We start from the raw sequence: 72,089 nt of genomic DNA on the forward strand, positions 1-72,089 counted from the left end.
AATTCATTTGCAATTGTTTCAAATTTCATTTGCGTTTTGCATTTTTTATCAAAAGTTAATTGAACTTGCCTCTTTGATATTTCAATTTGTATTTCAAATATTGAATTTACTTTGTTTTAAATCATTTTTAATATAAGAAAAAACAAATAAAACAAATTGCATTTTATTAATTAATTCAAATAATTATTTTTACATACACCATATACAAACCATAGTACCTACACTACTACATACATATACGATATACGTATTGTGTCAATACACCACCAATACAAAAACATAAAGAAGACGAAGAAGAGGACACAATTCTTTGCGAAATTGATGTATACTTCTCACCTTCTAACAATGGCAGAATATTTCAAGGTAGTGGGAGAACTACAAATGTTTGGAGATACTATTGTCAAGTGTTTATACACCCTTGAATGTGAGTGGAATCCCATGTTCACACCACTGTAGGGTAATTTCCAATTGAAGTACAAACACGATTCAAACAAACCTATATTCACAACTCTTTTCACCCACATGAAAAATTTGGATCGACCTGGTTGTCATAGATCGGCTTTAGAGGTCTACAAACTGTTACTTTTTCATCTGATCTTATGACACAAGCATTAATGCTTCACCCTTCGGCTATAAAGAAGAGTGACAAAAGTACCATTGAAAGATCGTACGTGGACAGGGATTCTCAAGCATGCCTTTTTCAAATCAGAGCAAACAGGAACTCCATCTCAAGATCACTTGATTAATATATATGTCGAGATAAACTATCTTATTTGGAGGCTTCCTAATCCTCACGAACAATTATTGGTACTACACTATCATATACTATACAATATATCTGTGGTAAATCATCGTAAAATTGTTACCATGCTTTCTACTGTAAGACCCCAATTTTGTCCCTAAGATCCCTCATGGCATCATATCATATCATCATTACCTCAAGGATCATTGTACACCTTTGCCTCCTTCCTTGTGGGTGGGTTATCTTGTGAGTGTGATTCTTGATCACCAAGCATGTCTTGCATTTGTATATCATTGCTTTTCATTTGTTTACTAACCCAAAAGTACAAAAGTATTGTCATCTAACCATGTTACTTGCAGATGAAGCAAATTAGGTCAAGACAGTCAAAATCATTCATTGAACAATGGATGGTGGCCATTCTTGAGAATTTGGGCACCATTGATCATTCATAAGAAGTTCATATGAGTTGTGATATCATTTGGAATCAAGATCTCAAGTGGTAGAGGCTTGAAATTCATCAGAACATGGCTCAATCAACCAAAACCCTAGCAAAGTCAACTGTGGTCAACTGTGCATTAAATCAGTGATTTGATGGTGGGAGATGGTTTGAGAGGTCTCATTCATGTCCATACAAGCCTCATATAACATGTCAAACATCATCATTGAGGAATTGGAGGTCAGACAAAAAGTTTCCAAAAATAGTAAGTGACCTGTAATTTCAAACTGCCAAAAATGGAAAGGTCTTCTCCTCAACTTTACATCATCAAGCAAGCTTCAAATCAAATTTTGTCCAACATGAAAGTTGAATATCTTGCTCTCACCTTTCCAAAAAGTCCAAGAACATCCATTTCTCATTTGTGGTTGGCAAGTTATGACCAAATCATTTTCAAGAAAAGTTGAACTTCAAGGAGGCATAACTTTCAAACCATTAGGCCAATTCATGTGATTCTTTTTTTGAGCAAATCTCTTTTGACATGCTCTATCATAATCCATCATCACATTTCATTAAAAATCATCACATAAAAAGTCCATTTTTCACTTGAATTAATTTTAAATTTTGGAGGGAAAACATTCATTTGAAAAATATACATTTTTTTCACTTCAAACCAATTCTATTTGCATCCAAACAATATTTGAAGTGCATTTCAAGTGAAAATTCGCACTGTAGCATGCCATGCACATGTAAGGGTGAAAAATGTCAATTTGTCAAAATACCTCCAATTCTCTTAATTTGTATTAGCATTGTTAAACATGTTTAGGGTTTGGTTAATTAGGGGGTATATATAGTGTAATCATAACAGAATTCCATAATCACAATTCATTTTTTCAGATCTAAAATTTTTCATCTCAAAATTCTCTCAACTTTTCCAAATTTTCTCTCAAATTTCTTCAAGCAATTGGCATTGTTCTTGCTCTGTTCATCATCAAGCATCATCACTAAGCAACATTTGAACAAGATCCACTTGAATTCGTGCCATTTCAAGCTGTGCCAAACAAGTGTTCATCAATGGTGAAATCTGCAATTTGTCGATTCAAGCTCAACTAAGCTTCAAGAACTCCTCAAGTACCTTACACAAGCTTGCTGAAAGAGTATTGGATCACTATAAAGCCAGGAGCACGTGGAATTACAAACTGTTCTTCAAGAGGTATGAAAATCGATCCTCTCTTTTCTTGATTTGAGTGTATGATTCGTGTAGATCCTTCTGCTGTGAGAATACTGAGCCAAAAACCACGTGATTCCATGCTATATTGAGAAAGTTCCGTGGATTTAAAGTTTCATGTTCATAGGATGATTTGCTCGATTCTTGATTATGATGTTGTTATTTGATGAAATGCATGTTGATTTGTGTTATGTGATGTTGGATCTTCATGAATATATGCTCAATTTGTGTTTCTGGAACCATTTCGTTTTGCTGGAAAATTACGCATGAAGATCATGAAGTTCTTCATGCTGTTCTTGCTGGCTGGGGATTTCCTGCGGATTTATCCGCAACCTTCATAGCACTAGCCACGGACTTACCTGCGGATTCGCGTGTGTTTCCTGCGGATTCGCGCGCCCAGCATGCATGCATGGGCTTAGGGTTCAGCCAAACGACCGCCTTTTGTTTGGCGCCTTGAAATTTTGAAAACCACGCGTGTTCGATACTTATCCACGACAATTCTTCATTTGGCTTTTGGCAATTTATTCCAATTACACTTCACATGTTTACATGCTTGTTCATCCATTTTTTATTTTTTTTCATCACATTGAAAAATTCATAAATCAAAAAATACAAATCCAAATTACATGATTCTTTTTGTGAATTGTTCATCATCATGTCTACTTTTTTGTGGTTATTTTTCCCAGATTTGTGCACGGTTGGATTTTTAAAATGCCTAGGGTTTGTTTTCACATGCCATTCCTTGCACCTTGCCTACTATTTTGTTCATGAAATTCTGATGCTTGATCCAAAATTCTTGAAATTTTACATGTGTGATCTAGACACTTTGATGAACATTTTGGTATATGGTTTGTGATTTTTGCCTTTCTGGATTGTGAGATATGATGTGATCTTTGAAGGTGTGACAATGTATGTCGCACCATTTCTTGTCCATTTTGTGGAATTTCTTTACCATGCCATTTGATTGCCAATTGTTCTGAATTTTTGCATGTTGATACTTATGGATGTTAAGTTTGCTTGGGATTTTTCCTGGAATTTTTGAATGCATTTTCTATTTGTTTGAGATTTTTCCCTTTGTTTGACCAATTGTGAACATTTTTTGAGTCATGATCTCATATGTTTTGTGAAATCCTTGGTGTTTATTGGATGGACCTAAAATTTGGCATGTGTATTATAGACATCTGGAAGTTTGCCATGGCTTTGGTTTCATTCATTTATCTTATGTCATTTCCGTTTTATGCTTACTTGAAGTTGATGCATGATTTGGTGCCTTGTATGAGCTTGTTTGAACATGCTTTGACTTGTTGATTTTAATTGACATACTTCCACTTATCCAAATGCAATGAATTTTGGTATGTTGATCCTTCAATGTGTTCTGTTTAGAAATTATTTTTCTTGGAATTTATTGAGCCATTGTGGTATTGATATGCTTGTGTTCATTCTGTTTGCTCCAATGTGTTCCAACTTGCATAGTTTGACATGATTTGCTTATGAAATGGAATTGGTGCATAGTTTTGACATGAGACCAATTAGACTTTGTTCTTGATTGATTAATCTTGATTTTGGTTAATTTTCATGTTCTGTTTTAAATTTTTTTCCTCATTTTTGACCCTAGGCTTTGGCCTAAGGGTTTGCTTCTCATGTTTGAAGCTTTGTTTCAGGTTGCACATACAAGTTACACAATTGATGATGCCTTATCTTGAGAGCATTTGATATTTGCTTTTGATCACTAATGTGTGTTTTGTAGGTTGAAGTTGATTCAATTGGGATTGACTTGTGGCTTTTGCCTTTGCCTATTTTGGTTGTCTGTTGCATTAACTGTTGGTTGTTTGTCTGTATAGCATACTGATTTGTTTGATGTTTCCACAGGTACATTCAGTTGCTATAGTTCATTGTGAACTTGCTATTGCTTTGCTTGATAGCTTAAGCATTGAGGTATAGCATCTCTTCTTCATGTAGTCTGGAATACCTGGCCTGTTACTCGGCTAGGCACCTGTCTGAAGTCCTCCTTAAGAGGCAATGTTTGTGATTGTTTATTTTTGTCCCCAAGCAGGAAAAGCCCTCACATGAGGCAATTGGTAGATAGAAGAGATATGTAGCCTATCTCCTACTATTCTGTGTGTCTTCCCCTTGCTCACATTACATGTTGTAGCATTGTGGATCCTAACCCAAGATCTATCGAGTCATTAACTTGTGGAGAGAGTTCCAACTTTCTGAACTCCCACACCTTCTGATATTCAATGCTCTCCCTGACCAGGGATAAGAGCGATGAGGCACACCCCTCATATCCTTTCATCTGCTTCACCTTGGCTCTCAATGTCAAGGTTAAGAGCACCATTTACCCCATTCCAGTTGACTGTAAGGTCTAACCCTTGCTTGAGCCTAATTGCTTGGTTATAGTGTGTGCTAAATGACTTTGTTTGATTGATTGCTTGGTTCATTTGTACATGTTTGCTTGTTTGCCATTGTGCATTTATCATCATTAATTGTTCATTATTGCATGATCATCATCTTTGTGATCCATCTTTGGTTTACCCATTGAGGACAACTGTAAGTCCATTCATTGGCCATTGTTCCTATGATTTGGAAGGGATAGAGTGTAAGACCATTTCATTTGGCTACTCATGTCCATTGCTTAAGTGTTTGTTTGTCTGTTGTATGTGAGGATGCAAGTGTAAGACCATGTTGTTGGCTTTTGTATTCCTATGATCATATGTTGGAGGTTAGAGTAAGTCCAGACAGATTGGCATCTGCATCCATGTTTTGTTTTACTTTGAGGAGATTAGAGTAAGCCCAGATAGATTGGCATCTGATATCCAGGTTTTGTTTTGCTTTAGGAGGTTGGAATAAGTCCATTTATTGGCATCTGACATCCCTGTTTGTTTTAGGAGACTGGTGTAAATCCATCTATTGGTATCCGGTATCCATCTTTGTTGTGAGATTGGTATAAGTCCAGCAATTGGCCTCCGGTATCATTTGTTTTGCTTATTTGTTATTGCTCATTTGCCTATTCCTAAGGACACACTTGAATCATCTCCTATATGATCTCAAGAGGTGAACCTTTCTAAGAAGTTTTACATTCCATTTTCCATCCACCCTCTTTGTCCTAAACCTTTTCACATTTTCTTTCAAAAAACTTTGAACTATTGTGCAAACATCTTCATGTCTTTTCAAATTAGAAACCTGGACCCTAAGTCCTTGACTTTTCACACTCCATTTCATAACACTTCTTTGAATCAATCCTAATCATACCTTGACCATATTTTGTAAATACTCATAATCAATTAACTTCACCCATTCAATTGTTTTGTGGCTTTGTCCATTGTTAATATGTTTTCATACATTAGCCATAGGTTTCAATTACCATAGTGGTTGATGTAAATCTTACCTTATCCTTAGTGAGTTAATTGTAAGCCTTCCATACTTATTATAGGGTTAACCCCTCATTAGTATGTTGAAGCCGTCCTCGCATGGTGGATTGTTGGTTCAGGTTGAGTTTTCTCCCATTGGTAATGAAAAACCTTAGTGCTTGTGTTTTTTTAAAATGAACTCACAAATTTTTGGAAATCTTTTAGCCGAACTACGGCGTTTTGATCCTTACCTTTGATGGAAGGTACGTAGGCAACGGGTTCATCCGTTCAAACACAAAAATAATAAAATTGTACATTCTTTTCTCATCATCCCATTCATGTTTGCACAATATGTCATAAACAAATAAACATTTTTATACAACAAGTGTGAAAAGGGCTCCCTAGGAGTACCTAGGACGTTTTGGGTGCCTAACACCTTCCCATTGCGTAATTTACCCCTTACCCAGACTCTCTGATCTTTTATTAGTTTTCTACGTGTAAAACTTCTTAGGTTTTTGTTCGCTTTTTAGCCATTCCTTAGGATAAATAAAAGTGCGGTGGCGTCTCGATTTCTTTGTATACTTTGCTTTTGATTTAGTCAATAAATCATATAGCGACGAATACACCGCTACATCTACACCCGATTATATATCTGACATTGTCAATCTTATCCAAACGGTCCCATCCGTCACAAGGGAGCATTTGAGATACATTTAATGTTGATAAAATTTCTCGTTTATGATGATGGTCGTCACTGTCGTAAAAAGACAACATGTATCATTACATGTATAGACGATAAGGGGATTTCATTTGTGAATACTTCTGTAAATTTCCTCATAGCGGTTGGTCGTGTTAAAACTATTGTGACCTTATTCTACATAGGTGTCGCACCTCGAAAATTGGGATACGACTTTAAGCGAAGCGCGATCGCACGCTCGCAATGATGGACTGAACAGAGTCGCCACCGAACTTTATTTATTCCCAAAATGGGAAAGGGAAAATATCGATAAAACCCCTAAAAGAAAGGACAAGGTATGGTTATCGCAACCAATATTAGGGTTCGGGAGTCGATTACGCAAGGGGAAGGTATTAGCACCCCTCACGTCCGTTGTACTCAACGGGAACCATTAGGTTAGTTATGTGCGTTAGTGTTAGTTGAAATATTAGGCTTTTCGAATTATTAGGTGGGAAAGAAAGAAAGGATGAGAAGAGAATGTTTTTGGATTTTTGACGAAGGACTAAACCTAAGTTTTTTATTAGTGGGCCTGACAAGATTTAAAAATCCTGCTCCTACGTATCTCAAAAGAGAAATCAAGGCTTACGTAGTTCTGGGTAGAAAAATGTTTGTTTGTTGGTCGATTTTAGTGAAAGTTATAATGTATTAATCGATGAAAACATTGTTTTACCCAAAACAGATGAGGAATGGACGCATACCATACATCGAACGAATTTATAAATCTACATTCGGAAAAAACGTCACTTATCTCGACTCAACAATCGTGGCCGAAACATTGTTTTGCATCACTTTAAGACAATATATCTTTCGTTTATGAAAAAGGTTTTTGATTAATCGCACGGTGGCGAGAAAGAGTTTGATTGGTTGGATTTATTTTGAGTAATGGCGAGAACTTGGATGAGCGAGATATCCATCTCGAATCCTAGTCTCAGGAGTGCACGGTATACACCGTGTTCCATTTCCATCTTTATTGAAAAAAGTGTTTAATAAAGATTAAGTATTTTTAGGTTTGAGTGAGAAAGGGTTTGAAGAAACCGCATTGACAATTTTTGACATTGGCGAGAGTTAAGATAGGCGAGGCATCCGCCTCGAATCTTATTCTCAGGAGTGCACGGTATACACCATGTTCCATTTCCATCTTTATTGAAAGAGGTTAAGATCGGAATTAAGTATTTTGGAGTTTGAAAGACGAATACTTGTGACTTGCAAGCTCTTACAGCTTGGGTCTAATACTCGGGACTACGTCTGGACATTTCACCCAGGAAGTCTGTTTCTTTCCCATTATTGCTAAGAAAATGATTCGGATATTTACGAATGTTTTGGAGGGAAGACGAATATTTATGGCTTGCAAGCTCTTACAGCTTGAGCCTAATATTCGGGATTATGATTGGATATTCCATCCAAGATAATCTTTTTCTTCACATTTTACTTAGACAAAGATTTGAATATTGGAGTGTGGAAGAGAAGACGAATATTTACGGCTTGCAAGCTCTTACAGCTTGAGCCTAATATTCGGGATTATAACTGGATATTCCATCCAGGATAATCTTTTTCTTCATGTTTTATTTAGAAAAAGATTTGAATATTGGAGTGTTAATGGAAGAAAGGCTTGAAATTGTATTTGAAGGTGATGGGGAAATAAAATTGAATGTTGAATGTGATTATTTACATGTGTAAAAGTTTGGATATGAGTACTAATAACCTAACTAAATTAATTGACACACAAAAATCGACTAATTGAATAAAAAAACAATATCGGAAATTCAACCATTAATTAAATCTAAAAGGTAAACATTTGAAAATATAAACAACTAAATAACGGCTAAATTAAATTAATAAAAATATAAAAGTAAAATAAATAGTAGAAGTTATATAAAAAAAAGTTAAATAAAATAGAAAGCATAACAAATAGAAACATGAAGATTTGCTATCCCCAAGTATCAAACCCATCCCACTAAAGCAAGTGAAACTGCTCTTTCTCCACTAAGCCACTTATGGTTATTCATTATTTTAATAACAACTGGAATACATAAACCAGAACAGATTGAAATAAAAAATTAAAAAATAAACTAAAATAACATAGTCTGTTGGACTACTAATTAAACGAAGGAGGAATCCCAAAAAATAAACCCTAGCCCCCTGGCTGTTGGGTTTTCAAAAGAGAAATTAATTGGTGGAGATAAACATGAATATATCACTAATACCCATAGGCCAAAGTTAATGACCAACTGCAAAGAAAACTAAATGGTCACTTAAATGGATTTTAATTGTCTTTCTTTTTTTAAAAAAATAAATAAGGGAAAAGGAATTGAGAGAAAAAACGTCAGACGCAAACAAATATTCGTCTTCCTCACGAAGACGAATCTCCAACCTCTCTCGCCCTCTCATCATCTCTGACCTCTCTCGCCCTCAACTCTCAATCACGAACCTCTCTTCAATCGCTCATCTCTCCGACCTTCGCTCATCATCTCTCAACCTCACTCTAAACACGAAAAATCCAAAGCTTTAAGGAGAAATAAATAAGGAGGCTCACCTTCGGCGGTGACGACGGCGACGGTGAAGCTTAAATCTTCCTTCTTCGCCTCTTCAATCCAGGTTTTTTCTGCCGTTTTTGGGATTAGGGTTTCGTGCCCTGTTCGCCCCCTTCTATCGTTTCCACTCTCACCCTTTATATTCAACAGGCTAGGGTTTCAAATTGGTCTATGGAGATCCAGAAGAGGCGTCTCTGTGAAATCCTTTTGGGATGATCAGATTTGGTTGCCCTATTTGATGTTAAATTTGGAAACGGTAATGCAAACCGTGTACTTTCTTCCTCTACTTTGTCTCAATTCCATTTTGGGATATTTCTTGAAATTTACTGCCTTTGCTAATTACTTTGTTTTTTACTGCAGTGAAAACGTGAACCTTCATGAGCGACTATGGCCTTGGTTTAACGCTCCTGATATGTATTGCGTCTATTCTGTTTTTTTCGATTCCAATTGGCTTTGTTCATACCGTGCAGGTTAACCATTGGCCTTTTATTGTTTGTTGCAGATTCAAGTCCATGACATGGTTGATGGCAGGTTTTGATGCAGGTTGGTTACGTTTTTCATAGCAGAAATCAGTGATATCAATGCAACGACACTGTGGTGGAAGAGACCTTGTGCAAATGCAAGTTTTGCAAGCTGAGTATCACGACACTGAGGAGGGATTGATTTTGTGCAAAGGCAGGAAATCACAACATGCTTTGTTACTTGCATCACCTTTGGAGAGCAGTTGAATGATGAAGGAATCTGAATCGAAACGAACATCAACAATAGATACAGTGAAGCCCAACAGAAAAAATATCAAAGCTAACTTCATCATTGCCTTCTTGTTCATCAACACCATTATTACTATTCTGTTTCTCTTGCTTTCTATTTTTCTGTTACGATTCGTGTTTTGGTTTGCTCATGGTATGCATTGCTTGGTGATTCACTTCATGCTTTAAGTTTGCATTGCGTTTATGACCTGTATTCTGCAGTATGACTCTTCATCCTTCAACTTGGTGTAATTTGTATGCAATATAGCATGTAGTATAGCATTGTTGTTTGTAGTATCATGATGGTATTGCAGGTCCATTTGGCATGGTGATGAATTGGAATGCTATGGACTATGCTCATGGAGGATTGCAATTGCTGCAATGTTTTGCTCTTCATAACCGAAGGTTATTTTTGAAGTATACATCAAAATGCATTCGACATATAGCGTCTTCATTGAACCATCTATTTCAAAAGTTTTGAGAATGCGACGAGCCAACAGGAGACCGGTGCAATAGGCTGCAACATAGTTGGTAAGACCTACTTCAGACCATAGTGAGGAAGTTCTTGCACATAAGCCTATCTTCTCTGAAACTTGACTTGAAAACTCTTGAAATAAGCCTTACTTGAATATTCATTTTGACATTTCGCTTCTTTGATCGATTTGGTAGGTTGGTGGCTCGAGTTGTAAAACATGGACATAGAGGAGAGCGTATTCAAATCTGAAGCAAACTCTTATCTTGAAGTAAAGAGCTCGATTTAGAACACTACATGTAGCTGACTATAAGAGGTTTTGGAACCTATAAAAATCTTCAATGCTTTGGATAGTTACAATGACCCTCAATGTATTAAAAAAATTCTGTTGTATTTGTGTTTTCTTAATGTGTGCTTGTGCTCACCATGATATCATTTACTGGAACACTGGTGATCAAGGAAAAGAGATCCCTCCCAATCATGCACATAAAATCTTCTTCGTAAAGGTCATACACCAGGGTCTAACATAACAGAATTAGACTAAGTAATTTGAAGGAGCTAACAACAGTAGCCTTAACGTCCTTGTTGATTTTCTTCTTTTTGGAGAAAAGTACGATGAGTTCTTCAACTTGAGAGAAAAGACTTTGTTCCAAGATAAGAATAGGGAACATGGAAGTGGAGTTTGCTATGGCGCAAGGACAAATGTGGGTTGTTTGAGAACTCCTGATTTATTTCAATTTGACTCAAAATCTGATGAACACGTTGTAATTCTAGGTAGCGATTCAGGATTTGCTCATGATGTAATATGCTTATGTTCTTTTGCATATGCTTGTAGTGTAAGAAAGGGTTTTAACTCAAAGATTAGAGATCAATATCAATCTTTTCAGTTCCGTTATGAAATGCCATATCTATGAAATGTGTATGAAATGAGGTTCCATGGTTGTTGAGGTTCAGAGTATTCTTGAAGTATTGCTGCTTCATTTAGAAAATCACGTTTGAATTGCGTGTGAAATCCTTTCTAAAGTAACATCTTTATGCAATTCATAAAGTTGCTCATTAGTCTCAAGAGCAAATGCAACAAAACCAGTGGAAGCAAAACAAAGTTACAATGAGGAATCCCCCAATGCCAAGCTTTTTGCATGCCGAACCGACAACGCCGGTAATACCAACACTGAACCTAAAGTTGAATTAAGTAAAAACCAATTGAACAAAAATCACAAATGATTTTACTCCATTAGGTTCCTCTTCATTAAATTGATCATCTCTCAAATGCAGTCATGGAGCCTCTTACTCCAACTTTACCCAAAGCAAATAAACCCAAAGATGTGTAAAACATATTGCCCTACCTCCTTTTACACAACTTGATTCATCACATGCTTCTGGGTGTAAACTCTTCAATGCAGCTTGACCGGTTATCACACCAAAGCAATAACTGATTTTATCACATGATAAAGGGTTCCATGTCCTGCTTGGCCAGGGGAAAATAATCACTCTATCTCAAGACAAATGGCGAGGCCCAAAGGTTTATGGAATAGCGGGCGGTGACAAGTCTAAACAAAACAAGTCGGTTGATAGATTCATGACCAGATGAAATGGTCATGAAGAGAAAAGAAAATGAATGAAATAATGATATGAATACCAGGGTCAAAATTGGGGTGTGACAGTTTCCCCTATTTAAACATCCTCAACTAGAGGAAAATGAAACAACACTTTTCATCGGATCGCAGTGGGGGATGGTTAAATACTATGAAGACCCAGATTTTGATCCTGAAAGATGCAAATGTTATGATATGATATGCATGGATGCATGATTCTTTTTTGTAATTTTTTATCTACTAGGGATACGGTGAACCTTTAACAAGAGATGCTACTAGGCAGACCAATCTGTGGGGAATGCTGATGGTCCACAGGGAGACAAACAAATGGTAAAAACAAACTTGCTGGGGAAAACAAATCCTGCTGGAGAATCAGACACACATGGGGGAGTACTCAAAGTGAAATTTGATGAACGATACTTAGAATACAAGAGATTTCGGTAGTAAGTTCACATATGACTTACTAAACCCGAATAAGGAAAAAAAATGCTATAGCAGGTTCATATATGACCTGGCAATACCGGAATAAAACACAACAACAGGTTCATATATGACCTGACAATGCTGGGGAATATCAAGAACTTGGTAATACTGGAATAAAGCTCAACAACAGGTTCATATATGACCTGACAATGCTGAAACAATCATAGAGAAAGATTCTTCAAAACAGGTTCATATATGACCTGATACTGGAATAAAGCTCAACAACAGGTTCATATATGACCTGAATAAAGCTCAATAACAGGTTCATATATGACCTGACAATGGAATAAAGTTCAACAACAGGGTCATATATGACCTGAATAGCACTGAACAACAGGTTCATATATGACCTGACAATGGAATAAAGTTCAACAACAGGTTCACATATGACCTGAATAGCACTGAACAACAGGTTCATATATGACCTGACAATGGAATAAAGTTCAACAACAGGTTCATATATGACCTAAATAGTATTGAACAACAGGTTCATATATGACCTGATAATGGAATAAAGTTCAACAACAGGTTCATATCTGACCTGAATAACACTGAACAACAGGTTCATATATGACCTGACAATGGATCAAAGTTCAATAACAGGTTCATATATGACCTGAATAACACTGAACAACAGGTTCATATATGACCTGACAATGGAATAAAGCTCAACAACAGGTTCATATATGACCTGAATAAAGCTCAACAACAGGTTCCTATATGACCTGACAATGGATCAAAGTTCAATAACAGGTTCATATATGACCTGAATAGCACTGAACAATAGGTTCATATATGACCTGACAATGGAATAAAGTTCAACAACAGATTCATATATGACCTGAATAGCACTGAACAACAGGTTCATATATGACCTGATGATGGAATACAACAATTGGACTCTTAACCGTAAGTAATGGATTATAACCAACTTTTAACGTTTTTGCCAACAACAATTGGACTTGAAAATGACTGCGAAAACCGGATGTTGGTTTAAGGGCACCAAAGACAAACTGGAATTAGAAGTCAAAGGATATAGGATCAACAACAAGACCTAGGTTAATGCAAAATGAGCACGAAGTACATTTCGGCTATGTAAAAGTTTTTTTATGCATGATATATGAATGATCATGATATGAAAATGCTGACACTTGAGTGGACAGGGAGTTTGTAAAGACTATTTATGGAGATCATGATTCCTCAACACCGAGAACTCAACCAAATATTTTATGATAGATGTTATCAAAGGAGAATTTTATCAAGCTTGACAGCCACAACTTAACCAATGAGATCCTTTTGAAGGATTAATGAATCGTGCTAACATAATTTCCGGGCACTCGTCTTAAACTCAAAAGTTCTGACGTATGGCAGAATTTGTTTGAGCAGTTTGAAAGCATGAAGAAAGAGGTTTTGCCCCTCTGTGGCTCATCTTGCCCCAGTCTGTTGGGTCTTTAGAAATGTTTACCTTGAAAGTGAGTTTGGAAACAACTTGCCATGAGACTACCTCGAGATGGCTTGCCCCAAGTGTTTGAAACTTGCAGTGGTCTGAACTTGACTAACCAAATGTTGGAATGGTATACTCTTGATTGACTGTCCTTTGGATAGTTGGACTTATTGAGCTCTGAGGTGGCTTGCCCCAGTCTAAGTCTTGAAGCAAATTACTCTTGGCTAACTGAACCTTGGGGTGATTGGATCGGATTGAATGATACTCAAAGTGATTTCCCCTGACTAGACTTCTTTCACTTTATCAAGTTCCTCAACTGTATTTGGGATTTCTTGATGCTAAGTGTTGACTCGCAAATAAGATTGTGCATTAAAAAAAATGGTAATTTTAATGCAATGTTTATGCAAAAATTTGAACTCAAAGTTTATTGATATGAATGGGTGAAATACAGTGAAAGAGTCGTTGATAAGAACACAATGGTGATCAAGTCATTCACAGTATGCAAGTTGGTGCCATCAAATGGTTAACAAAAATCATTTGGAGTCAGGTTAATACAACCTTGTTATAGTATGCTTTCAAAATAAACCCTGTCTCAATTAGGTCTTTTAAGGGTTGTAACATGGTCCGGTTCATGGTTCTTGAAACAAAAGGATATAAGGCTCAAAATTTATTTTTACCTACCCCTTCTTCTTGATGATCTCCAGTTCCTACGTTCAGTTAATTCGACACACGCATTCGACTTCGAAGGTGCGAGAGTGAAAATGAGGGTTCAAGGTGAGATTTTCTTGAAATGGCAGTCACCTTATTTTTCTTTGTTTTGTTGAGGATTTGAGGACCTCCTTTTTTGTTTTTCTTTATCCCTTATTTTGCCTGGACCACTTCTTTGAAGCTTTAGGTCCATCGGGATGCCCTAACTTTTGCCTAAGTCATTTTGTGGTATTTGACTTAGCAGGCTTTTTTTCTATTTTTTAAAGGTGTTGACTACCACATTATTGGTGGATGAGGATCAACCAACACTAATTTTAGCTTTTCTCAACTTCTTCGACACTTCAACATGTGCGCGAAGGATAACATGTGGTTGAACCTAATTGGAGGGTGTACATATGGACGATTTTTTTGAAAGATCGAATGCACGATCAAACTATCTGAACATAACTACCCTGCCCCAGGTTAAGATTAAGGGTTTTAGATCCGAAATAAACACCAACTTCTAGGCTCAAAGTGGTTGACTAGGGATTAACTCCTTATTTCTTCAGTGTTTGGGGATTTGAAACAATGCCTTACATCATCGACAAGGTTTTACTTAAAAGCATACCACAACAATTTCAGGTGTTTCATTTTCATCATCCTCCTTCCAATCTTGGTTAACACAACGGTTTGATAAACAAAAGTGAATGAGAGGAGTATTTTTGTTTTTAACATAAATGAGAAACGAGTGAATACGAATGGGTCAATTCAAAAGATGCATAAACATTTCATTAATCTTATCAATTCAAAGAAAGCAACAATGCTTAAAAGCAATTAACAATCAACATGCAAGGAAACTACAAAAGAAATGCTGAAACAGCCAAATGATTGCCAGCTCTAGGGAATTGACTTCTTCAAACTTGAAGGTTGGGAACAACAAGCTTTTTGACATTGGCATGATGATCTTCAAATTCTTTTCCTTCAATCTCATCATTGAACGCAACCCTCTTGGATCCACTACTCACTTCTACTTTTCTTTCATTGGTATGGGTCGTGACATTGGAAATCCAAGGCGGTATCTCAATGCTCTTACCAGGAAACAATGATAGCTCATTAGCCACATCCCTGACATCTTCCTTGTGGTACAAAACCTTGAGGGGTTTCAAGGGTCCTTTCCCTTTCTCATTACCTGGCCTAGAAATCAAGAGGCATATACCTGAGCTTTCCTCCTTGAGTGTTGGTGACCTAGTGTCAATCAATCCTTGCAGCTTGAACTTAAAACTCTTGCATTCCTCGATGGAGTGCCCCATTGTTCCAGTATGGTATTTGCACTTGATCTTCGGGTGATCTTCTTCAAAGACTAAGCTCTTTTTGTTAATCAACTCTCGTACCAAGGCTTTCAGCGCTAAGCAAGAATCCAGGTCATGTCCCAATGCTCTTTTATGGAATTCACATGTTGCATTTGGATTGTACCATGGCAGGTATGGTGACACAGGTGTGAGAGCTCGAGGGGTCACCAAAGCATTCTGGATCAGTTATGGGTAGAGCTTGCTATATGGCACCGGAATTGAGTCATTGTGATTTTTGTTCCTCTTGTTCTGATTCTGATTTTTGTTCTGAACCTGACTTCGGTGATTTTGAGGAGGAATAGCCAGAGGATGTTGATGATGACGTCTTGAGGGAGGGCCATACGCCGGTAGATAAGGAGTTGCCATATAGAATTTCCCTTGACTTGGGGTAACGCTAGATGGATGTGGAGTAGTAGCTCTCTTCGTTGCAGCAGCGTATAGTGGGTGACCCTCTTTTCTCAACAAGACTTGCAGGGTTTCCAAGACCCATCTCATTTGGCTCTTTAAAAGATTAAGTTCCTCCTTCAGTGCTTCTTGGCTTTTCCTTAGCTCGTCCATCATCTCCTGAGACATGGTTCTTTGTTCTAAACGCGTGTTAAGAATCACTTTGCTTGAACATGGACAAAGGATGGATGAGTTTTTTTTTGTATTTTTGGAAAATGATATGAAACGCATGATGACGAATGCATATGCAACGGTATATGAATGGATGCATTTTTTTGTATAGGTTCAATAGGCTTAAGGCATGGATAAGTCTGATTGCTTTATATAGAACATGGTTCTCACCAGGTATGATTTAAGGTTTTTTAAAAAAGTTCCTAGAGTCATGGATCCATTAGACTGTTTGCTACATGCGGCAACTTACTTGCCGGGCATAAACTCTATCTAAAGAATCTACTCTAAGTGAGGTGTTCGCATCGATCCAACGAGAAATTCATCTCACAGACCCACACTATGCAACCATCCTTCCTAGTTGGACAAAGAACTAAGGTTCTACAAATGGTTCTCAGAGTCATGGATCCTAAAGAAAATATCGAAGCTTACGGCCACTTACTTGCCGAGCGACAACATCCTCTCAAGAATCTACTCTAAGTAAAGTTCTCGTACCGACCCAACGAGAAATACATCTCGCGGACCCGCACTACTCAACCTCATCCTATCTTATGTTTTTACTCGAGACTCGGGTAAAAAGTCTTTCCCACAAGGTTTGCAATCAGAGTATCAAAGTACCAAACCATAATCGAACCAATACAACAGATTCATATCAATATGACAATAGAGATAGTAAAAACAATAAATCAAAGCCACATAAGTAAACAAACAAAGGCACACAAACGACCTAACTAGGATTGACTCACTTAAGGATTTAAAGTCCCCAGCAGAGTCGCCATCTGTCGCACCTCGAAAAATGGGGATACGACTTTAAGCGAAGCGCGATCGCACGCTCGCAATGATGGACTGAACAGAGTCGCCACCGAACTTTATTTATTCCCAAAATGGGAAAGGGAAAATATCGATAAAACCCCTAAAAGAAAGGATAAGATATGGTCATCGCAACCAATATCAGGGTTCGGGAGTCGATTACGCAAGGGGAAGGTATTAGCACCCCTCACGTCCGTTGTACTCAACGGGAACCATTAGGTTAGTTGTGTGCGTTAGTGTTAGTTGAAATATTAGGCTTTTCGAATTATTAGGTGGGAAAGAAAGAAAGGATGAGAAGAGAATGTTTTTGGATTTTTGACGAAGGACTAAACCTAAGTTTTTTATTAGTGGGCTTGACAAGATTTAAAAATCCTGCTCCTACGTATCTCAAAAGAGAAATCAAGGCTTACGTAGTTATGGGTAGAAAAATGTTTGTTTGTTGGTCGATTTTAGCGAAAGTTATACTGTATTAATCGACGAAAACATTGTTTTACCCAAAACAAATGAGGAGTGGACGCATACCACACATCGAACGGATTTATAAATCTACATTCGGAAAAAACGTCACTTATCTCGACTCAACAATCGTGGTCGAAACATTGTTTTGCATCACTTTAAGACAATATATCTTTCGTTTATGAAAAAGGTTTTTGATTAATCGCACGGCGGCGAGAAAGAGTTTGATTGGTTGGATTTATTTTGAGTAATGGCGAGAACTTGGATGAGCGAGATATCCATCTCGAATCCTAGTCTCAGGAGTGTACGATATACACCATGTACCATTTCCATTTTTATTGAAAAAAGTGTTTAATAAAGATTAAGTATTTTTAGGTTTGATTGAGAAAGGGTTTGAAGAAACCACATTGACAATTTTAGACAATGGCGAGAGTTAAGATAGGCGAGGCATCCGCCTCGAATCTTATTCTCAGGAGTGCACGGTATACACCATGTTCCATTTCCATCTTTATTGAAAGAGGTTAAGATCGGAATTAAGTATTTTGGAGTTTGAAAGACGAATACTTGTGACTTGCAAGCTCTTACAGCTTGGGTCTAATACTCGGGACTAGGTCTGGACATTCCACCCAGGCAGTCTGTTTCTTTCCCATTATTGCTAAGAAAATGATTCAGATATTTACAAATGTTTTGGAGGGAAGACGAATATTTATGGCTTGCAAGCTCTTACAACTTGAGCCTAATATTCGGGATTATGATTGGATATTCCATCCAAGATAATCTTTTTCTTCACATTTTACTTAGACAAAGATTTGAATATTGGAGTGTGGAAGAGAAGACGAATATTTACGGCTTGCAAGCTCTTACAGCTTGAGCCTAATATTCGGGATTATAACTGGATATTCCATCCAGGATGATCTTTTTCTTCACGTTTTATTTAGAAAAAGATTTGAATATTGGAGTGTTAATGGAAGAAAGGCTTGAAATTGTATTTGAAGGTGGTGGGGAAATAAAATTGAATGTTGAATGTGATTATTTACATGTGTAAAAGTATGGATATGAGTACTAATAACCTAACTAAATTAATTGACACACAAAAATCGACTAATCGAATAAAAAAATAATATCGGAAATTCAACCATTAATTAAATCTAAAAGGTAAACATTTGAAAATATAAACAACTAAATAACGGCTAAATTAAATTAATAAAAATATAAAAGTAAAATAAATAGTAGAAGTTATATAAAAAAAAGTTAAATAAAATAGCAAGCATAACAAATAGAAACATGGAGATTTGCTATCCCCGAGTATCAAACCCATCCCACTAAAGCAAGTGAAACTGCTCTTTCTCCACTAAGCCACTTATGGTTATTCATTATTTTAATAACAACTGGAATAAATAAACCATAAAAGATTGAAATAAAAAATTAAAAAATAAACTAAAATAAGATAGTATGTTGGACTACTAATTAAACGAAGGAGGAATCCCAAAAAAATAAACCCTAGCCGCCTGGCTGTTGGGTTTTCAAAAGAGAAATTAATTGGTGGAGATAAACATGAATATATCACTAATACCCATAGGCCAAAGTTAATGACCAACTGCAAAGAAAACTAAATGGTCACTTAAATGGATTTTAATTGTCTTTCTTTTTTTAAAAAAATAAATAAGGGAAAAGGAATTGAGAGAAAAAATGTCAGACGCAAACAAATATTCGTCTTCCTCACGAAGATGAATCTCCAACCTCTCTCGCCCTCTCATCATCTCTGACCTCTCTCGCCCTCAACTCTCAATCACGAACCTCTCTTCAATCGCTCATCTCTCCGACCTTCGCTCATCATCTCTCAACCTTACTCTAAACACGAAAAATCCAAAGCTTTAAGGAGAAACAAATAAGGAGGCTCACCTTCGGCGGTGACGACGTCGACGGTGAAGCTTAAATCTTCCTTCTTCGCCTCTTCAATCCAGGTTTTTTCTTCCGTTTTTGGGATTAGGGTTTCGTGCCCTGTTCGCCCCCTTCTATCGTTTCCACTCTCACCCTTTATATTCAACAGGCTAGGGTTTCAAATTGGTCTATGGAGATCCAGAAGAGGCGTCTCTGCGAAATCCTTTTGGGATGATCAGATTTGGTCGCCCTATTTGATGTTAAATTTGGAAACGGTAATGCAAACCGTGTACTTTCTTCCTCTACTTTGTCTCAATTCCATTTTGGGATATTTCTTGAAATTTACTGCCTTTGCTAATTACTTTGTTTTTTACTGCAGTGAAAACGAGAACCTTCATGAGCGGCTATGGCCTTGGTTTAACGCTCCTGATATGTATTGCGTCTATTCTATTTTTTTCGATTCCAATTGGCTTTGTTCATACCGTGCAGGTTAACCATTGGCCTTTTATTGTTTGTTGCAGATTCAAGTCCATGACATGATTGATGGCAGGTTTTGATGCAGGTTGGTTACGTTTTTCATAGCAGAAATCAGTGATATCAATGCAACGACACTGTGGTGGAAGAGACCTTGTGCAAATGCAAGTTTTGCAAGCTGAGTATCACGACACCGAGGAGGGATTGATTTTGTGCAAAGGCAGGAAATCACAACATGCTTTGTTACTTGCATCACCTTTGGAGAGCAGTTGAATGATGAAGGAATCTGAATCGAAACGAACATCAACAACAGTTACAGTGAAGCCCAACAGAGAAAATATCAAAGTTAACTTCATCATTGCCTTCTTGTTCATCAACACCATTATTACTATTCTGTTTCTCTTGCTTTCTATTTTTCTGTTACGATTCGTGTTTTGGTTTGCTCATGGTATGCATTGCTTGGTGATTCACTTCATGCTTTAAGTTTGCATTGCGTTTATGACCTGTATTCTGCAGTATGACTCTTCATCCTTCAACTTGGTGTAATTTGTATGCAATATAGCATGTAGTGTAGCATTGTTGTTTGTAGTATCATGATGGTATTGCAGGTCCATTTGGCATGGTGATGAATTGGAACGCTATGGACTATGCTCATGGAGGATTGCAATTGCTGCAATGTTTTGCTCTTCATAACCGAAGGTTATTTTTGAAGTATACATCAAAATGCATTCGACATATAGCGTCTTCATTGAACCATCTATTTCAAAAGTTTTGAGAATGCGACGAGCCAACAGGAGACCGGTGCAATAGGCTGCAACATAGTTGGTAAGACCTACTTCAGACCATAGTGAGGAAGTTCTTACGCATAAGCCTCTCTTCTCTGAAACTTGACTTGAAAACTCTTGAAGTAAGCCTTGCTTGAATATTCATTTTGACATTTCGCTTCTTTGATCGATTTGGTAGGTTGGTGGCTCGAGTTGTAAAACATGGACATGGAGGAGAGCGTATTCAAATCTGAAGTAAACTCTTATCTTGAAGTAAAGAGCTCGATTTAGAACACTACATGTAGCTGACTATAAGAGGTTTTGGAACCTATAAAAATCTTCAATGCTTTGGATAGTTACAATGACCCTCAATGTATTAAAAAAATTCTGTTGTATTTGTGTTTTCTTAATGTGTGCTTGTGCTCACCATGATATCATTTACTGGAACACTGGTGATCAAGGAAAAGAGATCCCTCCCAATCATGCACATAAAATCTTCTTCGTAAAGGTCATACACCAGGGTCTAACATAACAGAATTAGACTAAGTAATTTGAAGGAGCTAACAACAGTAGCCTTAACGTCCTTGTTGATTTTCTTCTTTTTGGAGAAAAGTACGATGAGTTCTTCAACTTGAGAGAAAAGGCTTTGTTCCAAGATAAGAATAGGGAACATGGAAGTGGAGTTTGCTATGGCGCAAGGACAAATGTGGGTTGTTTGAGAACTCCTGATTTATTTCAATTTGACTCAAAATCTGATGAACACGTTGTAATTCTAGGTAGCGATTCAGGATTTGCTCATGATGTAATATGCTTATGTTCTTATGCGTATGCTTGTAGTGTAAGAAAGGGTTTTAACTCAAAGATTAGAGATCACTATCAATCTTTTCAGTTCCGTTATGAAATGCCATATCTATGAAATGTGTATGAAATGAGGTTACATGTTTGTTGAGGTTCAGAGTATTCTTGAAGTATTGCTGCTTCATTTAGAAAATCACGTTTGAATTGCGTGTGAAATCCTTTCTAAAGTAACATCTTTATGCAATTCATAAAGTTGCTCATTAGTCTCAAGAGCAAATGCAACAAAACCAGTGGAAGCAAAACAAAGTTACGATGAGGAATCCCCCAATGCCAAGCTTTTTGCATGCCGAACCGACAACGCCGGTAATACCAACACTGAACCTAAAGTTGAATTAAGTAAAAACCAATTGAACAAAAGTCGCAAATGATTTTACTTCATTAGGTTCCTCTTCATTAAATTGATCATCTCTCAAATGCAATCATGGAGCCTCTTACTCTAACTTTACCCAAAGCAAATAAACCCAAAGATGTGTAAAACATATTGCCCTACCTCCTTTTACACAACTTGATTCATCACATGCTTATGGGTGTAAACTCTTCAATGCAGCTTGACCGGTTATCACACCAAAGCAATAACTGATTTTATCACATGATAAAGGGTTCCATGTCCTGCTTGGCCAGGGGAAAATAATCACTCTATCTCAAGACAAATGGCGAGGCCCAAAGGTTTATGGAATAGCGGGCGGTGACAAGTCTAAACAAAACAAGTCGGTGGATAGATTCATGACCAGATGAAATGGTCATGAAGAGAAAAGAAAATGAATGAAATAATGATATGAATATCAGGGTCAAAATCGGGGTGTGACAATAGGCACTGCTACTAAAGATGCATATATGAATGAAAGCTTTGATAAAATTCAAAACCTTATTGAATAAAAGTTTCATGATATTAGAAACACCAATCGAGATTATTTCTGCACCTTTGGTCTTCACTTCAATAATTCATGGTCTGATATGGCTCGTGGCATTGATGTTTATGTTTCACCATTCATTAACAGAACATTACTCCATGCTCAGGATCCACCTCAACATGTTTTTGATCACATTGAATACAAACCTCCACCAGCAACGAAAATTGATCATCCCTTACTGTAACCAGTAAAACTAGACTCAGGCACTACTGCTGCAGTGACTCTCTTTAAATTAACTAGTGACGAACTCAACATCTTGAAGGATGTAAGATCAAAGCTTAAACCTCCACTTCCACAAGGTTACTTTGGTAATATGTTATTTACAACAACTCCAATAACAGTGGCAGGGGATTTAATGTCAAAACCAACATGGTATACTGCTAATTCACATTAAATTCAACTCACTTCAACACATTAAATAACCTCTAACAGATACAAACAAACAAAAACAAATGAAATCCACCTCAAATTAAACTAAAAAACTTACACAAAACTAACTTCAAATTGAATCTCAAATTTAATCCCAAATTCAAAATCAAATTCACCCCAAATTCATTTTATTGGCATTTCAACTAACACAAATTTCAACTGAAAAAATCATTCTAACTAACACAATCTCCAACTAACTTGGAGATTCAATCTGGACCTCTCTTAAACCTATCACATGGATCACAATCCAAATGCCATGAATCACTCTGAAGGAGAAGAGCGATCCAAAATGCAGCGTGTCATACCCTAAATTTTACCCTGAGTTTTTCACTCGCATCAACATAACATAAATCGATCCATTTTTCCGTGCATTTCTTCAGTTAAAAGGGTCTATCAGGGTTTAGATGAAAAGTCAGAAGTTCTGGAATTTTAGATGATCTTGATGATGTTCATTCAGTCATCTATTGATTAAGAAGTCGAAAGATTTGATTTCTGAATCTCAGTGCATCATTTGTTTCCATTTCATCATGATTTCAAAGGACCAGAGGGTGACAATTAAGAGTATTTTCGTCATCTGAATCTTTGCATAATTTTATTTATGTTTGAGAATCAGAAGCAAATGGTCTAAGGGAGATTCATTTACATCTGATTGTCTGTTCACATTTATTCAGTCAGCAATTTATTTCATTTACAAGACGTTTGCGTTTTATACTTGTCACAACATGCATTTTTGTTCCATATAGTTTAGAATATCATCCAGAATAATTTTTCGGATCTACGGACAGACCGGTGAAATCGTTTCTCAACTGTACGTCAGATTAGCGGGTGAAAAATTTCAAAATGGAGCTTTCAAGCATCAGTTTTATTGATCTACGGTTCACGTAGTTCAACCTGGTGTGCTCGTTTCAATTTTTTTTTTGATACTTTTCCAATCGCATTTTTATCCGCCTGAGCCTTTTAAACAGTCAATTTTTTTAAAACAAATTTGATCAAAACCTGTACGTTTCCGAAAAGTTTATTTCGCACTGAGAATTTTTGTACAATCAATTTATTTTTCGAGCATCTTTGGGCCCGATTTTTATTTTTTAATCCGATTATTTTTTTAAGTAAAATAATCGTTTAAAATTAATTATTATTAGCTGTGTTTGAAATTTAATTTTCTTTTGTTTTATTAATTTTACACTTTTTAATTTTTAATTTAAAAAAAAACTTTAGAATTAGTTGTGTTTTAAATTTAATCTTGTTTTGTTTTATTAATTTTGTTCAATTATTTATTTATTTATTTAGAATTAGTTGTATTTAAATTGAATTTTGCTTTGTTTTATAATTTTATTATTTAAAAAAAAAACTTTTGATTTTAAATATTTTTTTTTTTTTAAGAAACAAGTTTTTAAGAGAATTACTAGAAGAGGGATACGTGGTCAGCAATAGACGGGAAAATGTGGAAAATTTGAGGCCACAAATCACTGACCACGTGGTGCATAAGGAATGGAGGAGTGTCGGATTTAAAAAAGAAAGAAATAAAAAATTTGTGATATTTTCCTCTCAATGTCAGTATCTCTCTTTCAAGATTACAGTTTGTTTCTTTCTATATACTACACTTTTCACTCTTTCTCATCTTCTTCCTATCCACATCAAAACACACACTCACATCATCTTCTCCACTCTCTTTTTCTCTCATCTCTACAAAACATAAACTTCAAACCACTTACCTAAAAAAGTTTCAACAGACTTCCATCTTTAAACTTCACCATAAAATCATCTTCATCTTCACATAACTCATAACCTTGACCATAACACCATAAACATAAAACAACATTATCATGAAACTCCTTCTCTAAAACTCTAAAACTCACACTTCAACAAACATTGAAACCACCCTCCAACAAACATTGAAACCACCCTCCAACAACACCTATCACCTTCGACCTCCATCTTATTCCTCACATAAAACCACTATGAAACTCCAACGTCTTCTGTCGGAGAACTAGCTGCTACAGCTCCGCATCACCGCCGCAATACTTCCCGTCGCCGTTTGGTTTGTATTTTGTTTTAACTTTATTGATTTCATGTTTGGATAGTATTTGTTCATGTGTTGCTTTGTTGCTGTTGATGTTTTTGTTTTAAGTTTTTTTATGAAAAAGAAGAAGATGGTGGCATAAAGCGCATGTTTTGGAAGGAGAAAAATGAACTTTTTTTCTTTTTTCTGTTTGCTTTCACACGAGTTGAGAGAGGAGGAGTTTTGTTCCCTAATAGAAGATTAGTTATTTGTTGAATTTTGAAAAAGTCAAATTTTTCCTCTCTCCTTGCATTAATCCCACAGTCTTTCTTTTTGCTTTTATTTCTTTTTCTTCTTTACGTTTTGTTTTAATATTCTCATTGATTATCATTATTATTAATTATTATTATTACTATTTTTATTATTTTTACTATTATTATTTATTGATTATTATTATCGTTATTATTAATTATTATTATTATTATTATCATTACTATTTATATTATTATTATTATTTATTGATTATTATTATCATTATTATTATTATATTAACTTTATTACTATTATTATTATTATTATTATTATTATTAATTTTATTGAAGGAATATTGTGGTGTTTAATTTTAGTATTTTAAATGATTCTAACATTTATGTTTGTGTTGGTTTAGAGGTACATTTTCTCCTTGTTTTCAATTTGTTTTTAAATATATGTTGTTTGTTTTATGTTTTTTTATTATTATTATTATTTATTTTTTTGGTTAGTTAACGTATTAGAAAAAAAAGGCACCATCCCTATGTTTTTTTCTTCTTCTTGTTTTATTTACATTTATATTTATTATTAATATTATTATTATTATTATTATTTATTATTATTGATTATAAACATTATCATTATCATTATCATATTTATTATCATTCGTATTAGTACTATTATTGATTATTTATTATTATTATTGATCTTTTATTTTGTTTATTATTATTTTTAAATTTTATTATTGAATATTATTGTTATTATTAATTATTGGTTTATTATTTTCATTTATAATTATTATTGTTATTATTGATTATTAGTAATTACTATTATTGTTACTATTATTTATTTCTATGATTTATCATTATTATTTATTGTTATAAGTATTGTTATTTGTTTAATATTATTGTTATTATTATTTATTGAGTTAATTGATTATTTTCTTTAAATTGTTAAAAAGAAAATTTGATTTATTTGTCCGAGATTAAATTCAACCCTTTTTTTTATATATAAAAAAAAGAACAAAAACAAATACGCGATCCAACGTCGAGTAATTTTCACAAAAGTTAGCACCATTTTCATATCCATTTCTCCGTCATTTTAAAAACTCTCAAATCATTCCATCTGTTTAGATTCAAACGTAAATATTAAAACCTCGATCCAACGTCGAACGCCTTTTCCCTAATCAAATCCAAAATACCTAATTATACTTAAACACTATTTCAAAAAAATGGTGAAAAGGGAGATGGTCTCGAGCCTTCGATTTCTCTCCTTAATTACTTGGATACGAGTAGCCTTACTCGGTCATTCGAGCAATTGTCATCTATTAAAAACTTCTACCCCCGCCACATCCAAACTCTTTTCATAATCAAATTTAAGTCAAACTCATTTTCGTAAGAAACTTGGACGAAAAAGGAGGTGGTATGGAGCCTTCCATTCCCTTCCCCGAGTACTTGGATACGAGTAGCCTTACTCGGTCATTCGAGTATTTGTCGTCCGTCCAAAATACATTAAGCTTATTTAAATCCTTTTGCAATTAAGGATGAAAAGGGAGATGGTCTAGAGCCTTCTATTCCTCTTCTTGAGTACTTGGATACGAGTAGCCTTACTTGGTCATTCGAGTAATCATCATCCAAACAAAACACTCAAACCAATCAAACTTGTTTTCCGTCCTTGTGCGACCACGAAAATATTTGCAGAAAAGAGTATGCAACATCCATTTTGATGCGAAACAAACAAAGACTTCATCCTCCCAGAGCGAGCAACAAGTAAAGATTTAATCGCTCAAATGTGATCCAAGCATAACTCTCTTTAAAAGTAATCCACCAAGTAGTTCTCTTTGGGCAGAACTACGTTTGCCTTGAGTTCTTCATAGCACCTGGAGATACGTAGGAGCAGGATTGAGAAATCTTGTCAGGCACATTAATATTAAAAACCCTAAGTCTCTCATTTATCTCCTTATTTTTCTCACTCAGTAAGTAGAAGATGACATTTAACATTAGCTAACACTCTATCACTAATTTAACTAAGTGGTTCCCGTTGAGTACAACGGATATGAGGGGTGCTAATACCTTCCCCTTGCGTAACCGACTCCCGAACCCGAATTTGGTTATGACGACCATTTTCTGTAGATGGTTGATTGGCTGCATTTTGTGTTAAAACACTAACTGTACTCTGATGTCTTGACTGATGTCATGACATATTTGAGTAGCTTGCTGCAGGATTAGCTAATACAGGATTTACTGAATGTCAAACTGGATGTTATGACATTCATCCATGACAGCAGATACTGGACAATAGAATAGTTGGTTTTTCTGCTATAGTTCAGTATTCATTTCAGTCTGTTTATCAGGTGAATAACAGACCTGGCATAGGACCTATTGTGTAAATGTCAAACTGAATGTTATGACATTTATCTCTGACAGCTGATATTGAAGTATAGACTGGTTGGTCTCTCTGTTAGAGTTCAGCATTTAGTACAGTCTGTTTTTCAGGAGAATAACAGACCTAGCATATGGTTTATGTTCTGGACGTCAAACTGAATGTTATGACATTCATTCCTGACAGCATATGCTAAATTGTAGGATGGTTAGTTTTTCTGTTTCAGTATTTTTCTCAGGCTATTTTTCAGGAATCCAACAGCTGAGCTAAAATCCAGGAAACTAACAACTGAGCTACATTTAATGAACCTAACAAATAGCATATTTGTTAGCACCATAATATGTGGAAATTAGGTTAACTTGCTTAACCTTAATTTTAGGGAATACAAGTACAAGGCCCAAGTGCTGCAATATAAAAGGATGGCAATCCTACTTTCAGCAACTCAGGGGTTTTAAGCGTGAAGCATTCATTGTACCATTTTTCTTCACTGCTGTATTTTATGTGTGTTTTGTATTAGGTGTAACTTGTGAGCCAAGCAATTATCACCTAGATGATTGCATTGGACTAGGGTGTTCATTGAGTTGTAAGTGTTGTGTCACTCTAAGCTTGTAAGCGTGAGTGTTGTGCTTCTTGATTAAAGTTGTTAAGCACAATCAAGAGTTGTTTGAAGTATAAACTTCACCATTTAACTTTAAACGAATTAAAGGTTGTAATCACTGAGGTGATTGAGGGGGAGTGAGTAGGAACTCTGGTCTTAGTTTAAGATTGAAATTGCATTAGGTAGGTATTAAGTGATAGGATTAAACAGGTGGTTTAAGGCCTGAATTTATACTGCTAATAGTGGATTTCCTCCCTGGCTTGGTAGCCCCCAGATGTAGGTGTGTGTGACACCGAACTGGGTAAACAATTACTTGTGTTATTTACTGCACTTTACTTTTAAGTTCTGCATAATTCTTGTCTGCGCAGAATTGGATGTCATAACATCCCGTGTGACATCGAAAGTCTGTTAACTAGAATTTCATTTTCTTTTTATTGTTTTTTCGTGGGTTTTATTGATATTTTCCCTTTCCTTCGTTGGAATAAATAAAGTTCGGTAGCGACTCTGTTCAAACATCTTTTCCGTGAGCGTGCGAGCGTCTCACGAAGGATCGCGTTTTTCGAGATGCGACAGCTGGCGACTCTGCTGGGGAATGAGAGCTCCAAGATAGAGAGAGCCAGGCCTAGCTTAGTTTTATTTGTGTTTAGTGTTAGCTTTGTTTGATTTATTTTTCTATCTTTTTTTGTTGATATCTCATTGTATTATTATTTGTGATTTGTTTATTGGTTCTCATTGGCATTTGTGGGGATCTCTGATTATTCGTACTTTGTGAGATAGGCTCTCTACCCGAGTCTGAGAAAAAACATAGGATTAAGATGGTGGTTGTGTAGTATTGGCCTACGAGGAGCCTTCCTCATTGGGACAATACGAAGACCCCGCCTAGAGTAGATTCTCATGGAGATGTTATTGTCCGACGAGGCTTCGTCATGGCGATAACGTTTTCATGTGGAATTAGTGACTCTAGGGACCTTTTTTTAGAACCTTGGAATCAATGGTTGTGTAGTATTGGCCCACGAGGAGCCTTCCTCATTGGGTCAATACGAAGACCTCACCTAGAAGAGATCATTTTGAGGGTATTATTGTCCGACGAGCCTTCGTCACGACACTAATATTCTCAAGAAGGATCCATGACTCTAGGAACCTATCAACCATAGAGCCTACCCATGGAGTGCCTATAATCAGAGATACCAGTTTTTTCCTGTTACTCTTCCCAACCCGAGTTTGATGTTACCTGTAACTTTAAAACCATGCATGTTCATCACATAATCAAAACATAACATTTTCATTTTGTTTATAGGGAACTAGAGGATCAGTGTTATAAGCATTTAGAGAGTATGGGATCGAACAAAAGGAGCACGTACTCATATAAGTTCAAAGATCCTAAATTAGACGTTCTACAAGAATTGGTTTCTCAGCTCCATCCAGTCTACAAGATCAACTTTGGGAAGGATTATGGCAATCTGCTCAGTCTCTTGAACAAGGAAGCAGACCCACTGGTACTTTTGACCTTAGCCCAGTTCTATGATTCTCCAATGAGATGTTTCACCTTCCAGGATTTTCAAATAGCACCTATGTTGGAGGAATTTGAACATCTTGTTGGTATTCCCATAAAAAAAACTGCCATTTATAGGTGTCGAAGGGACCTTGGAACATGAAGTTATAGTCGATGCCCTTCACATGCATAAGAAGGAGGTTACTGCGAACCTAATAGTGAAAGGAAATACCAAAGGGTTTCCACTTAATTTTCTTATAGAGAGAGCTTGCACTCTGTTGGAGGCCCAAAGTTGGGAGGCTTGCTACGCTACTATTGCCTTGGCTATTTATGGAATCGTTTTGTTCCCAAACTTTGACGATTTTGTAGACATGACTGCCATTTGTATCTTCCTCACGAAGAATCCAGTGCCTACCCTTCTTGCTGATGTGTTCTATTATCTAACTTGGAGAAGTGCAAAGAAGGGAGGAATGGTTGCTTGTTGTGCCCCTCTATTGTACACATGGTTGCAGACCCATCTTCCAAATAGGGGTCCCTTTGTGGATCAGAAGGATGCTAGTTGGCCCCAGAGGTTGGGATCACTCCGATACAGCGATATTTCCTAGTACTCTAGGGAGTATGATGGTACAGAAATCATATCCAGTTGTGGGGACTTCCCCAACATACCACTCATTGGTACTCGAGGTTGTATTAATGCTAATCCAGTCTTATCCATGAGACAACTTGGGTACCCAATGGAGGGACCTCCTGAGGAGAAGTTTTTGGAAGCCTTTTTGTTGCATGACTTAGGAGTTGAGAATCCGACTTTGTTTGCAAGGATCAAGAGGGCATGGGAAAAGGTCAACATGAAAGGTAAAGTTGACCTAGGAAAGAAGAATTGTATCACCAAAGAGCCATACTTTCAATGGATAAAAGAAAGAGTAAGATCAATCAAGATGCCTTTCAAAATAGAGACGTCTGGTCCTCTTCCCGAGCCTAAACCTACTCATGTCCCAATTGAGGAAGCAGAAGGACTCCGAGCTTCTTTAGAGAAACTTACAAAGGAAAATGAAGAGTTGTTGAAGAACCTACACCTGATTACTAATGAAAAGAATGAGTTTAAATGGAAACTCGAGAGGAATAAAGTGCAGCTTCAGGTAAATGTGGAAAAGGTGGATAAGGAAGAGTATAAGAGAAAAAGAGTCAAGCATGGTTTAGATCAGGCTGACAGCTGCTTGAATACCGTCAAAAGCCAACTGAAAAAGGCTGAAAGAGATTGTCGGGAAAAAGAGAAATGGTGGAAGCTCGCCACAAAACAAAAGAATGAGATAAGAGAAACGCTTGAGGCTGAGATATCCAACCTCAGTGTTTCACTCTGTGAATCAAAAGAAAGGGAAGAACGAGAACGCCGCAGTAAAGAGAGTGCTCTGGCTGCTACTCAAGTTACACCTGAAATATGGAAAGGAAAGTGCCAGGAGGTTGAAAATGCTAATGAGTGGGAACGATACTGGAGAGGTCGGCATGACTCTTTGCTACGAGAAGGTGAAGATTGGATGAACGCAAGGGAAAATGTGAATGCTAGTTTGGCAGCCTGCAAGGAAACCATCCAGTTTTTACATGAACAAAGAAATGAGTATCGAGACAAGTTTGCCAGTTTGATAGACTTCTGTAATGACATGGCTAAAAATGTGCCTTTGATGCTAAGATGTGCTTTGGAAGACATAGACAATGACAACATCCCTCATTCAGTGACTGAATTTTTTTATCTTTGTGAAGACATGATGAAAAGGTTCAAAGGAGAGTTGGAAGATCTCAACAAACAGAAGCCTGCAGTTTGACCTTTTTTTATGTTGCACTTTCCTTTATGTTTGAAAGAATATTTTGTACTCAATCCTTGTACTCTATTTTGAATTGAATGAATGAAGGATTTTGAGTTTCTTTTGTACAAAAAGTTTGGTTTCATTCTTGTTTTATTCCCCGTGATCTCTTTGAATGCTTGCTAAGTTACAAGAAATCTAACACGGTTCCCTGAAAATAAAATTGAACATAAGCATAAAAGACATTTTAAAATCCACGTGCATTAACATATGCATCATACATTTCATTTCTCAAAATAAAAACTCATTCCATTTTTCCTCGTCTCCAGTAGTTCAAGCTGATTCCTCAACGTGCATACGCTACTCGCTCCAACACAAGAAGAATCATGGATGTAGTTAGAGAAGAACAAGCTGCCTTCAGAGAGGAGATGGACTCTATCAAAAGAAAGATCGAGCAGATCTTTGAGGCTATACAAGATCTGGCTAGAAGGGAAGAAGAGGCTCGTGTTGCCGCTGCTGCAAGGAACGATGCTCTAGTTCAAGGGGTTGCTCTTCAGTCAGGACCTTCAGTTCCTATTCTGAATCCCGTTATCTACGGTCTTCCTCCAGGCTTTGTTCCACCTCCTGAAAGAAATCATGTGCCTCCACCTGCGCATACTTCTGGAGTAGCTGATGGAGTCGCTGTGCAAGGACCTCCGATAGTCAATCAAGTGGTCATTCCCCGTACTGATGAGGAGCTCCAGGACGAGTTTGAAATGCAGAATTACAATGGAGCTACTCCAGTGGTCATTCCTACTGCTGCCCAAGATTCTGAGGCTATCTTGATGTGCCGTGCTCTGGCCGAAAAGCTAAGAATCTAGGAAGGACATAACTCAACCCGATTGAGTGCCTTAGAGATGTGTCTGGTCTCAGACGTGGTGATTCCTCCAAATTCAAAGCGCCGGAATTTGAAAAATACAAAGGACTCACATGTCCTAACATACATTTGAAAATGTATTGTAGAAAAATGGCTGCCTATGCCAGAGATGATAAGCTCATGATCCATTGCTTTTAGGACAGTCTAACTGGGGCATCTTTGGACTGGTACATGCAGTTGGAATGTAGCAACATCCACACTTGGGATGAGTTGGCTGAAGCATTCGCAAAGCAATACAAATATAATACTGACATGGCACCAAACCGTACTCAGCTTCAGAGTATGGCCCAGAAAGAAAATGAATCTTTTAAAGAGTATGCACAACGCTGGAGAGAATTGGCTGTAAGGGTGCACCCGACGTTGGTTGATCGTGAATTGATTGACATTTTCATGGGAACCTTGCAGGGCCAATATTACGAAAGATTGATCAATAGTGTGTCCACGGGATTTTCTGACATGGTGATCGTGGGAGAAAGAGTAGAAGAAGGACTGAAGAGTGGTAAAATCCAGGGAGGTTCCAGCAGTCAACCAATCTTGAAGAAGCCTTTCAACGGATTCAAGAGGAAGGAGGGCGAGACTAGCGCCATTTCTTCTCAAAGGGGGAGGGTACCACCCAGGGCTCCTACTTCTGTGCCTTATTATCAGTACCCTTACGTAGCGGCTGCTCAATATCCAACCATGCCTTACCGTCCAATTGCTCTTGTTCCTATTCCAACTCTGGTACCTCACTATTAAGTTCCAGTTCCTCAATATCAAGCTCCACAACCTCAGTTCCAGGCTCCTCCACCTCAACATCAGCAGAGAAATCAACAAAATAATCAACCACGTCCAGTTCAGTAGCAACGACCAAATCAACAGAGGCCATATCAACAGTACAATGATGTGAATACCACTCCTATCCCAATGACTTACACTCAATTGCTACTGTATCTGATTCAGAATGGGACAGTCGTGCCAAGGGCATTACCTCCAATGCTGAAGCCGTATAAGCCTTGGTATGATGAGAATGCTAGATGTGCCTTTCATGCTAATTCAGAGGGTCATACAACAGAGAATTGCAAGGTGTTCAAGCTTCGGGTCCAAGAGCTAATAGATCATAAAATATTGTCTTTTGCTGATGTTCCAAACGTGGGGAACAATCCTTTACCTAAACATGATGGTTCAGGTGTCAATGCTATAGATAGTTCAACTGATGATGGATTGATAAAGGATGTGTTCAAGTTGAAGACTCTTTTAACAATGGTCCATGCTAGATTGATGGAGGCAGAATTGATGAATGGAGTACATGATAATTGTGTGGTGTGTTCATCCAACCCTAATCAGTGTGGTGAATTCAAAATTTGTCTTCAACGTTTGATGGATCAGCGGGTTATTCAGTTCACTAGAGTAAAGATTGATGAGGATGTTGCTGTGATTGTGCCTATATTTGATCAAGAGAGGCTTCCCAAGCCTTTTGTGGTCCCTTATCAGAGAAATGTTGACCTAGAGCCAGTGAAGAAGATTGAGCCCAAGGTTATCTATGTTCCCGCTCCATTCTCATTTGATAGTACCAAAGCAGTGCCTTGGAACTATGAGCCTGTAGTTTATGAGGGTAACAAACCAGAAATCTTGAAAGAGCCAGACATGACTAACATCGCTGAAGCTAGTGGTGTGACTCGAAGTGGAAGGGTTTTCGCTCCTGAAGTGATCCCAAACAAATAAATTGCACCAACAGTTGAACCAACAAAGGGGAAAGAGGTAAATCCTCCAGAAGAAGGAGAAGGCTCATCTAAGAAAGCAGTGACTGCTGAAGAGGATAGAGAATTCTTGAAGATTATCAAGAAGAGTGATTACAAGGTCGTAGATCAGCTCAACCATACTCCTTCAAAAATCTCCATTCTTTCTCTACTTATGAGTTCTGAGGCTCATAGGACTGCTCTATTAAAGTTCTTGAACGAGGCTTATGTGGCAGAAGACATCAGTGTTATTCAGTTTGATAATGTGGTTGCTAATCTCAATGCTAGTAGTTGCTTGATGTTCACTGATGATGATTTACCCCCTAATGGGCGAGAACATAATATGGCGCTTCATATCTCCATTCAGTGTACAGATGTCACCTTGGCTCGAGTACTGGTAGATACAGGTTCATCCTTGAACGTGTTACCTAAGACTACCCTGGCACAATTGAATATTGAAGGGGTGCAGATGAGACCCAGTGCTTTGATAGTAAAAGCTTTTGATGGGTCGACGCAAACAGATATTGGGGAGATTGACCTCCCAATCCTGATTGGCCCTCAAACTTTCCATATTACCTTCCAGGTAATGGATATTATGCCTGCCTATAGCTGTCTGTTAGGTAGACCTTGGATCCATGCTGCTGGAGCTGTCACCTCGACACTTCACCAGAAGCTGAAGTTTGTTACTTCTGGTAAGCTGGTATCAGTATCCGGAGAGGAAGATATTTTCGTCAGTCATTTGACTTCTTTCAGATGCATTGAAGTAGGTGAAGACATTGTTGAAACTCCTCTAGGAGCCCTTGAAGTGGTCAATGTGGTCCAGACTAAGCCGAGACTTCTTGAAGAACCCAAGGGGGTCATGACCTCGTTGAAGAGTGTGAAAGCTGCAATTGAAGTTGGTTGCCCTGGAAGTTGGGGCACAATGATTGAATTTCCAGAGAAGAAAGACAAGTATGGATTAGGATATCAACCGTCTTTTGAACTTTTCAAAGATCAGAAGATACATCAGGGGAAGGTTCCTAGCATCCAGGAAATATTCTCCAAAGCTGGTTTCCGAAGTGATGATCAAGTAAATGCTCTTGAAGATGAAGATCCAGATTTGTCCAAGATGGTGTTTCGTGGTCCTCCGGATGCCGCTCTCACTAACTGGAGGGCAACAGATGTTCCGGATATAGTTTCTTTTTCAAAGTAATTTACTGTTTTCTAAAAACATCCAATGCCACGCCCAAGGCATATGGATAGCTTTGTAGGGCCCATTTTATGTTAATATTTAAGCCTTATCATCAATACAAAGCACATTTTTTGAGATCCCTGTCTTTCATTTTTTTTAATTTTTGTTACAAACAAATAAACAACAAAATTAAAAAATGGAAATTTTGATTTCACATCACTTTCATTTTTCAAAATCTTCCGCTAAAAAGAAAAATCATTTCCATGCAGATCATTAATAACTGGATCCATTGAACACGACAATGCTATAATTCCCTATGACTTCGAACTTTCGATTAACCAAGCTGAAGAGGATGGTAAGGAAGACTGTGAACTCCCAGAAGAGTTGACCAGACTTTTGAAACAAGAGGAAAAGATGATTCAGCCTCATCAGGAACCAGTGGATGTGATCAATCTGGGGACTGAGGAGGATAGAAAGGAAGTCAAGGTCGGAACTTCGTTGAAAAAAAATGTGAAGGAGGAACTAGTCAAGCTACTACATGAATATGTGGATGTGTTTGCTTGGTCATATCAAGATATGCCAGGACTCGACACCGACATAGTTATGCATAAGCTGCCGTTGAAGCCGGAATGCCCGCCCATCAAGTAGAAGTTGAGAAGAACTCGACCAGACATGGCTGTCAAGATCAGAGAAGAGGTCAAGAAGAAGTTTGATGCAGGTTTTCTAGCTGTTGCAACTTACCTGCAGTGGATTGCTAATATTGTGCCAGTTCCGAAGAAAGATGGAAAAGTTCGAATGTGTGTAGACTACAGAGACCTGAATAGAGCTAGTCCCAAAGATGATTTTCCTTTACCTCACATTGATGTATTGGTAGATAACACAGCTCAGTTCTCTGTATTCTCCTTCATGGACGGATTCTCAGGATATAATCAGATTAAAATGTCTCCCGAAGATATGGAGAAAACAACTTTCATTACACCATGGGGCACTTTCTGTTATAAGGTAATGCCTTTCGGCCTGAAAAATGCTAGGGCAACCTATCAAAGAGCCATGGTGACTCTTTTCCATGATATGATACATAAGGAGATTGAAGTCTACGTGGATGACATGATTGCCAAGTCTCAGACAAAAGAGGAGCGTGTTATTCATCTGAAGAAGTTGTTTGTAAGATTGAGGAAATACAGACTGCGCTTAAACCCTGCTAAATGCACTTTTGGAGTCAGATCTGGAAAGCTTCTAGGATTCATTGTGAGCTAGAGAGGCATAGAAGTTGATCCTGACAAAGTCAAAGCTATTCAAGAGATGCCAGCACCTCAGACAGAGAAGCAAGTCTGTGGTTTCTTGGGAAGATTGAACTATATTTCTAGATTCATCTCGCATTTGACAGCCACTTGCGAGCCAATATTCAAGTTGTTAAGAAAAGATGAAGTCGTTAGGTGGAATGATGATTTCCAGAGGGCATTCGATAAAATCAAACAATATCTGCAAGAACCACCAATCTTAGTGCCACCGGTTCCAGGAAGGCCTCTCATTATATATTTGACAGTACTCGATGAATCCATGGGATGTGTACTAAGGCAACACGATGAGACGGGTAGAAAAGAGCATGCTATCTACTACCTGAGCAAGAAGTTTACAGAATGTGAAATCAGGTACTCCATGCTAGAAAAGACTTGTTGTGCATTAGCATGGGTTGCTCGTCGTCTGAGACAGTATATGATTTGTCATACAACAATGTTAATATCCAAGATGGATTCCATCAAGTACATCTTTGAGAAACCTGGATTAACTGGCAGAATCGCTCGCTGGCAAATGTTGTTATCAGAATATGACATTCAGTATGTAACTCAGAAGGCCATTAAGGGTAGTGTGTTATCAGAGTACCTTACGCACCAGCCAGTGGAGGACTATCAATCGATACGACTCGACTTCCTAGATGAAGACGTCATGTACATAAGAGACTATGAGATTCCAGGCCCGGAAGAAGGACCCGAACCAGGATCGCGGTGGACGCTCGTGTTCGATGGTGCCTCAAATGCATTGGGTAACAGAATTGGGGCTGTTATAACTTCTCCAAAGGATTTTCATCTTCCCTTCACGGTAAGGTTATGTTTCAAATGCACCAATAACATGGCGGAGTATGAAGCATGTATCTTGGGAATCGAAGCAGCTATCGACCTAAGATTCAAGATTCTTGAGGTGTATGGAGACTCGACACTTGTCATCTATCAAATAAAAGGAGATTGGGAGACCCGCCATCCCAATTTGATCCCATACCGAGAGCATGTCATGAAGTTAATCCCCTACTTTGATGAGATTAATTTCCATCATATTCCTAGGGAGGAGAATCAGCTAGCCGATGCCTTGGCTACTCTGTCATCTATGTTCAAGGTCAAGTGGGCTAACGAATCACCTGCTATTACAATTCAACGTCTAGACGAGCCAGCACATTGCTTGGCAGTTGAAGCAGAAACAGATGGCAAGCCTTGGTTTTATGACATCAAACGATATCTTGAGAAGCACGAGTATCCAAATGATGTATCCATCACAGACAAAAAGACCTTAAGAAAGTTATCAGCCAATTTCTTCCTAAGTGGTGGTGTTCTATACAAAATAAACTTTGATTTAGTTCTGCTCAGATGCGTGGATAGACACGAAGCCGACCTACTCATCAAAGAAATCCATGAAGGTTCTTTCGGCATTCATGCAAACGGACATGCAATGGCGAAGAAAATCCTTAGAGCTGGTTACTATTGGTTAACAATGGAAACAAATTGTTACCACTATGCCAGGAAATGCCACAAATGCCAAATTTATGCTGACAAGGTGCATGTACCACCTACTCCTCTGAATGTTTTATCAGCTCCATGGACATTCTCAATGTGGGGCATAAACATGATTGGTATGATTGAGCCTAAAGCTGCAAATGGACATCGGTTCATTCTGGTTGCCATTGACTACTTCACTAAGTGGGTAGAAGAAACTTCTTATGCCAATGTGACAAAGCAGGTCATCACTCGGTTTATCAAGAAAGAGATAATTTGTCGCTACGGAACTCCTAGCAAGATTATCACTGATAATGGATCAAATTTGAATAATAAGATGATGAAGGAGTTGTGCGATAATTTCAAGATTGAACATCATAACTCGTCACCTTATAGGCCAAAGATGAACGGAGCTGTAGAGGCAGCTAACAAGAATATCAAGAAGATCATTCAGAAGATGGTGAAAACTTATAAAGATTGGCACGAGATGCTACCCTTTGCTTTGCACGGATATCGAACAGCTGTTCGCACTTCAATAGGGGCAACCCCTTTCTCACTAGTCTATGGCATGAAGGTTGTGCTACCGATAGAAGTTGAGATCCCCTCGTTGAGAGTCTTGATGGAGACAGAATTAGAAGAAGCAGAATGGATTCAAACCAGATTTGACCAGCTTAATCTAATCGAAGAAAAGAGGATGACAGCGTTGTGTCATGGTCAGTTATATCAGAGGAGGCTCAAGCGGGCATTTGACAAGAAGGTTCGACCTCGAGAGTTTAATGTAGGTGAACTAGTTTTGAAAAAGATAATCTCCCTCCAGAAGGATTCACGTGGCAAGTGGATTCCAAACTATGAAGGACCATTTGTGGTAAAGAAAGCTTTCTCTGGTGGAGCTTTAGTTCTCACGAACATGGACGGAGAAGAGTTGACACACCCTGTCAATTCTGATGTAGTCAGAAAGTATTATGCCTAAGAAAAAGAGATGGATAATAAAAGCTCGCTAAGTTGAAAACCCGAAAGGGCGACTTAGGCAAAAAAATGAGCATCCCGGTGAGTTGAAAACCCTAAAGGGCGGCTCAGGCAAAAATTAGGGATAAACAAAAAATTAAGCCCGGTAAGTCGAAAACCCGAAAGGGCGACTTAAGCAAAAAAGGGTAAAATCTCCCAGTGAACTGAAACTCTTAAGGAGCAGTTCGCGCAAAAGTTAGAGAATATCCAAAAGCATAATACTGAAGCGACATAAGTCAACACTGCAACAAAGCTCAGATGGAAGAAAAATAGTCCAATTACCATCTCCAGAAGCAAAGTAATGAGGACTAGAGGACATAGGGGAAAGTAGCAAAGTTGTATTTCGTTGGAAAACCAGTTAAATTTTTGTTGCCATTTACTTTCTTTCTTTCTCTGTAATCTCCTCTTATAGGGGTTTACATCTTCATGAATGCCATGTATGAGTTATTCTTCTCATCAAATAAAATTGTTCAGTTGGACGTTGCTTTACCAATTATTTCTGTTTTTCTGCTTAATGTCGCTTTTTATTTTTGATAAGATAAAAACATTAAAATAGTGGAAACGACAAAGACTTTGAAAACTTTAATTTGTTTTGATTTTGAAAGTATAAAAGGAATTCTTGTTGGTTTACAATAATGCATCTGGTTCACAAGACGTGGGACATTTCCTAGGTCATTGTAATCTAAAGTAAGTTTGAAATGGATTTTCTTCCAGAAGCAAGAAGTCCTCATTGAAGCCCGCTTGGCGGAAAAGAAGAAATCAGAATTTTTTTTGCAACAAAAAAATCATCTTCATGGTGACAAAACTATCCAAGACAAGGCGTTGGGGAATCCGAGCTTGATACCCATAAAATGCATAAACTAGTATATTCATGCATTCACATTCATTTTGCATATCATGTACAAAAACAGATCATGCATAAACCTCAGCCGAATTCAACAACCTCTCAAGAAAGTTCAGTGTAATCCTCAGCAGACCAAGAGGTGTTCTCAAGAGTAGAGCAGTTATCTTCTCCAGTACTATAGTACTTTCAGAGGTCAATCATTTTTAAGTGATTATTCTCAAGGCGAGTTTATTCCCCAACAAGGTGATTGATGTTCTCCCATTGGAAATCTGGCATCAACAGAATTTCTGCTTGGTTTCCCCAGTAGATATCTCCCCACAAAATTTATCCAACATTGTATTTTCTCCAGCAAAACTTCATGAACTCCCCAAGCGAGTTTCATAGCAGCAGGATTCCTTGAGAAAGGTATTCCCCAACAACATTATCTTCAGCAAGTCTCTTTGAAGTAGTCGACTAAGATGGACATATCTTCGCAAATTAGCAATCTCACCAGTGAGTCTAATGGACGAGAGTTCCATGAATAAACAAGCTTTACTGATTGTTCCTCAGTATATCTCCAGCGAGTCTCCTATGTGTTTATTTCCCAGAGAGTCTCTTGTATTCCCCAATAGGTTTCTTCAATCAATACTCGGAAGAGTTAGTGTTCCATGTTGATCTACTATGCAATGGAGCATTAGATTGGACCTGTCAGTTCGATAATTGAGAGTAAGGTTAATCCTTTTGAATATCATTAACTTTTCATCCCCAACAAGTCTCTGGGATCTTCTCATTCCCCAAAAGAGTCTTCTGTCAGCCAAGAGCAGCTGAACATGCGGTTATTCCCCAAAGGAAGTATTTTGTTTATTTCCCAGCAATTTGCATCAACCAAGAGCAATTGAATGCATTAGTTTTGCCAAGAGTAGCTGAATACTATTTTATTTTCTAGCATTTTGCTTTAACCAAGAGCGGTTGAATGCAATAGTTTCAGCCAAGAGTAGTTGAATATTATTTTATTTTCCATATGTTTTGCTTCAGCCAAGAGTAGCTGAATATTATTTTATTTTCCATCAGTTTTGCTTCAGCCAAGAGCAGTTGAATGCGTTAGTTTCAGTCAAGAGCAGCTGAACAATATTTTATTTTACAGTTTTGCTTCAACCAAGAGCAGTTGAATGCAGTGGTTTCGGTTAAGAGCAATTGAACACCAATTTATTTTGTTTTGTTTTGCTTCAACCAAGAGTAGTTGAATGCAACAGTTCCAGCCAAGAGTTGCTGAATACGATATCTTTAGCTAAGAGCAACTGAATATGATCATTTATTTCCCCATGAGTGTCTGCCTTCAACAATGAACGTCTGAAGACCGATCGAGCATGTTACTTTGTAACAAATCCATCCCAGAGATCTATCGTCGGTCAAGAGCAGTTGAACTTGAGTCTTTGAACCCCTGTCATTTGCATAGCATATGAGAAATCAAGAGCATTTCTCATTACATTTTCATTCATGATTAAGAAATCAAGAGAATTTCTTAACTCGTACATAGTTTATTTACATTCATGCGTAAGGAATCAAGAGTATTTCTTAATTCATATGCATATCATCTAAGAAATCAAGAGCATTTCTCAATTCATTTACATTCATGATTAAGGAATCAAGAGCATTTCTCAATTCATTTACATTCATGATTAAGGAATCAAGAGCATTTCTTAACTCATACATAGTTCATTTACATTCATGATAAGAAATCAAGAGTATTTCTTAACTCAACCTGCATATCATCTAAGAAATCAAGAGTATTTCTTAGTTCACTTGCATTCATGATTAAGAAATCAAGAGTATTTCTTAACTCATACCTTTCATATTTAAGAAGTCAAGAGTACTTCTTAACCTACATATCATTAAGAAATCGAGAGCATTTCTTAATTCATTTGCATTTCATTCAATCATATGATGATTAAGAGATCAAAAGTATTTCTTAATTCATTCATCTCTAAGGAGGCGAGAGTACTTCTTAGCATCCATATCAGTTGTCATTCATATGGTTGAGAAATCAAGAGTATTTCTCAATTCATTCGCATTCCATCCTTAAACTTCACCATAAAATCATCTTCATCTTCACATAACTCATAACCTTGACCATAACACCATAAACATAAAACAACAGTATCATGAAACTCCTTCTCTAAAACTCTTAAACTCACACTTCAACAAACATTGAAACCACCCTCCAACAACACCTATCACCTTCGACCTCCATCTTATTCCTCACATAAAACCACTGTGAAACTCCAACGTCTTCTGTCGGAGAACTAGCTGCTACAGCTCCGCATCACCGCCGCAATACTTCCCGCCGCCGTTTGGTTTGTATTTTGTTTTAACTTTATTGATTTCATGTTTGGATAGTATTTGTTCATGTGTTGCTTTGTTGCTGTTGATGTTTTTGTTTTAAGTTTTTTTATGAAAAAGAAGAAGATGGTGGCATAAAGCGCATGTTTTGGAAGGAGAAAAATGAACTTTTTTTCTTTTTTCTGTTTGCTTTCACACAAGTTGAGAGAGGAGGAGTTTTGTTCCCTAATAGAAGATTAGTTATTTGTTGAATTTTGAAAAAGTCAAATTTTTCCTCTCTCCTTGCATTAATCCCACAGTCTTTTTTTTTTGCTTTTATTTCTTTTTCTTCTTTACGTTTTGTTTTAATGTTCTCATTGATTATCATTATTATTAATTATTATTATTACTATTTTTATTGTTTTTACTATTATTATTTATTGATTATTATTATCATTATTATTAATTATTATTATTATTATCATTACTATTTATATTATTATTATTATTTATTGATTATTATTATCATTATTATTATTATATTAACTTTATTACTATTATTACTATTATTATTATTATTATTATTATTATTATTAATTTTATTGAAGGAATATTGTGGTGTTTAATTTTAGTATTTTAAATGATTCTAACATTTGTGTTTGTGTTGGTTTAGAGGTACATTTTCTCCTTGTTTTCAATTTGTTTTTAAATATATGTTGTTTGTTTTATGTTTTTTATTATTATTATTATTATTATTATTATTATTATTATTATTATTTTGATAGTTAACGTATTAAAAAAAAAGGCACCATCCCTATGTTTTTTTCTTCTTCTTGTTTTATTTACATTTATATTTATTATTAATATTATTATTATTATCATTTATTATTATTATTATTAATTATTAACATTATCATTATCATTATCATATTTATTATCATTCGTATTAGTACTATTATTGATCTTTTATTTTGTTTATTATTATTTTTAAATTTTATTATTGAATATTATTGTTATTATTAATTATTAGTTTATTATTTTCATTTATAATTATTATTGTTATTATTGATTATTAATAATTACTATTATTGTTACTATTATTTATTTTTATGATTTATCATTATTATTTGTTTAATATTATTGTTATTATTATTTATTGAGTTAATTGATTATTTTCTTTAAATTGTTAAAAAGAAAATTTGATTTATTTGTCCGAGATTAAATTCAACCTTTTTTTTATATATAAAAAAAGAACAAAAACAAATACGCGATCCAACGTCGAGTAATTTTCACAAAAGTTAGAACCATTTTCATATCCATTTCTCCGTCATTTTAAAAACTCTCAAATCATTCCATCTATTTAGATTCAAACGTAAATATTAAAACCTCGATCCAACGTCGAACGTCTTTTCCCTAATCAAATCCAAAATACCTAATTATACTCAAACACTATTTCAAAAAAAGGGTGAAAAGGGAGATGGTCTCGAGCCTTCGATTTCTCTCCTTAATTACTTGGATACGAGTAGCCTTACTCGGTCATTCGAGCAATTGTCATCTATTAAAAACTTCTACCTCCGCCACATCCAAACTCTTTTCATAATCAAATTTAAGTCAAACTCATTTTCGTAAGAAACTTGGACGAAAAAGGAGGTGGTATGGAGCCTTCCATTCCCCTCCCCGAGTACTTGGATACGAGTAGCCTTACTCGGTCATTCAAGTATTTGTCGTCCGTCCAAAATACATTAAGCTTATTTAAATCCTTTTGCAATTATGGATGAAAAGGGAGATGATCTAGAGCCTTCTATTCCTCTTCTTGAGTACTTGGATACGAGTAGCCTTACTCGGCCATTCGAGTAATCATCATCCAAACAAAACACTCAAACCAATCAAACTTGTTTTCCGTCCTTGCGCGACCACGAAAATATTTGCAGAAAAGAGTATGCAACATCCATTTTGATGCGAAACAAACAAAGACTTCATCCTCCAAGAGCGAGCAACAAGAAAAGGTTTAATCGCTCAAATATGATCCAAGCATCACTCTCTTTAAAAGTAATCCACCAAGTAGTTCTCTTTGGGAAAAACTACGTTTGCCTTGAGTTCTTCATAGCACCTGGAGATACGTAGGAGCAGGATTGCGAAATCTTGTCAGGCACATTAATATTAAAAACCCTAAGTCTCTCATTTATCTCCTTATTTTTCTCACTCAGTAAGTAGAAGATGACATTTAACATTAGCTAACACTCTATCACTAATTTAACTAAGTGGTTCCCGTTGAGTACAACGGACGTGAGGGGTGCTAATACCTTCCCCTTGCGTAACCGACTCCCGAACCCGAATTTGGTTGTGACGACCATTTTCTTTTTATTATTTTTTCGTGGGTTTTATTGATATTTTCCCTTTCCTTCGTTGGAATAAATAAAGTTCGGTGGCGACTCTGTTCAAACATCTTTTCCGTGAGCGTGCGAGCGTCTCACGAAGGATCGCGTTTTTCGAGATGCGACACAGTGGAATTTAAAATTTCTCCTTTAGTGGTCCTTACGAATGGGCATGATCAGTGATAGAATCGTTACCTCTTGTGGCGATTGTAACCTTTGATGCAGATCTACGGAGCGATCACGAACGTTGAACGATGACAACACCTCTACTCAATCCACACGAACGGATTTCTTCAATCTCAGTGCTAGCTGCTACGAATGAAGGCTTTGAGTGTGTGTGTGTGTGTGTGTGTGTGTGTGTGTGTGAGAGAGAGAGAGAGAGAGAGAGAGAGAGAGAGAGAGAGAGAGAAACGAAATTGCAACTGCACAAATACTTCTACACAAGGGTTCTATTTATAGAACCACTTGTGTGAGCTGCAAGCTAAAAAGCCCACTCAAGTGTATGTGGCCCATATCTTATAATATGCCAAAATCACTTAAGCGCGTGGTACCTTACCATATTTCGTATTCTACTTAAGTACACCATACCTTACGATGTTCTACAATTCACTTAAGTGCACCGTATATTACGGTATTCCTTAGTTACTCTATCTCTCATCAATCTGTCCTTTTGTGTGTGACCCTGTAGGTTTTCGCGGCATTGACAATTATATTAAATCATGTATTTAACATATTAAACAGTGAGCGGTATCTAGCAACACATCACTGCTACCTAAGACACAAAAATGTCATGTGATCTGACAAATCCTTTTGTGATAATACTTATGTGTACAATTACCCTTTTGCCCTTATGTCTATATTGAACACAAGGCATAGACCGTATCATCCTTGTCCAGTTTTATATTAGGCCCATAGACATTTATCCTGTTACGCAGGATGGGCAAATTCCATCTAGGTCACTCATGTCCCTTAGCATGCTTTATAGAGTACCCATCAATTATCTTTATGGTCATCCAGTTACGAACAATGTTTGATCAGCAATAAGGCACTCGACTCTACATCTAGGGTCCATAGTGGTTTCAGGTCGAAGGGTGGTATACACCATTATCACCATATGAATAACTTATGACATTTTTCATAACATTCTATATAGTATTCTCATAGCGGGTCAATCCAGTATAAATATTACTCTTAATATTCATACCTATGTTTAAGACTTGATAACTCCTTATTCATGATCCATGAGATGTGATCATCAGTTTATATACATAATAGTCTTAATGCTTTAATGTTATCCCATTTCACAATAAAGCTCGACTACGGATACTTTAAGAATAATGTCCTTATGTTTAATGTGATCTCATGATTAAGTCACACTTGATACATTAAACGGACTAGCTATTCTAGGGACTTTATTAAACAAACATAATAAAGAAAAAACCTTTTATTATTAATAAATAATTCGATACAAGTACCAAAAGTATTGGCCTCTAGGGCTTACACCAACACACATAACCCTAACTGTTTTAACCACTCTAAATAACTTTATGTCCTTCACTTCCCTCCATTTCCATCCTATTTAAACTCCACCAATCTCACTCATCATGAACCAATAATAATCAAGCAAACATTTTCAAAATTCTGCCAAACTTACTCCAAAACACTCTCACCTTATCTAGAAACCATTATAGTTTCAAATTGAAACTCTAATTAAGCTTGAGCTAATACCTAAACCACATCAACAACAACTCACACAGTACAATCTCAGAAGGAAAATTAAAGAAGAAGAGGAGAAGAAGAAAGAAGCAACAAAGAAGAAGAAATTTGAAGCTTACTGGTGCGTTGACGGAGGTGGAGACGTCAAACTAGCTCTAGTGAGGTTGGTTCATTCTTTATTTTTTGTATTCTTCTTGTTACCACTATGATCCTTTTCCATGTTGATCAATAATCCCTTATCAATTACGTGAGATGATGTTCCATGGTCGTTTAATTTTAATTTGATTGTTTAGGGTTCTTGAATTAATTTGTAAAACAAATGTTTGTGGCTTAGAATTTGGGATTTGTGAGGGCGGATTTGGACTCAGGGGAGAGAAACTAATAGACCGGTTTCTTTGGTTTGTGATTCCGACCGCCCATCGCCAGAGCCATGGCGGAGGTGGCGATGGAAAAATTTGAGATAGATAGATAGATAGATAGATAGATAGAGAGAGAGAGAGAGAGAGAGAGAGAGAGAGAGGTACGCTGGGATAGGAAGACGATGATTCATCATCACATGTTCTTTCTTTTCTATCTTTTTTTTTTTGTTATTATTTAATTTTTTCTTTACTCTTTTCTTTATTTATTAATTCCTCCACCTTGCCACGTCTCAGCGCAACCACCCTTGATTCCTTTGACCTTGGACCATCATCCAATAGACTCAGGCGCGCCACATAGCTTATCCCAAAGTAAACCTTCGACTTGCATTTGACCCCTTTGTCTTGGGCTTGACCTCTTTTCAATTTACAATATCCATTTAAATCCACACCTCCATTCTATCTTATTTCCTTTTCTCTTTTATTTATTTTTGTTTATTTTTTTATAGTTTAATTAATTAATCATTTTAATTAATGTTAATTAATTTGGTTGATTAGTTAAATTGATTTTTAATTAATCCTTTATTAATTGATTGAATTATTTTAATTTGTTTAATTAATATTTAATTGCCATATATTAGATATTCTTTCGTATTAAAGCACGATAATCAATTGAATTAAGTTAGTTCTCCAGTAGAAGAAAAATGATTGATTAGTTGTAGACCTTATCCTTCTCTGATTATTTGGGCACTGTTGTAGAGCTCCATGTGCGAATAATCGTCTTCTATTAATGAATCTTGACTTAATTCTCCACACATTCTTCACAATAATTTATAAGAAAGAGGATTGATTGGGTCTAGACCTTCTCCTTCTCCGAGTATTTGGACACTGTTGTAGAGCTCCCTGTCTAAATACTCGTCTTCAGACTAAAAATAATTTCAACACATCAAACTCTATTTTTGCCTTAGGGCAAACGTGAATAAAATAATTCACAAACGAACATGTTATATTCGTTATATCGCAATACAAACGAACGTTTAAAGCCTCCCAATCACGAGAAAACAAACAACGTTTAACTGCTAGAACACGATCTTAACATCGTTCAATAAAATCAACCAACAAACCATTATTTTCTATCACAAACTACGAAGCTCTGATTTTCTCATTACATCATGAGAATACGTAGGCACAAGATTTCGAAGTATTGGCGAACACATTAATTAAAAACTTATTTTTCACCTTAATAAAAACCTTTATAAAAATCAGATAATAAATAAGTAATCACAACTAACTTCTAGTTAACACCTGTATACACAAAATAATCAAAATGGTTCCCTTTAAGTACAACGGACGTAAGGGATATTAATACCTTCCCCTTGCATAACCAACTCTCGAATCCTCTCTTGGTTGCGACGACCATACCTTTTCCCTTTTCTCCGTGGGGTTTTATCGATATTTTCCCTTTCCTTTGGAATAAATAAAGTTTGGTGACGACTATGTTGTACTTCGAGCGTGCAATGCGCTCGGGTATTTTCCACTGAGCGACAGGTAAAAAATGGCTCCCCATTGAGGAGAAGATAATAGGGGGAACGATAGCACACAAAAACATAAGCAATCAAGTATCACCCAATTCCCTTTGCATTTGTGGTCTCACCTGATTCGCTTCAGGGAGATTATCCAAAAGTGTTTATCAAGAACATTTGGCACCCACCGTAGGGCCTCGGTAAAAGTTTCACAGGCCTCAAAAAAACATCATATACACTGTAATGACATGATGTCTAGATCATCTCCTAGCATGACAGAATCTCGCACTCCACCAGACATGGCACAACTTTTGACAGTTGTGGAGAATCTGCGCGAGCAGAATAAGTCCTTGCAAGAAAGTGTTAACACGCTTCAGCAAACGCAAAGCATTAGGGAGGAGGAAGCAAATAGGAACTTCTGGATCCTCAACCTCTTTCACATAAGCAATTTGGGGCAATCAAGTCCCAGAGAATTTCAAACCACCAACTTTTACACCCTTTTATGGTAAAAGCGATCCGCTGAAGCATATAATTTTAATTAACAATCAAATGGCAATAGTCGGTGCTTTCTAATCTTTAAAGTGCAATATCATGGAAGGGATGTTCAAAGATGTGTACTTACGTTGGTACATGATCCTGCCTCGACTCTCAATCATCGGTTACCAGGATCTAACTAGGAAAATGGTGCAACACTTTTTCGCCAACAAGCATAGAAAGGTGTCCACCACCAGCCTGTTCATAGTCTGATAGGGCCCCTCTGAATCTCTCAGTGAATATATGGCGTGATTTAATGAAGAAACAATAAACGTTTCTCACCCAAATCTAGAAATGTTCGTGGGACACTTCCAGAACATCCTGAAAATCGGCCATTTTAATGAATCTTTGGCGTAAAAGTTGGCCCCCAACATGGATGAAGTAATTAATAGATCATAACTTTATATCAAGGGCGAAGAAAGTAATAAGGAGAAGAGATACAGAGATGCTAAGTAGAATTGACAACCTAGGCATGACGGATCCAGGCCCAGGAAAGATCACCATAAGCACTGGTCGAGGGACAGACTGGTGATAAAGCCTTCCTGAAGACCATACGACAGCTTCGCTGAGAACTTTGCCCCACTCAATTCAAAACGCATAGATATCCTGTGTAAAGTGTACCATTTTAAACTATTACCGGAACCCAGTCGCCCCAAGAGGGACAATGTTGTAATGCAAAAAAACGAGGATGTTTGGTGTGCTTATCATCATCTGAGAGGCCGCCCTACTGAAGATTGTCATCAACTAAAAAGAGAAATCGAGATCCTGATCCAAAGAGGCCGGTTGTTTTTATATGAAATTCTGGTATCAGATATGAGACGTCGAAGGTAATGCCACGGCACTAATATCTGAACAATATAAGCAGGATAAAAGATAAAGAACAATAGTACAAGTGACACAAGAAATTGTTAACCCAGTTTGGTGCAAACTCACCTACGTCTGGGGCTACCAAGCCAGGAAGGAAATCCACTAAACAGAATTAGTTCAAAGACTCTCGGTAAACAACTTCAAGTTATAGTCTTTTCACCTAATCTCTACCCTTGTGACTTCTATCTAAGAACTCTTAGATAAGAGATCCTAATCACTCCCCCTCAATCACAACAGTGATGTAAAAACAAATATTACAAAAAAAGAAGACACTCTTCAAGAACACATACTTGATCCTGCTTAAAAGCTTCAACCAAGTAAACACACACTCATGTTTCAAAGCTTAGAGTGGACAATTTACAACTCAAAAGTCAGCCCAATTCAATCATTAATGAATGAATGAATGGCTCACAATATACACGCTCACACAAGACTAAAACCCTTATTCTCTCTCACTATTTCGTTCGTTATTTCTTGTGTGTTAAAACCAAGTTTTCCATGCCCTTTATATAGAAGCGTTTGAATGGGCTTGGACATCATAAAACCCTAAAACTATTTTCCATTCGTATCTTCTTATGACAGCTGATCATATCTTGTTGGAAAATAAATCAATCTGGTTTTAATTACTGAGTGAATGGCGCGTTCAATCTCAGTGCTAGCTGCTACGAATGAAGGCTTTGAGTGTGTGTGTGTGTGTGTGTGTGTGTGTGTGTGTGTGAGAGAGAGAGAGAGAGAGAGAGAGATAGATAGAGAGAGAGAGAGAGAAACGAAATTGCAACTGCACAAATACTTCTACACAAGGGTTCTATTTATAGAACCACTTGTGTGAGCTGCAAGCTAAAAAGCCCACTCAAGTGTATGTGGCCCATATCTTATAATATGCCAAAATCACTTAAGCGCGTGGTACCTTACCATATTTCGTATTCTACTTAAGTACACCATACCTTACGATGTTCTACAATTCACTTAAGTGCACCGTATATTACGGTATTCCTTAGTTACTCTATCTCTCATCAATCTGTCCTTTTGTGTGTGACCCTGTAGGTTTTCGCGGCATTGGCAATTATATTAAATCATGTATTTAACATATTAAACAGTGAGCGGTATCTAGCAACACATCACTGCTACCTAAGACACAAAAATGTCATGTGATCTGACAAATCCTTTTGTGATAATACTTATGTGTACAATTACCCTTTTGCCCTTATGTCTATATTGAACACAAGGCATAGACCGTATCATCCTTGTCCAGTTTTATATTAGGCCCATAGACATTTATCCTGTTACGCAGGATGGGCAAATTCCATCTAGGTCACTCATGTCCCTTAGCATGCTTTATAGAGTACCCATCAATTATCTTTATGGTCATCCAGTTACGAACAATGTTTGATCAGCAATAAGGCACTCGACTCTACATCTAGGGTCCATAGTGGTTTCAGGTCGAAGGGTGGTATACACCATTATCACCATGAGAATAACTTATGACATTTTTCATAACATTCTATATAGTATTCTCATAGCGGGTCAATCCAGTATAAATATTACTCTTAATATTCATACCTATGTTTAAGACTTGATAACTCCTTATTCATGATCCATGAGATGTGATCATCAGTTTATATACATAATAGTCTTAATGCTTTAATGTTATCCCATTTCACAATAAAGCTCGACTACGGATACTTTAAGAATAATGTCCTTATGTTTAATGTGATCTCATGATTAAGTCACACTTGATACATTAAACGGACTAGCTATTCTAGGGACTTTATTAAACAAACATAATAAAGAAAAAACCTTTTATTATTAATAAATAATTCGATACAAGTACCAAAAGTATTGGCCTCTAGGGCTTACACCAACACACATAACCCTAACTGTTTTAACCACTCTAACTAACTTTATGTCCTTCACTTCCCTCCATTTCCATCCTATTTAAACTCCACCAATCTCACTCATCATGAACCAATAATAATCAAGCAAACATTTTCAAAATTCTGCCAAACTTACTCCAAAACACTCTCACCTTATCTAGAAACCATTATAGTTTCAAATTGAAACTCTAATTAAGCTTGAGCTAATACCTAAACCACATCAACAACAACTCACACAGTACAATCTCAGAAGGAAAATTAAAGAAGAAGAGGAGAAGAAGAAAGAAGCAACAAAGAAGAAGAAATTTGAAGCTTACTGGTGCGTTGACGGAGGTGGAGACGTCAAACTAGCTCTAGTGAGGTTGGTTCATTCTTTATTTTTTGTATTCTTCTTGTTACCACTATGATCCTTTTCCATGTTGATCAATAATCCCTTATCAATTACGTGAGATGATGTTCCATGGTCGTTTAATTTTAATTTGATTGTTTAGGGTTCTTGAATTAATTTGTAAAACAAATGTTTGTGGCTTAGAATTTGGGATTTGTGAGGGCGGATTTGGACTCAGGGGAGAGAAACTAATAGACCGGTTTCTTTGGTTTGTGATTCCGACCGCCCATCGCCAGAGCCATGGCGGAGGTGGCGATGGAAAAATTTGAGATAGATAGATAGATAGATAGATAGATAGATAGATAGATAGAGAGAGAGAGAGAGAGAGAGAGAGAGAGAGAGAGAGAGAGAGAGAGAGGTACGCTGGGATAGGAAGACGATGATTCATCATCACATGTTCTTTCTTTTCTATCTTTTTTTTTTGTTATTATTTAATTTTTTCTTTACTCTTTTCTTTATTTATTAATTCCTCCACCTTGCCACGTCTCAGCGCAACCACCCTTGATTCCTTTGACCTTGGACCATCATCCAATAGACTCAGGCGCGCCACATAGCTTATCCCAAAGTAAACCTTCGACTTGCATTTGACCCCTTTGTCTTGGGCTTGACCTCTTTTCAATTTACAATATCCATTTAAATCCACACCTCCATTCTATCTTATTTCCTTTTCTCTTTTATTTATTTTTGTTTATTTTTTTATAGTTTAATTAATTAATCATTTTAATTAATGTTAATTAATTTGGTTGATTAGTTAAATTGATTTTTAATTAATCCTTTATTAATTGATTGAATTATTTTAATTTGTTTAATTAATATTTAATTGCCATATATTAGATATTCTTTCGTATTAAAGCACGATAATCAATTGAATTAAGTTAGTTCTCCAGTAGAAGAAAAATGATTGATTAGTTGTAGACCTTATCCTTCTCTGATTATTTGGGCACTGTTGTAGAGCTCCATGTGCGAATAATCGTCTTCTATTAATGAATCTTGACTTAATTCTCCACACATTCTTCACAATAATTTATAAGAAAGAGGATTGATTGGGTCTAGACCTTCTCCTTCTCCGAGTATTTGGACACTGTTGTAGAGCTCCCTGTCTGAATACTCGTCTTCAGACTAAAAACAATTTCAACACATCAAACTCTATTTTTGCCTTAGGGCAAACGTGAATAAAATAATTCACAAACGAACATGTTATATTCGTTATATCGCAATACAAACGAACGTTTAAAGCCTCCCAATCACGAGAAAACAAACAACGTTTAACTGCTAGAACACGATCTTAACATCGTTCAATAAAATCAACCAACAAACCATTATTTTCTATCACAAACTACGAAGCTCTGATTTTCTCATTACATCATGAGAATACGTAGGCACAAGATTTCGAAGTATTGGCGAACACATTAATTAAAAACTTATTTTTCACCTTAATAAAAACCTTTATAAAAATCAGATAATAAATAAGTAATCACAACTAACTTCTAGTTAACACCTGTATACACAAAATAATCAAAATGGTTCCCTTTAAGTACAACGGACGTAAGGGATATTAATACCTTCCCCTTGCATAACCAACTCTCGAATCCTCTCTTGGTTGCGACGACCATACCTTTTCCCTTTTCTCCGTGGGGTTTTATCGATATTTTCCCTTTCCTTTGGAATAAATAAAGTTTGGTGACGACTATGTTGTACTTCGAGCGTGCAATGCGCTCGGGTATTTTCCACTGAGCGACAGGTAAAAAATGGCTCCCCATTGAGGAGAAGATAATAGGGGGAACGATAGCACACAAAAACATAAGCAATCAAGTATCACCCAATTCCCTTTGCATTTGTGGTCTCACCTGATTCGCTTCAGGGAGATTATCCAAAAGTGTTTATCAAGAACATTTGGCACCCACCGTAGGGCCTCGGTAAAAGTTTCACAGGCCTCAAAAAAACATCATATACACTGTAATGACATGATGTCTAGATCATCTCCTAGCATGACAGAATCTCGCACTCCACCAGACATGGCACAACTTTTGACAGTTGTGGAGAATCTGCGCGAGCAGAATAAGTCCTTGCAAGAAAGTGTTAACACGCTTCAGCAAACGCAAAGCATTAGGGAGGAGGAAGCAAATAGGAACTTCTGGATCCTCAACCTCTTTCACATAAGCAATTTGGGGCAATCAAGTCCCAGAGAATTTCAAACCACCAACTTTTACACCCTTTTATGGTAAAAGCGATCCGCTGAAGCATATAATTTTAATTAACAATCAAATGGCAATAGTCGGTGCTTTCTAATCTTTAAAGTGCAATATCATGGAAGGGATGTTCAAAGATGTGTACTTACGTTGGTACATGATCCTGCCTCGACTCTCAATCATCGGTTACCAGGATCTAACTAGGAAAATGGTGCAACACTTTTTCGCCAACAAGCATAGAAAGGTGTCCACCACCAGCCTGTTCATAGTCTGATAGGGCCCCTCTGAATCTCTCAGTGAATATATGGCGTGATTTAATGAAGAAACAATAAACGTTTCTCACCCAAATCTAGAAATGTTCGTGGGACACTTCCAGAACATCCTGAAAATCGGCCATTTTAATGAATCTTTGGCGTAAAAGTTGGCCCCCAACATGGATGAAGTAATTAATAGATCATAACTTTATATCAAGGGCGAAGAAAGTAATAAGGAGAAGAGATACAGAGATGCTAAGGAGAATTGACAACCTAGGCATGACGGATCCAGGCCCAGGAAAGATCACCATAAGCACTGGTCGAGGGACAGACTGGTGATAAAGCCTTCCTGAAGACCATACGACAGCTTCGCTGAGAACTTTGCCCCACTCAATTCAAAACGCATAGATATCCTGTGTAAAGTGTACCATTTTAAACTATTACCGGAACCCAGTCGCCCCAAGAGGGACAATGTTGTAATGCAAAAAAACGAGGATGTTTGGTGTGCTTATCATCATCTGAGAGGCCGCCCTACTGAAGATTGTCATCAACTAAAAAGAGAAATCGAGATCCTGATCCAAAGAGGCCGGTTGTTTTTATATGAAATTCTGGTATCAGATATGAGACGTCGAAGGTAATGCCACGACACTAATATCTGAACAATATAAGCAGGATAAAAGATAAAGAACAATAGTACAAGTGACACAAGAAATTGTTAACCCAGTTTGGTGCAAACTCACCTACGTCTGGGGCTACCAAGCCAGGAAGGAAATCCACTAAACAGAATTAGTTCAAAGACTCTCGGTAAACAACTTCAAGTTATAGTCTTTTCACCTAATCTCTACCCTTGTGACTTCTATCTAAGAACTCTTAGATAAGAGATCCTAATCACTCCCCCTCAATCACAACAGTGATGTAAAAACAAATATTACAAAAAAAGAAGACACTCTTCAAGAACACATACTTGATCCTGCTTAAAAGCTTCAACCAAGTAAACACACACTCATGTTTCAAAGCTTAGAGTGGACAATTTACAACTCAAAAGTCAGCCCAATTCAATCATTAATGAATGAATGAATGGCTCACAATATACACGCTCACACAAGACTAAAACCCTTATTCTCTCTCACTATTTCGTTCGTTATTTCTTGTGTGTTAAAACCAAGTTTTCCATGCCCTTTATATAGAAGCGTTTGAATGGGCTTGGACATCATAAAACCCTAAAACTATTTTCCATTCGTATCTTCTTATGACAGCTGATCATATCTTGTTGGAAAATAAATCAATCTGGTTTTAATTACTGAGTGAATGGCGCGTTCAATCTTCACATCAATCACACATAGATTAGCATAAAAAGTGCAATCACAAAATACATAACATTCAGACTGAATGTTCTGTAAACAGATGTCTTGACATCGGGTCTGACATCTTAGCTAAATCCTGCACAACCATATTTTAAACACCCTGCAGGAAATTGTTATCTCATGTCAAGACAACACTTGTGACAACTTGTGAAAACTCTAGGTTTTACCAAAATTGATGCCAACACATAGAACCAACATCATACGTGAAAGATGTCGAAGTTTCAGCAGGAAAGAGAACCTCTCCTCCAAGAAGAGGAAAAGTATTGAGGAGGTGAGAGAAACCAGGGTAACACGTTACACACTCAACACCATCACATGAGGTTTTTCTGGTGGAGGTGAAACAAGCTCGGCCAGAAAGAGATACGCCCAATATTAATGCATGTTTCACAAAAGTTATTTTCAGGGAAGGAAGAAAAACCTATCACTGTCAGCTTTTCGAGACGAGATTTGGAAGGTGTACTAATGCATGAGAATGACCTAATGGTCATAAAAGTACAAATTCATGATTGGAGTGTAAAGTGGGTGTTAATAAACCTGGGTAGTTCTGCTGACATATTGTATTAGAACATTTTCAAAGGCACGAACATGGATACATCTAAGCTGCTACCTTTCAAAGGCACCCTGGTCGGTTTATTTAGGGAATGGGTCTAGGTACTATGGAATTTACCTATCATGATTGTTTTTAGAAGTGGAGAAACTGCCAAAGGCATCAAAGTGAGATACTTGATAGTAAATGCAGCCTTACCGTATAACATCATCATCGGAAGGTCGACATTCAAAACTCTGGAGGTTGCATTGTCCACTCTTTATCTTATCATGGAGTACCTTATAGATGATGAGCGTGTAATTAAAGGCGATCAGGGGTTGGCCATGAAATACTACAAGGATAGCCTAAAGTTGAAAAAGAATACTCAATTAGATCATCAAAAAACTAAAAATCCTTTAAAGGTGAACCTGGCCAACCTCAACCCTCAGGAGGACTCGATAGATGATAGCTTAACCCCCATTAGAGAATTAAAAAAGGTGCAGATCAGTGTTAAGGACTTTTAGATCATGTTGATAGGTTCGGGACTATCTCAGGAAGAAGAGACAAACATCATCAAGATATTGAGAGATAATGTTGACCTCTTCGCTTGGAAACCGTCGGACATGCCCGATATCGACCTAAATATCGTATGTTATCACCTTTCTCTTGATCCATCATCGAAAGTCGTAACGTAGAGGAATCGTAAAAACATAGAAGAGAAAATAAATGATATCATAGAGGAGGTAGGAAAGCTCTTAAAGGACAGGTTCATCCAGGAAATAAAATGCCTCACCTGGTTGTCCAATGTTGTTATGGTGAAGAAGAAATTAGGAAAGTTGTACACGTGTATAGATTTCACTGATAGACTCATCCATTGAAATAATAAGGCTTTCTCGAAGGATCCTTATCCATTGCCACACATCGATAGACTCATCTAGGAAATAATAAGGCTTTCTCGAAGGCTCCTTATCCATTGCCACACATCGATAGACTCATCGGTGGGGCATCTGGGTTCCATCTGCTCATGTTCATGGATGCCTATTCAGGCTACAACCAAATACTTATGAACCTAATGGATACTTCCAAAACAGCATTCATGATCAACATAAGAAATTATTATTATAAAATGATGTCATTCAGTCTTAAAAATGTCGGTGATACTTATCAAAAGCTGATGGATAGGGTGTTCTCATCACAAATATGGAAAAAACTTGGAAGTATATGTTGAGGACATGTTGATCAAGACCCCGGAGGAGAGGGATCATGTAAAATACCTAGATAAGACATTTGAGAAAATGAGGAAGTTTGACATGAGGCTTAACCTAGACAAGTGCACTTTCAGGGTGCAAGCCGACAAGTTTCTGGGTTTCATGTTGTCACATTGGGGGATAGAGGTGAATCTGGACAAGGATATCATTAATATATGAAGCCCGACATCGGTAAAAAGAAGTTTAGCAGCTGACCGGGAGGTTGGTCGTCATGTCCCGATTTCTGTCTTGCACAGGCGATAAGTCCATCCTTTTCTTTGTAACTATCAAGAAATCAACAAGTTTTGAGTGAACGGAAGAATGTGAGAAGGTGTTTATGGAGTTGAAACATTTCTTATCCGCCCCACCGATCTTTGTCCGTCAGAAGGAAAATTCACCCCTTACACTATATTTGGCAGGCTCAAACAGGGCTATCAGTTATGTATTGGTTCAAGACAGTGATGAAGGTGAAAGGCTGGTCTACTTTGTCAGCAAGGTTCTCAAAAGAGCATAGATCCATTACCAAAAGATCGAACGATTAACTCTGACAATAGTGATCACCGCCAGGAAACTTAGACAATATTTTCAGGGCCATCCTATTTATTATTATTAAGATGAACTACCCCATAAAACTAATTCTGAAGAAGTCGTACTTAACGGGTAGGATGGTAGCCTGGTCTGTAGAATTGTTAGAGTACGACATCACGTTCATACCCAGGAATAGTTTCAAATCACGAGTACTTGAGGATTTTCTAATATTGCTGAGTTCGTCCACTCCAAAAGAATCACCCGAGTAGTGTATTATATAAGTAGACGGCTCGTCCAACCTCAAAGGTAGCGGAGCAGGAATAATACTAGAAGGGCCGAGGGAGTTGGTGTTAGAATAGTATCTCTGCTTTAATTTACAGGCCAAGAATAATCAGGAAGGATATGAAGCCATGATAGTCAGTTTAAGATTATCTAAATAAGTTGAAGCTACTCATTTGTTGGTTCGCACTGATTCATAATTGGTTGCTAGTCAAATCAAAGGAGGCTACCAGACAAAAAATCCATTGTTACTCAAATATCTACAATGGGTTCTACAACTAGCCAAGGGGTTCTCGAAATTTAAAATATCACATATCCCCCGAGAATAAAATTCCAAAGTCGATCTACTAGCCCATTTAGCCAACACTAAAGGCCCCGGGTTAAATAGAATGATGATCCAGGAAAACTTGGAAGCTCTAAGCACGGAAACAAAGGAAATCATTGTGCTAGAAAATGCACGGGGCTGGATGGCACCCATCATCTAGTATCTGACTCAAGATAAGCTACCAGATGAGGAGACTGAAGCCCGACGCTTCAAGAGGATATCTTCTTGATACCTCATGATAGTCGACCAACTCTATAAAATGAGCAGATCCTCTCTGATATTGAGATATGTTGCTGAAGAAGAAGTGGGACTTATAATGAAAGAAGTGCATGAAAGAGTGTGTGGAAATCATATTGGAGGAATGGAGTTATCTGGGAAAATACTTATGGTCAGGTATTATTGGCTAATTATGCTACAAGACTATGCATGATTCATGAACCGTTGTGAGAAATATCAAATTTATGCTCCCTTCATACACTCTCATGTCGAGTTGTTGCATTCAGTAATTTCCCCTTGGCCTTTTTACTGATAGGGATCTGATATTCTCGACCATTTCCCTTTAGCCATCGGATAACCAAAATTTCTTATAGTTGCGGTGGATTATTTCACCAAATGGGTGGAAGTCGAGGTTGTACCTTGGATCACGACGGAAAGGGTAAGGCGTTTTTATTGGAGGAATATCATATATTATTTTGATATACAAGGGATCATTGTTTCCGATAACAACATGCAGTTTGCGAGCTCGTCGGTTTGTAGAATTTTCCAGGCACCTCGACATATAAAACTAGTTTATTTCTGTAGAGCACCCTCGGGCTAATGGCCAAGCAGAAGTAGTGAATAAGATCATCCTGTCAAGGATGAAGAAAAATCTAGATGAAGTGAAAGGGCTTTGGGCTGAGTATTTACACGAGATTTTATGGACCTATCGCACTACCCCTCATTCAACCACTAAGGATACTCCCTTTCGAATGGTGTATGAGGAGGATGCAATGATACCAGTAGAAGTTAACACTCCAACCCGACGTCGAATAAATTTTGGTAATAATCTTAACGAGGAAGAATTAGACAACTCGTCCGACCTTACAGAGGAGATCAGAACAAGGCTCATGTTAGAGAGTTTGCAACAAAATAAAGAACGGCCAGGAGGTTCAATAATAGACTCCGTTCGAGAAGCTTTCAAGAGGGCGACCTGATTTTGAAGAGGGTTAAATATACAAAGAAGAAAGGAAAGCTCACCCCAAACTTGGAAGGGCCTTATCGGATCCGACAGAGTCTGAATAATGGAGCTTATAAGCTTCAAAAGTTTGGAAGGAGTGGAAATACCAAGGGCTTGGAATGTCGCCAACCTAAGATTTTGTTATAGTTAAAACTATGTAATATCCTTATTAAATAAAATATGTGGGTATCACTTTTTCCCTTGCAAGGTGTCATACGGTGAACTGGACTTTTTTGTGTTTTTAATCGCAATGTCGCGGTTAGCAAGAGTCGCCACCGACTTTTCTTTTATCCCATAAGGAAAGGTGGAAAAGAACAGGAAAGACCTTAATTTAGATTCTTAGGTTCGGGAGGTACGTTTATACAAAGGGAAGGTGTTAGCACCCTTTGTATCCATGGTTATCCATGGGCTCTTAATTGCTCAATCATTTATGTTTTCCTAGTTTGAAAAAGGTGGTTGAGAAAGGTGTGAAAAATGTTTTGAAAATGAGAATTTAACTTTGTAATGATTCTTGCATGAATGTATACAAAGTGGTTATCTCATTTAGGTTTGAAAGTTATTTAGGAAAATATAACTCAGCAATGATCCTAATACGGATGTATACTAAGTGGTGATTTTCCAAAAAGGATGTTTGAAATGTGTAAGGTGGGAAAAATATTTTAGGTTATGAATGAGCAATTAAGGGTTATACCTGTCCGAGGTCTTTCCGGGTATTTCCTATCCTTATGAGGGTAAAACTGTCCTTACTATTGAGAAGTAAGTAGTTTATCCTTGGGATGTAGAAGGGTCATCGTAGGGTCATTGATTGGTCATTGAAGGCAACAGTTATGAGGATACCTTAGCATTCGAAGGGACTATCATCATTTAACCGTAGGCTACTCCGAAGGGTCATCGAGGGACAAAATCGTATTTCCGAAGGCAACATCCGAGGGACCATGATTTATTTTATGATGATTTAACCGAGGGGCCATTGCTAAGTGTATCCCCATATTCGCGGGACATGACCGTATTACGTAATCGGGGGGTAACAAAGAGAGGTCCGATATCATTTATTTAAAGTCCATATTTTAACGTTCATTAGGTAATTATGATGAATCTCCACGTTAAAATCAACACATTAAAATCAATACATTAAAAATTAATACATTAAAATTAATTAGGCAATCAGTATGAATCTTCACATTAAAGTGAAGTAATTTAGAATCCATCTCCACGAAGGTCTCCCACATGTAAAGTGGAGTACCTAGCCGGCCACTTCATTGGGGATATGGAAGCTTTTACACCATTCAACACACGGGTTAGAGCATTGAGATAAAATATGATTTGACAATTGCACCATAAAATAGACATAACCGTCATGAGTTCAGGCCAAGTGATGCAAAAATCGTAATTAGATAAGCATAAGATAGAACAGCAAAGAGACAAAGCAGCCCCTGTCCCGCTCGCCTCTGCTTCGCCTAGCGAAGGCTCGCTGCAGGCTCGCTTAGCGATGAGCTAGCGAGCGGCCACGGGTTTGGAATTTGACAGCAGCATGACTTCCGAAAACCTGCACTCTTATGGCATTTGATCACAGGCATAGCATAGGCAATTATACAGGATGTTCATACTTAGATTCACATACGAAATCGAATTACATATCAAAGCTTTAATCGGAATGCATCATGTATGTAAAGAATATCAATTGGAAACGTAACAACGATGATACGCAAACCTGTGTGCAATCGCGATATTGAAAGGGACTAATCGTTTGGATGCCGGATTGAGTTAGGCGGCGGTAGCTTCGGTGCGGATGGGCTGCCTTCAGGTTAGCAGGGTTTTTGCACCAGGGTTTCCGTCCTTCGTCTTGGTCTCTCCGTTTCGGTGTCTGTCCGTCTCTGTTGGTCTTCCTCTGTGTTTCTCCCTTTGGGTCTGTGTGTTTTTTCGTGGCTGAGGAGCTGGTATTTATAGTAGTAGTGGTGGTGACCTAATGGGCTTAAAATGAGGTCCAAAATTTCAGATTTTCGCAAGCTTCGCTAGGCGAAGGAATTGCTCGCCTAGCGAGCAAGCTATTCTGGGCTTTTTTCTGGATCTGATGCTTCGCTGGGCGAGTGTCATGATGAAGTGTTCGCTAGGCGAAGGAATTGCTCGCCTAGCGAGCAAGCTATTTTGGGCCACTTTCTGGATCTGATGCTTCGCTGGGCGAGTGTCATGATGAAGTGTTCGCTAGGCGAAGGAATTGCTCGCCTAGCGAGCAAGCTATTTTGGGCCACTTTCGGATTGGGCCTGTTGTGAGCTGGGCTTTTGTTCCTTTAGTGTCAGTGCCTTGCAGAACAAGTCGGAGGGTCTTGAGGAATGCTTTGTAATATCAACGGGCAAATTTTGGGGTATGACACAAGGGCAAAAGTTTTTAATGAGGCACCCTCAATGCATATTAATGCGTGTTGCTCTTTTATGTTTTTACATGTAATAAAGTGGGCTCGTCCTAGGAACGATAAACATGCCTGGTATTTCCGAATTATAATTAAGTCGGTTTAGTAAATAAGAATCTCTGACCGGGTTATGTTAATTAAAACCTCACACCGCATCAAAAGTCCAAGTAAATAAGAACCTCTGGCAAATCGGTCAAGTAAATAGAAACCTTTGACCGGGTTATGTTAATTAAAACCTCTGACTGAATCGAAATTCCAAGTAAATAAGAGCCTCTGGAAAAATTGTCAAGTAAATAGAAAACTATGCTCGGGGTATGTTAATTAAAACATCTGACTGAATTAAAAGTCCAAGTAAATAAGAACCTCTAGAAAATCTGTCAAGTAAATACAAACCTTCGACCGGGTTAGGTTAATTAAAACCTCTGACCGAATCAAAAGTCCAAGTAAATAAGAACCTCTAACAAAAAGGTAAAGTAAATAGAAACCTCTAATTGGGTTATGTTAATTAAAACTTATGACCAAACCAAAATTCTAAGTTAATTAAAATCTCTAGCAGGTCAGTTAATTTACCTTAGATCTGTGACCTAGTTAAAAAGACCGAGTTAACATGCATCTGACATGGATCCAGGTACATATCACTAAGATATGAGCCTTAATAATCTAAGATGCGCCCAGGGCTATACATATGATCAGGGATTAATGGTAATAAACTCATACAAGACAATAATAATAAATTTAAAAAAGCCTCATAGGGGCTTAAAAGATTGTATTGGAAAGAAAAATGAAATTATCTAAACATTACAAAAGCGCATCGCCATGGTTGGATCATCAGGGTTGGATCACCGATTGTAACATCCTTAGAAACCTCGGATTTAGAAGAAGCTTCCTCTATATCTACAATCCTTCCATCCACCACGGTCTTGAAGAAGTCCATTTCGTGCACATTGAGGTCGGGTTGAAGGCCTAACGCTTGAGCTTTAGTTCTCTCAAAAGCGTCATCGATGGCTGAAAGAATGTCCATCTAGACCTTTCTTCATTGTCTCGTTATCCTCTCGAGTCTTTTCAACATCTTGGGTCAAGTTGACTATGGTTTCTTCAAGGTCCATACATTTTAACTCCAAAGTTTCTTTTTGTCTCTTCACTTTTGACAATTGTTTGTTAAGATCTTCCACCTTGTCGGTATGAACCTTCAAAGTATGCTTCAACCGAGTTATCTCCTTTGTGATACGGATCTCATTCTGCTCATAGACTTCACCGAATTCAAAGTTCTAATAGTCCTCGAGTCATAATAGCACACCTCATAAGGTAAGCCTCAATGTTTTGAGTTAGTTGTTGAGCCCTTATTGTTTTCACTTCTTAACATCCTTTGTCGTATTCAGATGTTCATAGAGGAACTTCAAGCCATCAAAGCTATTGGACCAAAAATTGAATTCGGCTGGCAGGTTGGCTTTATGGTTGCCACCAGAATCTTGCATCAAGGCGGTAACTGCCAAATCGGCATGACTAGAAGATCACTCATCAAAGTTTTCATCTTCTTAGAGGAACTCGACTTCAAGCCTCCATGAGGGGGAAATGAGATACCTTGGGGATCCAAAGGTCCTATGGCCGCTTTCCCAGCACCTACTTTCCTTTTCTTGAGGGCCCGAGTTTGAATATCGGACAAGTCGGTCCTAGAGGCAGATTGTTCTCCCCGCCTCACCCTTGCTTCAACCATCAGCTTCTTCTGGTCCTTCAGTTTAAGGCTTGTCATTTTAGCTGAAAAGAAATGAGAAAAAAAGTTCAAAGGAGTGACATAAAAATATAATGAGAGTATAGTAAGAGACATATAAGAATTACCCAAGAAGTTAGAGATTGTTTCGGATCATCGACCATGTTTATGGAAACCCTGTCGAACTAGAGTCATGATAGTGATTAACTTTCCCATAAAAGTCATCATGACAAGGAGAGAAAATAGATCTGATAAGACATGCATCATTATTGCTCTTAAGAACCCATTATCACACGTCAGCGGGACACGAGGTGACCACTAGATTAAACCAAACTAGATAAAAGTACAACCTATTCAAGAATAAAGAATGATGGGATTCTCTGTCGAAACACTTCATCCCGTTGGGCCTCGTGATCGGGGGGGGCTTATGTACACCCTGAAATTCTCAAATATTGCATCGGAATTCTCCATAGGATTTGGGGAATTTCCAACATCTGGTATCTAGAGCACTGGCTGAATGATTCGTGGGAACCAAAACACGATGGTGATGAATCATACAAACGGTCATTTTCTGGCGAGTTTCCCAATTCTAAAGAATCAGAATTACAAGAATTGGTGCAAGCATATAGAGGTTGTTTTTTGTTATCAATATCTTTGGGATCTTGTGAAAGAGGGAGCGACGCCGCTTGCAGCAAATGCGATGGATGAAGAAAAGGTTGTACACAAAGAATTGAAGAATAAATATTATAAATATCTCTTTATGATCCATCAATGTGTTGATGCAGATAATTTCAAAAAGGTTAGTAATTTCAAATCAGCGAAAGAACATGGGAAATTCTGGAAAAATCATTTGGAGGCACAACGAAGGTGAAAAAGGTGAGGTTACAAACTCAAAAAAGAACGTATGAAAGCATAACTGATTTTTTTCACTAGGATTACAAAACTGGTGAATCAAGTCAAGGTATGTGGAGAGGCGTTGATATCAAGATCGATTGTCACAAAGATCTTGAGGTCATTGGCTCCAAAGTTCGACCACGTGGTAGTAGCCATAGAAGAGTCGAAAGATTTATCAACATTAACAAAGGAATAACTTTAAGAGACACTTGATTCTCATGAACAAAGAATGGTTGAAAGAGCTGCAAGCAAGTCAAATAGTGATATGGCTTTGCAGGCACAATCAGTAAGAGAAAAGAAAGGTAAATGGAAGTGGTTTGACAACAAAGGTAGATGAGGCTACAACAATTCGACTGGTCGAAATCGGCAAGAAAAAGCTGGTCAAATCAGAGAAAGCCCTCACACTAGAGAAACCAAACAGGTGGTGCTACAGGTAGAGGAAAAGGTAGTGGTCGAAAACCTGACAAAAGTCACATTCAGTGTTTCAACTGTCAGAAGTATGGTCACTACTCAAGTGATTGTCTTGAAAAATAGAGGAACCATGAAATAGATGCAAAGTTTACAAAGCATGAAGAATAAGAGATGTTGTTGATGGTCACAACAAGAGACGAAGAAAGGTTACAGGACCAATGGTACTTGGACTCAGGATACTCATCACATATGACTGGTAGGAAATATTGGTTTGTCAACATGAAACCCTCAATGAAGAACATGGTAGAATTTGCAAATGACAATACTCTAGCAGCTGAAGGTATTGGTGATGTTCTGATTACGAGGAAAGATGGAAAAGATGCAAGCATGCAAATTTCCAATGTACTGCACATACCATGCATGATAAGATTTCTCGTCTTAGGTGGAAGGCTAATCTTGAAGGCTCTCATGTCTTATAATAGAACCTTCAAGATTGAACTTAATGTGATGTAGCACAAGTGCCTTGCAACGACAACTCGTAAGGATGAATGTATATGACGCTATAGACTTGTCCATCTCAGTTTCAAAGACATCAAAGATCTGAAAAGAATAAATATGGTTTCAAGGTTACCAGAAATCGCCATTCCAAATGAAGTGCGTGAGGAATGTGTGCATGTGAAGCATCACAAGAAAACTTCAGCAAATATGCAGGAAGCAAGTCGAAGACAATTCTTGAAGTCATATACTCTTATGTATGTGGTCCTATTGTTAGGGACCAATTATCACTACTTTTCATATATTATTATTGGTCCCTTTTACCATTTTCTTATCGAATTTACACACTTTTATTCTCACAATTTAGTAAATATGCAATTAAGTTTATTTTAATTATGTTTTGAGTAGATATTTCACTTATTTGTTAGTTTTGTAGAAATTGTGGACAAGAGAGCATTGGATTGCATGAGAAAAATTTGGAAGGGGCTTGATGGGCATTTTGGAAGCACACTTGAAGAATAAAGTTTGGAAGAAAAAGTGTTGAGGAAGCTTGCAAGGTAAAGAAGCTGCATTTCCTTCAGTTCGCGTCGCGATCCATGTTGGCGCCGCGAACCCTGCGAAGACAGCAAGCCTTTTAATTAGTTTGGGCCACTTGTTATGTTTGGAGCCTAACTTAAGTGTGACATTTTTAGAACATTTTGAGATCACTTTTCTGTTTGAGACCAAAAGGAGATTATTAGAGAAAGAATGAACTTTTTAACCACACAATGGGAGAAAAGGAGAGATTATCATAAGTTTTGTAAGAGCAATCTAGAGGCCATCTTTTGTATCCATTCCATTTGTTTTGCTGTCAAACATGGTGATGAGGAGCTAAACTCCACTTTGTCAAGATTTGAGGTAGTAGCTATCCCTTATTGATTATGTATTCCTATTAACTCTTGTATGTGACAATTGATTATTGATGTATGGATTGATACTTTCACCCTATTTTGAATATTCAGATTTGAGTTATTGTTGAGAAAGGTTGTTCAAATCTTGACTTAAAGTATGCTTTCAAGTAGTGAATAAATTGTAGAAATAGATTTATACACTACTTTTCTTTTGTATCAAACATTAAAGATTGTTATATTAATAGTTAGATGGAGAAATCGTCTAAAGATTAATATAGTGATTATCACAATCTCATTTAGAAATAAATGTTATTGAGAGGATACTTGAATATTATCAATAATTTTGAGTCCATATAGTTGTCACTTGGGAAACATAAGAAATTGGGATAGTGAACTCCAATCTTGGCAAGCCTTTTATATTTGATTTAAAACTAATTTCATTGTCTTAGTGTCATTTTAATTAAGAGATAACAATTCACTCAAAAACAACTTGGTTACTTTTCAAACTTACAAAAATTGAGATTATAGAACCGGAAATATACTTTTCAACAAATTGGCGTCGTTGTCGGGGATTGGTGTTCTATATTGCAAGCATTGCAATAATTCATCATTCTAAGTTTTTTTTTTATTTTACTACTATCACTCTTGTGTTTCACTTGGTTTGTTAGTTTTGTAGATTCTAGTGCATGTGAGGAAAGGCTACCGAGGAGCAATTTCAATTCGATCCCGAAATTGAAAGAACACTTCGAAAGCTCAATAGCAAAACACGAAGAAGAAGGAAACTAGCCGAAGAGAGGAAACGGAGAGAAGAAGCATCTACTTCTTCACTTGTTCAAATTGAAGAAGTGGGTGTAGAAACTTTTGAAGGAAACATGGCGGGTGAAGTTCCCACTGAAATGTTCGCCAATAGTCCAAGGCGGAATGCCCAATTTGCTCGTGGTGGAAGGAACACGGAGATGAAAACCGGAATCCTCCAACTCCTTTATGCAAATCCATTCACCGGAATGGACCATGAAGATCCATATACCCATCTCACCAAATTCTATGAGATTGCGGGTTCTACGGGAATAGAGGAAGCGGGTGAAGAAGCATTATTCAAGAGAATGTTCCCACATTCCTTAGCGGGGAAGGCAAAAGAGTGGTATCTTGATCAATCACCAAGAGTGATGACGGATTGGAATTTATTATAAGAAAAGTTTCTAGAAAGATATTTTCCTCAATCTCGATTCATGGAAGCCAAAACGGCTATTGCAGTATTCAATCAAGGGAGCAACGAGTCTCTAAACGAGGCTTGGGAAAGATTCAAGTCAATGTTGAGAAAATGCAAAGGCCATGGTTTTGATGAACTCACTCAAATCCATATTTTTCTAAATGGGCTCCAACTGCATCATAAGACACTTTTGGATGCTACCGCGGGTGGCTCTCTTATGTCAAAGAACACGGAAGAGGCGACAATCATTATTGACCGGATGGCACTCAATGATCGTCAAAGTCAACATGATCATATTCCTTCACAAAGGAAACCAGAAGTTCTTGAATTAAATACCAATGATGTTATTCTTGCCCAAAACAAGTTACTTTCTCAACAAGTGGAGTTACTCACTCAACAAATGTCCAAACTTCCACAATAAATGAAGGAAATTCAAGGATCTCAAGCTAGACATCAAGTGGCATGTTGTGAACTATGTCAAGGAGATCATCTCACCGGTTATTGCCCTCCATTGGAAGAAGCGAGTTATGTGAACAACCAAAATCAAGGTTATCAAAGGCAACCTCCACATCACAACAACTCATATCAAAGGAACAACCAAGGCTATCAACAATCAAGATTCAACAACCAAACTTTTCAGCAACAAAGTCCATATCAAAGTCCAAATTCTAAGTCCAACAATCGCAAGGCGGAAGTTCAAAGCTAGAAGATACTCTCACACAATTCATGCAAGCCTCCATGGCAAACCAAAAGAGCAATGAGGCAGCTATAAAAAATTTGGAGAATCAAGTAGGCCAACTTGCGAAGCAATTGTCGGAACAACAAGCGGGTTCTTCTTTCTCCGCCAACACTCAAACCAATCCGAAGGAGCATTGTAAAGCAATTGTTACTAGAAGCGGTAGAGAGGTGACGAGTGGAAGAAGTGAGGAGGTTGCAGTAGAGGATGATATGAATGTCGTAACTGAAAATGAAGAGAACGAAGTGGTGGTGGAATATGAAAAGAAAAAAGAGGAAAAAACTTCTCAGGTCGCGCCGCGAAATGAACATGTTCAGAATGGTTCAGCTGAACAGAAGGTTGAAGCATGTGAGAATGAAGAATCAAAGGCAATAAAGAAGAAAAAAGGAGATAAAGGAGTGAGTGTTATTCCAGCTCAACATCTACCTTACCCGCACGCACCATCAAAGAAGGAGAATGCTAGACACTATGCACGGTTTATGGATATATTTAAGCAACTTCAAATAAATATTCCATTTGCCGAAGCATTAGAGAAAATGCCAAAGTATGTGAAGTTCATGGAGGATATTCTCACAAAGAAGAAGAGATATGTGGAAGACGAGACAATCTTGCTTGATGCACGTTGTAGCGCCATAATCCAAAAAACTCTCCCAATGAAGGAATCTGATCCGGGCCGAGTCATTTTACCGGTGACCATTGGAGGCACTTACATTGGCAATGGTTTGGTCGATTTGGGATCTAGCATCAATTTAATTCCCTTATCCATTGTTAAAAGATTGGGGAATGTTGAGATGAAATCTACGAGGATGACTTTGCAACTAGCCGATAAGTCTACCACTTCACCATATGGAGTTGCTCAAGATATGCTAGTAAAGGTGGACAAATTCTTGTTTCCGGTAGATTTTGTGGTAGTAGACATGGATGAGGATCGTGATGTTCCTCTAATTCTTGGAAAACCATTTATGAAAATAGCCCGAATGATGATCGACATTGATAATGGACTCATGAAAGTAAGAGTGCAAAATGAAGAGGTAACTTTCAATCTTTTTGAAGCCATGAAGCACTCTAACGATAAGCATGGCTCTTTCCGAATCGATGCCACCGAGGAGGAAATCGTGGAGGTTGCATATCAAGTTCATCTTTCTAATCCGAGAGATCTCTTATAGGAGCTTACAATGTTTTAACCGAAAATGAAGAAAAAGAAATTGAAGCATTTTTGGATGAATTGGAGTCTTGCGGAGAGATTGCTTATCATGAGGAGAAAAATGAGGACTTGGATGTGAAAAAGAAAGTGGAAGACCCAAAGTTAGAGTTAAAGATGCTACCTCCACACTTGAAATATATGTTCCTTGGTGATGATTTCACTAAACCGGTGATCATTAGCAATGCCTTGTCCACAAAAGAGGAGCATAAGTTGATACAAGTGCTGAAAAAGAATGAAGGTACAATAGGGTGGGTATTATCCGATTTAAAGGGTATTAGTCCGGCTTATTGCATGCATAAGATCATGATGAAAGAAAATTACAAGCCCGTTGAACAACCTCAAAGGCGCTTAAATCCATCAATGAAGGAAGTGGTGAGAAAAGAAGTTGTCAAGCTATTGGAGGCCGGAATGATTTATCCTATCTCCGATAGTGAATGGGTGAGTCCGATGCAAGTAGTCCCAAAGAAGGGTGGTATGACGATTGTTAAAAATGATAAAAATGAGTTGATTCCAACTAGAACGATAACCGGATGGAGGATGTGCATTGACTATAGGAGGCTAAATCAAGCTACAAGGAAAGATCACTTCCCGCTACCTTTCATGGACCAAATGTTGGAAAGGTTGGCCGGCAAGAATTTATATTGTTTCTTAGATGGTTATTCGGGTTACAACCAAATTTCGGTCAATCCGGAGGATCATGAGAAAACGACTTTTACATGTCCTTTCGGCATTTTTGCTTACCGAAGAATGCCTTTTGGATTATGTAATGCACTGACAACATTTCAACGGTGTATGCAAGCAATATTCTCGGATTTGATCGAAGAGTGCATTGAGGTGTTTATGGATGACTTTTCCGTTTATGGGTCATCCTTTAACTTATGCTTGAAAAATCTTGATGTGGTTTTGGAAAGATGTGTGGAAACAAATTTAGTGCTCAATTAGGAGAAATGCAATTTTATGGTCACCGAAGGTGTTGTTCTTGGTCACAAAATCTCTTCCGAAGGGCTAGAAGTTGATAGAGCAAAGGTGGAAGTCATTGAAAAACTACCACCTACAACAAACATCAAAGGAGTAAGAAGCTTTCTTGGACATGTCGGATTCTATCGAAGATTCATCAAAGACTTCTCAAAGATAGCAAAGCCCTTGAGTAATTTGCTCAACAAAGGTACACAATTTCTCTTTGATGAGTCGTGTCTAAAAGCATTCCATGAGTTAAAAGAAAAGTTAGTCACCGCACCCATAATCGTTGCACCCAATTGGACACTTGATTTTGAACTTATGTGTGATGCAAGCGATTATGCGGTTGGTGCGGTTTTGGGTCAAAGAAGAGCTAAAAAATTTCATGTCATCCACTATGCTAGTAAAGTTTTAAATGAGGCACAAGTTAATTATACGACAACCGAAAAGGAGTTACTAGCTATAGTGTATGCATTGGAAAAATTTAGAGCTTATTTGATCGGGTTCAAAGTTGTATTTTACACCGACCATTCGGTAATCAAGTATCTGCTAACCAAGCCGGATTCCAAACAAAGACTGATTCGTTGGATTTTGTTATTACAAGAATTTGATTTGGAAATCCGGGATAAAAAGGGTTCCGAAAAGTTGGTAGCGGATCATTTGTCCCGATTGGTTAATGTGGAAATTACAAATAAAGAAGAAGAAGTGAGGGAAGAATTTCCGAATGAAAAGCTTTATGCGATTCAAGTGAGGCCTTGGTTTGCCGATTTTGCTAATTATAAGGCAACCGGTTTGACACCGGAAGACCTCACTAGTAATCAAAGAAAGAAATTTTTAGCGGATGCAAAGTACTATGTGTGGGATGACCCGTATTTGTTCCAAAGCGAGCGTGGACAACATTTTAAGAAGGTGTGTGACACTTGAAGAGTCAAAAGATATCCTTTGGCATTGTTATAACTCTCCGTATGGAGGTCATTATAGCGGTTTGGAACAGCCACTAAAGTCCTCCAAGCGGGATTTTATTGGCCGTCTGCGTTTAAAGACGCACATGAACATGCAAAGAATTATGACACATGCCAAAGAAGCGGAGGGATAGGCAAACGAGATGAAATGCCCCTAACCAACATGTTGGAAGTGGAAGTCTTTGATTGTTGGGGCATTGATTTTGTTGGCCCATTTCCCTCTTCTTTCTCTAATGAGTATATTCTTGTAGTCGTTGACTATGTGTCAAAGTGGGTGGAAGCAATTGCTTCACCTAAGGCCGACTCCAAAACCGTGATAAGATTTCTAAAGAAAAACATATTTTCACGTTTTGGTGTGCCTAGGGTGTTAGTAAGCGACGGGGGATCACATTTTTGCAACACACCCTTGGAAAAAGTCTTGGAACATTA

The 72,089-nt window shown here is 37.5% G+C and overlaps 1 pseudogene; it reads left to right on the forward strand.

Annotated features, from left to right (window-relative positions):
* The first annotated feature begins 321 nt into the window (after positions 1–321).
* LOC127123704 (uncharacterized) lies at positions 322–2,016 on the forward strand (annotated as a pseudogene).
* The last annotated feature ends 70,073 nt before the right edge of the window (positions 2,017–72,089 follow it).

The sequence above is a fragment of the Lathyrus oleraceus genome, chromosome 2 (assembly GCF_024323335.1).
Source record: "Lathyrus oleraceus cultivar Zhongwan6 chromosome 2, CAAS_Psat_ZW6_1.0, whole genome shotgun sequence".
In the NCBI taxonomy this organism is placed as follows: Eukaryota; Viridiplantae; Streptophyta; class Magnoliopsida; order Fabales; family Fabaceae; genus Lathyrus; species Lathyrus oleraceus.